The sequence below is a fragment of the Moschus berezovskii genome, chromosome 16 (assembly GCF_049115385.1).
Source record: "Moschus berezovskii isolate FMDL1 chromosome 16, NW_MosBer_1.0, whole genome shotgun sequence".
Lineage (NCBI taxonomy): Eukaryota > Metazoa > Chordata > Mammalia > Artiodactyla > Moschidae > Moschus > Moschus berezovskii.
This window is the reverse complement of record NC_142475.1, coordinates 50,831,585-50,903,673: the sequence shown is the minus strand read 5'-3', so window position 1 is coordinate 50,903,673 and position 72,089 is coordinate 50,831,585. Positions and strand designations below refer to the sequence as shown.

At 40.9% G+C, this 72,089-nt stretch overlaps 1 protein-coding gene and 1 pseudogene across 1 annotated transcript; both read left to right on the top strand.

Moving 5' to 3' along the window:
• Positions 1–25,030: 25,030 nt before the first annotated feature.
• Positions 25,031–46,097, top strand: LOC129559953 (hyaluronan synthase 2-like). Its single transcript, XM_055431925.2, has 3 exons — positions 25,031–25,657; positions 41,899–42,000; positions 45,168–46,097. Exons 1-3 carry the CDS (start codon positions 25,031–25,033, stop codon positions 46,095–46,097), a joined length of 1,659 nt encoding a protein of 552 aa, XP_055287900.1.
• On the top strand, positions 43,539–44,547 carry LOC129559954 (axin interactor, dorsalization-associated protein pseudogene; annotated as a pseudogene).
• Positions 46,098–72,089: the final 25,992 nt, after the last annotated feature.

The window sequence follows — 72,089 nt, the reverse complement described above, 5'->3', positions numbered from 1 at the left end:
ATGCTGCAGCTGGATTAGCTAAATTTTATAGGGGCTCATATCGAGGAGAAAACACATCTGATTGAGAGATCAGGAAAGATTTCATGTAGTGATTTGACACTGTGGTACATACAGCCACATAGGAAGTGACCTATAGAGACAGAGCCCATGAGCTGATGGGGGAACATGTAGAACTAGAATTTCATGCCAGGTCGTTCTGTAACTTCCCCCTTTGCCACTGTGAACTTTAGGATGAGGTTGAGGATGGTGAAGTTCAGGAACAAATAGGGCAGTTGAGAGAACAGGCCTCTTAAGAAGCCACTGATCAATATGGATGGTGCAAATGAAGAGGAATCTGAAACCTAAAGTCCAGGATCCAGAGACAGCTCAGATGACAAGGTCTTTGAAAAGCGTTTTGCTTAACCCCTGAATGCTTAGCTCCAGGGTCTCTGCTAGAAGAAGTGCAGTAATACTTGAAAGACAAAAGCCAACTTCAGAACCAGAGAGGAAGAGGAGGTTAGAAGGGAAGAAAGGGAGGGTCATGTGCTCTCATGTGAAGACTCCTGGGAAGCTTCAGTCGGGTACTTCTCTTAGGATTTATGGGCTTCCCATGTGGCTCAGTTGTAAAGATTCCCTGTGGTTCAATCCCTGTGTTGGGAGGATCCCTGGTGAAAGAAATGGCAACCGGTTCCAATATTCTTGCTTGGGAAACCCAAATGACATGGAGCCTGGCAGGCTACAGTCCCTGGGGCCTCAAAGAGTCAGACACAACTTAGCGACTAGACAACAACTTAGGATTTCTAACTGAGGACAGTAGCAGAGGCAATACATCTGAGGGATGTACATCTGTGCAAATAAGATCATGAAAGTTTTCTTAGACGTTAACCCAATGATTACCAAACTTTGTTGCAATTAGAATTACTTAAGGCGGCGCAGACGCGACGCGAGAGACGCCGGCCCCGGCGGAACGAACCACGCAAAGAGGTGCGGCCGTGAGGAGCTACCCCACGCCTGAGGCCAGGGCCAGCGGCCGAGAGGAGCTACCCCACGTCCAACAGGCGGTGGCTGCGCGGGGGCCGAGAGGAGCTACTCCGCGTTCAAGGTCAGGAGGGGCGGCCTTGAGGAGATACCCCTCGTCCAAGGTAAGGTACAGCAGCTGCACTTTGCTGGAGCGGCTGTGAAGAGACTTTCCACGACCAAGGTAAGAGAAACCCAAATAAGACGGTAGGTATTGCTAGGGGGCACCAGAGGGCAGACAAACTGAAATCATAATCACAGGAAACTAGCTGATCTAATCACATGGACCACAGCCGAATGTGGTCCCCTGGAGAAGGGAATGGCAAACCACTTCAGTATACTTGCCTTGAGAACCCCATGAACAGTAACAAAGGGCAAAATGATAGGATACTGAATGAGGAATTCCCCAGGTCGGTAGGTGCCCAGTATGCTACTGGAGCTCAGTGGAGAAATAACTATAGAAGGAATAAAGGGATGGAGCAAAAGCAAAACCAATACCCAGTTGTGGATGTGACCAATGATAGAAACAAGGTCTGGTGCTGTAAAGAGCAATATTGCATAGGAACCTGGAATGTTAGGTCCATGAATCAAGGCAAATTGGAAGTGGTCAAACAGGAGATGGCAAGAGTGAACGTCGACATTCTAGGAATCAGTGAATTAAAATGGACTGGAATGGGTGAATTTAACTCGGATGACCATTATATCTACTACTGTGGGCAGGAATCCCTTAGAAGAAATGGAGTAGCCATCATGGTCAACAAAAGAGTCCGAAATGCAGTACTTGGATGCAATCTTAAAAATGACAGGATGATTTCTGTTCGTTTCCAAGGCAAACCATTCAATATTACAGTAATCCAGGCCTATGCCCCAACCAGTAATGCTGAAGAAGCCGAAGTTAATCTGTTCTATGAAGACCTACAAGACCTTTTAGAACTAACACCCAAAAAAGATGTCCTTTTCATTCTAGGGGACTGGAATGCAAAAGTAGGAAGTCAAGAAACACCTGGAGTAACTGGCAAATTTGGCCTTGGAGCACGGAATGAAGCAGGGCAAAGGCTAATAGAGTTTTGTTAAGAGAATGCACTGGTCATAGCAAACACCCTCTTCCAACAACACAAGAGAAGACTCTACACATGGACATCACCAGATGGTCAACACCGAAATCAGATTGATTATATTCTTTGCAACCAAAGATGGAGACGCTGTATACAGTTAGCGAAAACAAGACCAGGAGCTGACTGTGGCTCAGATCATGAACTCCTTATTGCGAAGTTCAGACTTAAATTGAAGAAAGTAGGGAAAACCACTAGACCATTCAGATATGACCTCAATCAAATCCCTTATGATTATGCAGTGGAAGTGAGAAATAGATTTAAGGGACTAGATCTGATTGATAGAGTGCCTGATGAACTCTGGACGGAGGTTCGTGACACTGTACAGGAGACAGGGACCAAGACCATCCCCATGGAAAAGAAATGCAAAAGAGCGAAATGGCTGTCTGAGGAGGCCTTACAAATAGCTGTAAAAAGAAGAGAGGCGAAAAGCAAAGGAGAAAAGGAAAGATATAAGCATCTGAATGCAGAGTTCCAAAGAATAGCAAGGAGAGATAAGAAAGCCTTCCTCAGTGATCAATGCAAAGAAATAGAGGAAAACAACAGAATAGGAAAAACAAGAGACCTCTTCAAGAAAATTAGAGATTCCAAGGGAACTTTTCATGCAAAGATGGGCTCGATAAAGGACAGAAATGGTATGGACCTAACAGAAGCAGAAGATATTAAGAAGAGGTGGCAGGAATACACAGAAGAACTGTACAAAAAAGATCTTCACGACCAAGATAGTCACGATAACGTGATCACTGACCTAGAGCCAGACATCTTGGAATGTGAAGTCAAGTGGGCCTTAGAAAGCATCACTACGAACAAAGCTAGTGGAGGTGATGGAATTCCAGTTGAGCTATTTCAAGTCTTGAAAGATGATGCTGTGAAAGTGCTGCACTCAATATGCCAGCAGATTTGGAAAACTCAGCAGTGGCCACAGGACTGGAAGAGGTCAGTCTTCATTCCAATCCCAAAGAAAGGCAATGCCAAAGAATGCTCAAACTACCGCACAATTGCACTCATCTCACACGCTAGTAAAGTCATGCTCAAAATTCTCCAAGCCAGGCTTCAGCAGTATGTGAACCGTGAACTCCCAGATGTTCAAGCAGGTTTTAGAAAAGGCAGAGGCACCAGAGATCAAATTGCCAACATCCGCTGGATCATGGAGAAAGCAAGAGAGTTTCAGAAAAACATCTATTTCTGCTTCATTGACTATGCCAAAGCCTTTGACTGTGTGGATCACAATAAACTGTGGAACATTCTGAAAGAGATGGGAATCCCAGACCACCTGACCTGCCTCTTGAGAAACCTGTATGCAGGTCAGGAAGCAACAGTCAGACCTTCACATCGAACAACAGACTGGTTCCAAATAGGAAAAGGTGTACGTCAAGGTTGTATATTGTCACCTTGCTTATTTAACTTATATGCAGAGTACATCATGAGGAACGCTGGGCTGGAAGAAGCACAAGCTGGAATCAAGATTGCTGGGAGAAATATCAATAACCTCAGATATGCAGATGACACTACCCTTATGGCAGAAAGTGAAGAGGAACTCAAAAGCCTCTTGATGAAAGTGAAAGAGGAGAGTGAAAAGGTTGGCTTGAAGCTCAACATTCAGAAAATAAAGATCATGGCATCTGGTCCCATCACTTCATGGGAAATAGATGGGGAAACAGTGGAAGCAGTGTCAGACTTTATTTTTTTGGGCTCCAAAATCACTGTGGATGCTGATTGCATCCATGAAATTAAAAGACTCCTTGGAAGGAAAGTTATGACCAACCTAGATAGTATATTAAGGAGCAGAGACACTACTTTGCCAACCAAGGTCCATCTAGTCAAGGCTATGGTTTTTCCAGTGGTCATGTATGGATGTGAGAGTGGGACTGTGAAGAAAGCTGATCGCCGAAGAATTGGTGCTTTTGAACTGTGGTGTTGGAGAAGACTCTTGAGAGTCCCTTGGACTGCAAGGAGTTCCAACCAGTCCTTTCTAAAGGAGATCGGTCCTAGGTGTTCATTGGAAGGACTGATGCTAAAGCTGAAACTCCAATACTTTGGCCACCTCATGTGAAGAGTTGACTCACTGGAAAAGACTCTGATGCTGGGAAGGATTGGGGAGGGGGGAGGAGAAGGGGATGACAGAGAATGAGATGGCTGGATGGCATCACCGACTCGATGGACATGAGTTTGAGTGATCTCCGGGAGTTGGTGATGGACAGGGAGGCCTGGCATGCTGTGATTCATGGGGTTGCAAAGAGTCAGACACGACTGAGTGACTGAACTGAACTGAACTGAACAAGCAACAGTTTTAAGGGGTCGAGAGTCAGGCTGACTAGGTGGTTACTAGCAGGGTAGTAATCCACAGAGGGCTGACATCCCTGAGTTCTAACTGTTCAAAATTTGCTTTCAGGTATTGAATGAAATGCATTTTATCTTTCAATCTCATAATTAGATGAAATCAACATAATTAGTTATGCTTTATAGATGAAGTGTAGCTTCATCTGTAATTTAGATGGCAACTATTATATAGCTTGTTCAAGTTTACTCAACCTTTGTGTGTATTCCAATTCAGTATGGTTCCAGAGGTCAAAACATGCTCATGTGCACGTACACACACATACGCATACACATCCTTACTACTAAAACACAAGAAACTGACAATAAATATTGTAAGAATACTAGATATCTAATTTATTTAAAAAAAAAAAAAAAAGGATCTCATTATCAGTCATGCCCCAGACTTAACCCCTAAACTCATAAAATTGCTCAAATTTCTCCTGGGGAACATTTGCCTTTTCTTTCATTTTTTTCAGGGATGATGAAAATATGGTCCCTAGTATATACCACATATGTTCATATGGATGACAGGAAGAAAAAGAGGAAAAACCAGGTGGTTATAATACCAATATGTGATTGAGAACTAAAGGAGAAGTTCTGCTTAAACTCTCCCCCATTGACCCCATAGATTCCAGAGATCTTTACTAAGAATGCTTTTCTCTGAAGCTGAGTTTGTTAAGCTTAAGTGTTTGAGCAACCAGAACTGGAATGAGAATTGTAGGTGGGGAGAAACTATGGCTTTGTGTAGGGTTGTGGTGCTCTGTCATAGACCTGTCAGCACCCACTGCAACCAGCAGCACAATTTTCCTCCCGAGCTGCATTTGCTCTGGGTAACAAGGTCACAGAGCTGTCGCATCCTAGGAAGTTGCCTGAATCATGCCCATGGTGAAGGCTGGACTGCATAGCATGAAACCCAGTATGTTCTACTTCCATAAGTCATTGCTGAACTTCTCTGTCTTATTTCAACCATCATTCTGATTTCTAGGCTTTTAACTGTACTGACTGTGATTTGGGTGGGGTTTTCTTTGGAAGAAGGAATTCTGTGTAACACCCTGTGTTTCTCTGACTTGCCTTAGATAAGCAATCTAATTTATCTTAGACTTTACTCTCTGACTCATACCACACTAAGCATTCCTCTCTCACCTGAATTCAACCTCTATTCTTCTGAACTACTTAGTATTCAACTGAAAGATAGAGATTTCTAAGCAATGTAAGCAATTTTTTTGAAGTTATTTATACCTAGAATTTAAAATTAGACATAAAAGATATGGTTTATTTAATACTTTATTTTTCCTTTAGGATTTTATATTTATAAAATATATTTAAAAATCATATATATATATAAAATCTTATTTTATTTATATTTATAAAATTATAAAATGGTTATTTATATTGATTTAGTGAGATTCTTTATATGGCATATATGTAAAACAGATGCTTATTAAAAGGTTGTCCTGAAGGAGCATGCTGAGATATTTCAAATAAGCATTTACCGAAAATAATATAATGCAAAAGATGAAAATCTCAATATTCTGATAAGATAGTGAAGGAGGGTTGAGAATGTGTGTTTTTTTTGGAAATTTGTATCTGAGGATATATGTACTTATAATTATTCATCTTTGCACTACAGAAGCTTCATATAAACTTCTTCCACCCAGTGTGGGGAAAAAAAGGCTATGGTAGTAGTTTTCTAGATTTTCTAGCAGAATCAAGTTGTTTTTGAATTCTGAAAACACTAAAATCAGCTAGGTATTTACACTGTCTCAAGGAAGTGTTATTAAGTTTAATCTCATTTTTAATGCCTAATAAATAAGTTAAGATATAATTTTCATTAGATTTCTGGGGACTTTGGATAAAAGGAAAAAATATTCTAAAAGATAATTTAGGTATCTGTACTACTGGTACCTGAAAAAAAAGAAAATTTAGTTTTCTTATTTCTGAAAAACTTGGAGGAAATTATTTTTGTTTAAAATAGCAAATTGGTATCATCTCCCACATCTATAGGAATTTCTTAATTAAAAGATGCAATAAGGTGGAATCGTCAAAGTCATAGTCTCCAGGGTCAAAAAACCCTTGGTATAAATACCAGCTCCACCACTAAGCAGTTGTATATATTTTTTCTGAGCCTTAGAGTCCTAATCCATGAAATGGGGTCAACAAGATCACTGTGGAGAATAAAAGAAATCTATTAAAGTGCTTAACAAAGCTCCTGGTAGATAGTGTTTAGTAAATACTGATCATTATCATTTCAGAAGAGATGTAATAGAAAAATAACTTTCTAATCATGTACTGTGATATCATGATTTTTAAAAATCCAATATATTTAAGATGAAAAACAAAGTTTATCTATTTCTCCTACTTCCCACCTTTTCCTCCAGGAACTACCAATCCATCCTATTTTTTATTTATTTATAATCCACATATAAGAGAGATCATGATATCTATTCTTGTCTGTCTGAATAAAATCTCATTAAATACACACATTGCAGTGTTTTTCTTCATTCATTCATCACTAGACACTGAGGTTGTTTCCTGTACTGTTAGTTGCATGCAATGCTGCAGTGAACATGGGGATGAATATATCCTTTCAAGTCAGTGTTTTTTGTTTCCTTCTTGTTTCCTTTTCTAACTTTGTTCCAAAAAGCTTCTAGAGCTGGTCTGGTCACCCTCACAGCCATTATTACCCTTATATAGCTGGGCAAGAAATTAAGGAGCCCCTTAAGGGCTCAGTATATATCCACTGCCCCTGCAATAAAGACAGAGGAGGGCCCTGTGCTCTGTCAGTCTTCATTGACTACTTGAATCCATATGAATTTATTCACTTAATTAAAGCATATTTATTGAGTACATACTATCAATACTACTACAATAATATAATCTAATGCTTATTATGTAAATGTTTTATGGTACAGAAATACACAGTTGATTGATACACAAGTCCCTATAGACAAGGAGTGTTCTTAGTGCTACTTAGAATATCAAGCAGTGACAGGCAGTGAAGAAAGGTCAGGGAGGAAGAGTTACTTTATTTTTAATTTATTTTTAATGTTTCCTTTTATTTTATTTTTTTTTAATTATTGGAGTAGAGTCAATTTACTGGTGGAGTTACTTTAGAAGGAGCAGTATGCTAGGACCTCTCAGAAGAGGTGTAACTCGGCCTTAATGTCCACAGCCTTTCCCAGATGCTGACTCAACTCATTAGAATTCACTTTAGTTTTTCCCTTATCCAAAACAGAAGCCCCCTTCATGACAGCTGCGGGAACTCAGGGCAATGAGAGCAGTTTTATTCTCTCTCATCCACTATTTGCTCTCTGGTTAATAGAGGAAGGTCAAGGGGGAGGAATTGTGCCCAATGGTACCCCAGTGACCTATAGAGTCCTACTTGGGGTCTATGAGCAAACAAAAAGGCTTATATCTGCTCTACAGGTAGAACCAATGGAAACCAAACTACCTTTCTTACAGTGAAACAGGATTTTGACTTTGGGCATTAAGAGCCACACTCCCGCTGCCTAGATGGAACCACCAGCCAGCTCCCTTTGGGACCACATCATTCCAGATCTCTTTTGGCTGTGGGAACGTAGGAAGGTATATGAGTCCAGAAATCTCTGAGTATTATTGGCTGGTGGTGTATCTGTACCTGAGTACCCAATACTCATTTTTCTATCATAACAGGAAGACAGTTTTCAAAGTTCTTTTCCTTACAAGACAACATGTTTATTAACCAGACATAAAAAGATGCTGCCCATTTTGTCATGAAAGTTCAAAGCTATTCAGTCAATATTTACTGAGAATAGTCTAATCATCTGGCATTTATGTCATCATGTGAATGGAGGCAAGTTTTGGGATTTGGGGAAGTTGCTTAAATACTCAGTCTTGGCTGCCTCATCATATGTATATATGATTTGTAATATGAGATTAACAACATATTTATTGTTAAATAGGATCTCGCTATTCAAGGAAACAAATCTGCCCCAATGCCTGGAGCCTAGTAAATGATAAATAAAAGCTGACAAAATAATGATGCCAGCGATGATATTTAGGAATAAAGTCACATTCATCATTCATTTCCTGAATACTAACCTTAGCCAAGCAATGTTTTATGCACATTAGTGAAAGTTTTATGAGGTGGCCAAAGTATTGGAGTTTCAGCTTTAGCATCAGTCCTTCCAATGAACAACCAGGACTGATCTCCTTTAGAATGGACTGGTTGGATCTCCTTGCAGTACAAGGGACTCTCAAGAGTCTTCTCCAGCACCACAGTTCAAAAGCATAAATTCTTCGGTGCTCAGCTTTCTTCACAGTCCAACTCTCACATCCATACATGACCACGGGAAAAACCATAGCCTTGACTAGACGGACCTTGGTTGGCAAAGTAATGTCTCTGCTCCTTAATATACTATCTAGGTTGGTCATAACTTTCCTTCCAAGGAGTAAGCGTCTTTTAATTTCATGGATGCAATCAGCATCCACAGTGATTTTGGAGCCCAAAAAAATAAAGTCTGACACTGTTTCCACTGTTACCCCCTATATTTCCCATGAAATGATGGGACCAGATGCCATGATCTTTGTTTTATGAATGTTGAGCTTCAACCCAACCTTTTCACTGTCCTCTTTCACTTTCATCAAGAGGCTTTTTAGTTCCTCTTCACTTTCTGCCATAAGGGTGGTGTCATCTGCATATCTGAGGTCATTGATATTTCTCCTGGCAATCTTGATTCCAGCTTGTGCTTCTTCCAGCTTTGGCCACCTCATGCGACGAGTTGACTCTCTGGAAAAGACTCTGATGCTGGGAGGGATTGGGGGTGGGAGGAGAACGGGACAACAGAGAATGAGATGGCTGGATGGCATCACTGACTTGATGGACATGAGTTTGAGTCAACTCCGGGAGTTGGTGATGGACAGGGAGGCCTGGCGTGCTGTGATTCATGGGGTCACAGAGAGTCGGACACAATTGAGCAACTGAACTGAACTGACTGATTAACACACACATATATAAATATATATATATATAGAGAGACTTTTATACTTTTTTACATTATGGTGCACCAAGCTATTCTTTAACACTTGGTTTGGACTAGAATTCTGTGAAGACTAGTCCTTAGTAAATAATTGGTATTAAATCCAAAAGCAATTTAAAAATCAGTTAAAAGGCTAAAGTCTATTACTGGGCTTTGTATTTTTGTTTGTTTTCTTGTTTTTTAAAAATTTATTTATTTTTGATTGAAGGATAACTGCTTTACAGCTTTGTGTTGGCTTCTACCAAATATCAGCCTGAATCAGCCATAGTTTTACCCATGTCCCCTCCCACTTGAACATCCCTCCCACCTCCCTCCCCATTCCACCACTTTAGATTGTTACCGAGCCCAGGTTTGAGTCCCCTGAGTCATACAGCAAAATTGATGATAAAATAGTAATATTAGATTGGGTATATGTACCACAGCTTCTTTAGCCATTCATCTGTCTATGAACATCTAGGTTACTTTCATGTCCTAGATCCTGTAAACAGAGCTTCAGTGAACTTTGGGTTACATGTGTCTTTTTCAATGTTGTTTTCCTCAGGGTATATGCCCAGTAGTGGGATTGTTGGATCATACAGTGGCTTTATTCCTGGTTTTTTAAAGAATCTCCATATTGTCCTCCATAGTGGCCATATAAATTTGCATTCCCCTGTCTCCTGTACAATGTCATGAACCTCCATCCATAGTTCATCAGGCACTCTATCTATCAGATCTAGTCCCTTAAATCTATTTCTCACTTCCACTGTATAATCAGAAGGGATTTGATTTAGATCATACCTGAATGATCTAGTGGTTTTCCTACTTTCTTCAATTTAAGTCTGAATTTGGCAATAAGGAAATGGCATCACTTCATGGGAAATAGATGGAGAAACAGTGGAAACAGTGTCAGACTTTATTTTTTTGGGCTCCAAAATCACTGCAGATGCTGATTGCAGCCATGAAATTAAAAGACGCTTGCTCCTTGGAAGGAAAGTTATGACCAACCTTGACAGTATATTAAAAAGCAGAGACATTAATTTGCCAACCAAGGTCCGTCTAGTCAAGGCAATGGTTTTTCCCATGGTCATGTATGGATGTGACAGTTGGACTGTGAAGAAAACTGATGGCCGAAGAATCGATGCTTTTGAACTGTGGTGTTGGAGAAAACTCTTGAGAGTCCCTTATACTGCAAGGAGATCCAACCAGTCCATTCTAAAGGAGATCAATCCTGGGTGTTCATTGGAGGGATTGATGCTAAAGCTGAAACTCCAATACTTTGGCCACCTCATGCGACGAGTTGACTCACTGGAAAAGACTCTGATGCTGGGAAAGGTTGGGGGCGGGAGGAGAAGGGGACGACGGAGAATGAGATGGCTGGATGGCATCACCGACTCTGTGGATATGAGTTTGAGTGAACTCCGGGAGTTGGTGATGGACAGGGAGGCCTGGCGTGCTGTGATTCATGGGGTCGCAGAGAGTCGGACACGACTGAGCGACTGAACTGAACTGAACTGAATGGAAACATACATTACCATATGTAAAATAGATAGCTGGTGGGAATTTTCTCCACACTGTCTCTAGTATTTATTGTTTGTAGATTTTTTGATGATGGTCATTCTGATCAGTGTGAAATGATATCTCATTGTAGTTTTGATTTGCATTTCTCTAATAATGAGTCTTCTTTTTATGTCTTCTTTGGAGAAATGTCTGTTTAGGTCTTTTGACCATTTTTTCGTTGGGTTGTTTGTCTTTCTGATATTGACTTGTATGAGCTGCTTGTATATTTTTGAAATTAATCCTTTGTCAGTTGTTTCATTTGCTATTATTTTTTTCCATTCTGAGGGTTGTCTTTTCACCTTTTTTATGGCTTTCTTTGCTATGCAAAAGTTTTTAAGTTTAATTAAGTCCCACTTGTTTATTTTTGTTTTTATTTCCATTACTCTAGGAGGTGGGTCATAGAGGATCTTGCTGTGATTTATATCAGAGAGTGTTCTGCCTCTGTTTTCCTCTAGGAGTTTTATAGTTTCTGGTCTTACATTTAGGTTTTTAACCCATTTTGAGTTTGCCTTTGTGTATGATGTTAGGAAGTGTTCTAATTTTATTCTTTTATATGTAGCTGTTCAGTTTCCAAGCACCACTTATTGAAGAGACTATCTTTGTCCCATTGTATATTCTTGCCACCTTTGCCAAAAATAAGTTATCCATAGGTGCATGGGTTTGTCTCTGGGCTTTCTATCTTGTTTCATTGGTCTATATTTCTGTTTTTGTGTCAGTACCATACTGGCCTTGTTTTATTTTGAATATTTTAAATATTTATAGAAGGTAGCTTTCTAAGTCATCATTGTACCGAGTAGTAATCTCTTGTGATCAAGGATGGGACTAACCATATTTTTCAATTTAATAGTAAAGCCATATGTCTGACAAACAGGGTTTGCTTATGAAACAGAATATTTGAATTGGGGATTGTTTCAGAAATTCTCACACATATGGTACCCATATCTCTGAAATCACTCAGGGGAAATTATAAAGAAACCCGTCCCGTTTGTCAGTCTCTGGATCAACCTAGCCCCTCAATAAAGTGGCTCTAAATGTATCTTACCCTGTACTCAGATGCTATATGTGTCATACTAGGAAAGGATGCAATATTTTTCGGAAATAGAAAGGTTCAACCTTTGCCACATTGTTGCAGTTAACTAACAACTTTTCCCAGGCTGCAGAAGGACATTCTGTGGACTCCTATGATGTAAGAGGGTGTTCCCGCTTCAGCAGCAACCAACAGATGCTAGGGGAATGCTCTCAGTTCACGTGTGCTGATAAAAGCAAGGAAAATGTGAATAATGGAAAAGAATGGCAGGCAGTTCTTTTGCTGGCTGTGATGATTTGAAACACAAGCAGAACACAGTTCTAAGCTTCTCCCAGGCAGAGTGTTTTCGTCCCCTTGAAATTTTTCACTCTCGTGAGAATGACTCATGTCTTGGAAAAGACAAGTTCCTAGTCTAGTGCTTCTAGCACTGTAGGCATTGGTTAATGTACACTTTGGGAATTTTTAGCATCCAGTTAGCGGTTTTAATTAACAAGGGATGCTGTGCTCTGTTGCCTTTCACTGAAAACTCAATATTTCACCATTGCCTGCTAGCTTGAATTATTCATCTGTATTGTGATTACCTTTATCAGGCTTACATGTTATAAACTACGGTGCCAAAAGTGGAACACATATTTATTTTTATTGTTGTTTTTTAGCTTCCATGTTAGCTGACATTTTTAAACTGAATTGTGTTCCTGATTTTTTTTTTAGAATACTTTCACAAGCACTTTGGGTTTGCTCTTCACTGTAGCCCTGTGAAAGCTCATTGACAAGTATCATTATCTCCTTTTAACAAAGGAAAGTAATATCCACAAGCTAGAATCCTGGTCTTCAGCCTGCTTTGTATTACTTACATTGTAATTGGGGTGAATTAACTAATAACAAGTATAAACTAAAACTCAGAAATCATTTCTTGTTAACATAAAAGTCGAAGGCTTGCATTCCAGATTGATGACCGACTCCCTTCCTTATGGGAGGTAAGAATCAAGCTCCCTTTATTTTGAGCTCTGCAACCCCCTAGGACATGTTGATATGTACATCAAGATTGTGGAGAGAAAAAAATATATTGAAAGAGACCCACTCTCTCTTTTAAACACCCTGTTAGAAGTGGCAGAGCTCAGATTTCCAAAGAATGGAATGCCATGGCCACATCAAGCAGTCTGCTCAGAAGGAGTGGAAACACCTTTGGTGAGCAACTACAGTAAGTTAAGTATAATGCATATCCACTCAGGACCACCTCAACGATGACCACAGGGACTAGAGTGTAGATTGTGTCACTTGGAGCTGAGTGATGGGATGGCCACACAACTAGGAACAACCACAATGTTAATAGGTTTTATGTCAACATTCAATTTTCAGTCTTAATGTGGAAACAGTTCAGTTCAGTCGCTCATTCGTATCTGACTCTTTGTGACCCCCATGAATTGCAGCACGCCAGGCCTCCCTGTCCATCACCAACTCCCAGAGTCCACCCAAACTCATATGCATCAAGACGGTGATGCCATCAAGACATCTCATCCTCTGTCGTCCCCTTCTCCTCCTGCCCCCAACCCTCCCAGCATCAGGGTTTTTTCCAATCAGTCAACTCTTCGCATGAGGTGGCCAAAGTCTTGGAGTTTCAGATTTAGCATCAGTCCTTCCAATGAACACCCAGGACTGATCTCCTTTAGGATGGACTGGTTGGATCTCCCAGCAGTCCAAGGGGCTCTCAAGAGTTTTCTCCAGCACCACAGTTCAAAACCATCAATTCCTCAGCGATCAGCTTTCTTCACAGTCCAACTCTCACATCCATACGTGACCACGGGAAAAACCATAGCCTTGACTAGACGGACCTTGGTTGGCAAAGTAATGTCTCTGCTTTTTAATATGCTGTCTAGGTTGGTCATAACTTTCCTTCCAAGGAGTGTCTTTTAATTTCATGGCTGCAATCACCATCTGCAGTGATTTTGGAGTCCAGAAAAATAAAGTCTGACACTGTTTCCACTGTTTCCCCATCTACTTCCCATGAAGTGATGGGACCAGATGCCATGATCTTAGCTTTCTGAATGTTGAACGTTAAGCCAACTTTTTCACTTTCCTTTCTCACTTTCATCAAGAAGCTTTTTAGTTCCTCTTCACTTTCTGCCATAAGGGTGGTGTCATCTGCATATCAGAGGTGATTGATATTTCTCTCGGCAATCTTGATTCCAGCTTGTGCTTCTTCCAGCCCAGCGTTCCTCATGATGTACTCTGCATATAAGTTAAATAAGCAGGGTGACAATATACAGCCTTGATGTACTCCTTTTCCTACTTGGAACCAGTCCGTTGTTCCATGTCCAGTTTTTTTTTTTTTTTCATGGAGTAGTTCTTTTTATTATTATTATTTTTTTTTTGGAGGCTAATTACTTTACAATATTATATTGGTTGGTTTTGCCATACATTGACATGAATCTGCCCCGGGTGTACATGTATTCCCCTTCTTGAACCCCTCTCCCACATCCCTCCTCCCCATATACTCCCTCTGGGTCATCCCCATGCACCAGCCCCAAGCATCCTGTATCATGAGTCGAACCTGGACTGGTATTTCATTTCACATATGATAATATACATGTTTCAATGCCATTCTCCCAAATCATCCCACACTCACCCTCTCCCACAGAGTCCCGACTGTTCTATACACCTGTGTCTCTTTTGCTGTCTCCTATACATTGGAGAAGGAAATGGCAGCCCACTCCGGTGTTCTTGCCTGGAGAATCCCAGGGATGGGGGAGTCTGGTGGGCTTCCGTCTGTGGGGTCACACAGAGTCGGACACGACTGAAGTGACTTAGCAGCAGCAGCAGCAGCAGCATACAGGGTTAAGGTTACCATCTTTCTAAATTCCATATATATGCATTAGTATACTGTATTGGTGTTTTTCTTTCTGGCTTACTTCACTCTGTATAATAGGCTCCAATTTCATCCACCTCATTAGAACTGATTCAAATATATTCTTTTTAATGGCTGAATAATACTCCATTGTGTATATGTAGCAAAGCTTTCTTATCCATTCATCTGCAGATGGACATCTAGGTTGCTTCCATGTCCTGGCTATTATAAACAGTGCTGCGATGAACATTGGAGCACATGGTTTCCTCAGTGTGTATGCCCAGGAGTGTGATTGCTGGATCATATGGCAGTTCTATTTCCGGTTTTGTGAGGAATCGCCACACTGTTCTCCATAGTGGCTGTACTAGTTTGCATTCCCATCAACAGTGTAAGAGAGTTCCCTTCTCTCCACACCCTCTCCAGCATTTATTCCTTGTAGACTTTTGGATAGCAGCCATTCCGACTGGTGTGAAATGGAATCTCATTGTGGTTTTGATTTTCATGTCTCTGATTATGAGGGATGTTGAGCATTTTTTCATGTGTTTGTTAGCCATCTTTATGTCTTCTTTGGAGAAATGTCTGTTTAGTTCTTTGGCCCATTTTTGATTGGGTCCTTTATTTTTCTGGAATTGAGGTGCAGGAGCTGCTTGTATACTTTGGAGATTAATTCTTTGTCAGTTGTTTCATTTGCTATTATTTTCTCCCATTCTGAAGGCTGTCTTTTCACCTTGCTTATAGTTTCCTTTGCTGTTCAGAAGCTTTTAATTTTAATTAGGTCCCATTTGTTTATTTTTGCTTTTATTTCCAATATTCTGGGAGGTGGGTCTTGGAGGATCCTGCTGTGATTTGTGCGGGAGAGTGTTTTGCCTATGTTCTCCTCTAGGAGTTTTATCAGTTCAGTTCAGTCGCTGAGTCGTGTCTGACTCTTTACGATCCCATGAATCATAGTACACCAGGCCTCCCTGTCCATCACAAACTCCTGGAGTTCACTCAAACTCATGTCCATAGAGTCAGTGATGCCATCCAGCCATTTCATGCTCTGTAGTCCCCTTCTCCTCCCGCCCCCAATCCTTCCCAGCATCAGAGTCTTTTCCAGTGAGTCAACTCGTCACATGAGGTGGCCAAAGTATTGCAGTTTCAGCTTTAGCATCAGTCCTTCCAATGAACACCCAGGATTGATCTCCTTTAGAATGGACTGGTTGGATCTCCTTGCAGTCCAAGGGACTCTCAAGAGTTTTCTCCAGCACCACAGTTCAAAAGCATCAATTCTTCGGTGATCAGCTTTCTTCACAGTCCAACTCTCACATCCATACATGACCATGGGAAAAACCATAGCCTTGAATAGACGGACCTTGGTTGGCAAAGTAATGTCTCTACTTTTTAATATACTATCTAGGTTGGTCATAACTTTCCTTCCAAGGAGTAAGCGTCTTTTAATTTCATGGCTGCAATCAGCATCTGCAGTGATTTTGGAGCCCAAAAAATAAAGTCTGACACTGTTTCCACTGTTACCCCATCTATTTCCCATGAAGTGATGGGACCAGATGCCATGATCTTAGTTTTCTGAATGGTGAACTTCAAGCCAACCTTTTCACTCTCCTCTTTCACTTTCATCAAGAGGCTTTTGAGTTCCTCTTCACTTTCTGCCATAAGGGTGGTGTCATCTGCATATCTGAGGTTATTTATATTTCTCCCAGCAATCTTGATTCCAGCTTGTGTTTCTTTCAGCCCAGCATTCCTCATGATGTACTCTGCATATAATTTAAATAAGCAAGGTGACAATATACAGCCTTGACATACTCCTTTTCCTATTTGGAACCAGTCTGTTGTTCGATGTGAAGGTCTGACTGTTGCTTCCTGACCTGCATACAGGTTTCTCAAGAGGCAGGTCAGGTGGTCTGGCATTCCCATCTGTTTCAGAATGTTCCACAGTTTATTGTGATCCACACAGTCAAAGGCTTTGGCATAGTCAATGAAGCAGAAATAGATGGTTTTCTGGAACTCTGTTGCCTTCTCCATGATCCAGTGGATGTTGGCAGTTTGATCTCTGGTGCCTCTGCCTTTTCTAAAACCTGCTTGAACATCTGGGAGTTCACGGTTCACATATTGCTGAAGCCTGGCTTGGAGAATTTCCAGCATGACTTTACTAGCGTGTGAGATGAGTGCAATTGTGCGGTAGTTTGAGCATTCTTTGGCATTGCCTTTCTTTGGGGTTGGAATGAAGACTGACCTTTTCCAGTCCTATGGCCACTGCTGAGTTTTCCAAATTTGTTGGCATATTGAGTGCAGCACTTTCACAGCATCATCTTTCAAGATTTGAAGTAACTCAACTGGAATTCCATCACCTCCACTAGCTTTGTTAGTAGTGATGCTTTCTAAGGCCCACTTGACTTCATATTCCAAGATGTCTGGCTCTAGGTCAGTGATCATGTTATCGTGATTATCTTGGTTGTGAAGATCTTTTTTGTACAGTTCTTCTGTGTATTCTTGCCACCTCTTCTTAATATCTTCTGCTTCTGTTAGGTCTATACCATTTCTGTCCTTTATTGAGCCCATCTTTGCATGAAATGTTCCCTTGATATCTCTAATTTTCTTGAAAAGATCTCTTCTTTTTCCTATTCTGTTGTTTTCCTCTATTTCTTTGCATTGATAGCTGAGGAAGGCTTTCTTATCTCTCCTTGCTATTCTTTGGAACTCTGCATTCAGATGCTTATATCTTTCCTTTCTCCTTTGCTTTTCGTGTCTCTTCTTTTCACAGACATTTGTAAGGCCTCCTCATACAGACATTTTGCTTTTTTGCATTTCTTTTCCATGGGGTGGTCTTTGTCCCTGTCTCCTGTACAATGTCACGAACCTCCATCCAGAGTTCATCAGGCACTCTCTCTATCAGATCTAGTCCCTTAAATCTATTTCTCACTTCCACTGTATAATCATAAAGGATTTGATTTAGGTCATATCTGAATGGTCTAGTGGTTTTCCCTCCTTTCTTCAATTTAAGTCTGAATTTGGCAATAAGGAGTTCATGATCTGAGCCACAGTTAGCTTCTGGTCTTGTTTTGGCTAACTGTATATAGCTTCTCCATCTTTGGCTGCAAAGAATATAATCAATCTGATTTCGGTGTTGACCATCTGGTGATGTCCATGTGTAGAGTCTTCTCTTGTGTTGTTGGAAGAAGGTGTTTGCTATGACCAGTGCATTCTCTTGGTAAAACTCTATTAGCCTTTGCCCTGCTTCATTCCAGTTCCAAGGCCAAATTTGCCTGTTACTCCAGGTGTTTCTTGACTTTCTACTTTTGCATTCCAGTCCCCTATAATGAAAAGGACATCTTTTTTGGGTGTTCTAAAAGGTCTTGTAGGTCTTCATAGAACCATTCAACTTTGGCTTCTTCAGCGTTACTGGTTGGGGCATAGGCCTGGATTACTGTAATAGTGAATGGTTTGCCTTGGAAACGAACAGAAATCATTCTGTTGTTTTAAGATTTTATCCGTGTACTGCATTCTGGTCTTACATTTAGATCTTTTATCCATTTTGAGTTTATTTTAGTGTATGGTGTTAGGGAGTGTTCTAGTTTCATTCTTTTACAAGTGGCTGACCAGCTTTCCCAGCACCACTTGTTAAAGACTATCTTGAAATTTAGATCAATGGAACAAAATAGAAAGCCCAGAGATAAATCCACGCACCTATGGACAACTTATCTTCGACAAAGGAAGCAAGAATATAAAATGGAGAAAAGACAGTCTCTTTAACAAGTGGTGCTGGGAAAACTGGTCAGCCACTTGTAAAAGAATGAAACTAGAACACTTTCTAACACCATACATAAAAATAAACTCAAAATGGATTAAAGACCTAAATGTAAGATCAGAAACTGTAAAACTCCTAGAGGAAAACATAGGTAAAACACTCTCTGACATAAATCACAGCAAGATCCTCTATGACCCACCTCCCAGAGTAATGGAAACAAAAGCAAAAATAAACAAATGGAATCTAATTCAACTTAAAAACTTTTTCACAACGAAGGAAACTATAAGCAAGGTGAAAAGATAGCCTTCAGAATGGGAGAAAATACTAGCAAAAGAAGCAACTGACAATTAATCTCAAAAATACACAAACAGCTCATGCAGCTCAATTCCAGAAAAATAAAAGACCCAGTCAAAAAATGGGCCAAAGAAATAAACAGACATTTCTCCAAAGAAGACATACAGATGGCTAACAAGCACATGAAAAGATGCCCAACATCATTCATTATCAGAGAAATGCAAATCAAAATCACAATAAGGTACCATCTCATGCCAGTCAGAATGGCTGCTATCCAAAAGTCTACAAACCTTAAATGCTGAAGAGGATGCAGAGAAAAGGGAACCCTCTTACACTGTTGGTGGAAATGCAAACTAGTACAGCTACTATGGAGAACAGTGTGGAGATTCCTTAAAAAACTGAAAATAGATCTGCCATATGACCCAGCAATCCTACTGCTGGGCCTACACACTGAGGAAACTAGAATTGAAAGAGACACGTGTACCCAGTGTTCATCACAGCACTGTTTACAATAGCTAGGACATGGAAGAAACCTAGATGTCCATTGGCAGATGAATGGATAAGAAAGTTGTGGTATATATATATATATATACACACACACACACACATACAATGGAATATTACTCAGCCATTAAAAAGAACACATTTGAGTCAGTTCTAATGAGGTGTAAGAAACTGGAGCCTATTATATAGAGTGAAGTATGTCAGAAAGAAAAACACCAATAGAGTATATTAACAGACATATATGGAATTTAGAAAGATGGCAAAGATGATCCTATATGTGAGACAGCAAAAGAGACATGGATATAAAAAACAGATTTTTGGACTCTGTGGGAGAAGGCAATGGTGGGATGATTTGAGAGCATAGCATTGAAACATGTATATTACCATATGTGAAATAGATCACCAGTCCAAGTTTGATGCATGAAACAGGGTACTCAAAGCTGGTGCACTGGGACAACCCAGAGGGATGGGATGGGGAGGGAGGTGGGAGGGTGGAAGGTTTGGACTGGGGGACACATGTACACCTGAGGCTGATTCACGTCAGTGTATGGCAAAAACCACAATATTGTAAAGTAATTGGCCACCAATTAAAATAAATTAAAAAAAAAAAAAGAAATACTTTTCTACATGTGAAACTTATCTGTGTTAACCAGGTAACCTTTGTTTTCAAAACGTCTCCTCCCTTTCTGTTCCCTCATTCTCCTACCTGTTTCGTTTCCTTAGCTCTGAATGTTGTATAAACCTCCAATGCCTGGCTGCTCTTTGAGTCTTCATATCTTTATGGGGCTCATCTACGGAAGTGATTAATTCATTCTTTTAATCTAGCTTATATCATTTTAATTGTTTAACGAGCCAAAGAACCTATAAAAGAAGAAGAAAAAAGTTCCACTACCTTATAGCTCGACATGTCCATTGCTGCTGACTCTGCTACAGCTGAGATTTTGGGATCTCTGACACGAGACAGCAGAAGGTAAGAATTCTTACTGCATCAGTCTCTAGATCTCTGCATGCAGGATTTGTTGAAATGAAAATGCTGAGAATTTCTTTTTCTCAATGAGAATATTTCCTCTGAAGCCTGTAGGTGCATATATTGATGTGCTTTTGTAGCTAGTTGAGTAGGCTGGGTTCAGGGTCATAAATTCACAGGGAGCATCATCTTTGTCTGATCATGTCGGCTCTCAGGGGAATTTTTCATAAGGGGTCCCAATCCACAAGCAGCCTTTGTCCTGTCAGCTTTCACTGTCTTGTTAGTGGTAGAAAAGCCCATTCTAGAAGTGCCTGCCTGGCTTGACAGATTAACACATCTGTGACTGGAGGTATCACATTCTCATGAGAACCTGAAGAGATCCTTCTCACTACATCCTTCCTACTGCCTTATGACAATAAAGATCTTTGTTAACTCTGGGAGTCACCTTTTGGGGTCTTGTGAGGGCTATATCTTTTGGATTCTTTTTTGGGATGCCTACTGCATCCATGGTTAAGCCTTTAAAATATTCATTGGCTTAAGTAGCTATTGTGATTAGCAGACCCAACTCATCAATTCCATCCTTTGAATTGACTATATTTAAAAGAAAAAAAAAAAATAGAGAGCTCCAAGCCTAAACAATTGTTTTATTTGTACTTACATAAAGACCATGATGAAAACTGGATGCCAAGGAGTGTAAGGGCTAGGGACTCCCTTAACAAGATAAAAAACAAGAATTAAACTAAGAACAAATCTTAATGTTCACTTCTAATGTAAATTCCCGTTCTCCCCGACTCCCTGTCCTTGACCCCCTGAAAGATCTTTTGGGCTACCTTCTTACTTAAATCCAGTCCTATCCTTCGGCAAATTCCCTTAGATCCCCAAACTTCTCCAACCTCCCCAGAAAATCTCTGAAATACCCAATTGCCTGTTTTGATTTCCCTTTCTTGAAAAGATTTTCAGAGAACCCTCCCAAAACATCCAGAAAGTAAATTTATCATAATCACCCAAGATGGGTGATATGGCTCAATCTGCAAGCCCTTAATTTAAATTCATCCTACTTTCCAGTTCTCTATAGACAGGTTTTATTAGCTTTAGATTTTCCTGTGCAATGTCCTTTACAGATGTATCCTCGAATCCCACTGTGGATCATTCAAGTTCCCTGGACATCAGCAGATCCAAATTATAAACCCCTTTTACCTCCACTCTGAAAATTCTACCAACTTTAGATAGGGCTTAAAGAGACCTATTTGCAACTTGAATCTTTCGAGAAACAAAAGTGTAACTCTAAGAGCAACTTGAAAGTTCACTCAGATTGCTTCTTATTTCCTGCAGAGATTTGCAAATGTAAAAAAATCAGGCCACTGGAAGTACAATGTCCTGAACTTAAGGAAAAGAAGGAAAATAATTACTTTAGACTTCTAATAATAAGCAAATATACCCTGAGACTCCTTGGATAAAACTTGGATATATTCTTTGTACCTTAAGTTCAGTTCAGTTTAGTTCAGTTCAGTTCAGTTCAGTCGCTCAGTCGTGTCCGACTCTCCGCGACCCCATGAATCACAGCACGCCAGGTCTCCCTGTCCATCACCAGTGATATCGATTTTCCATTCCATCTCTTGTAGGACTTAAGATCCAAACATCTCCTATACCTTCTTTATAATTTCTATGTATTTATTTTTGGCTGTGCTGGGTTTTTGTTGCTGCTTGTGGGTTTTCTCTAGTGACGAGCAGGGGCTACTCTTTAGCTGTGGTGTGTGGGCTTATTGTGGTTGCTCCTCTTGTTGCAGAGCATGGCTATAGACATGCAGGTTCACTAGTTGCAGCCCTCAGACTCAGTAGTTATGGCACATGGGCTTAGTTGCCCCCTTGGCATGTGGGATCTTCTTGGACAGAACCCATGTCCCCTGCATTAGCAGGCAGACTTTTAACCTCTGGACCATCAGGGAAGTCCTTTCTATGCTTTCTTGTAAATTGTCTTCCTCCCATTTGTGACTCAGTATCCTAGCTCTTCGTTAGCTCAGGATCTTACATAAGCCTCAGTTACTTGTCTGTCTTTTCAGTCTTCATGTCTTTTGAGAACTCCCATAAGTACATAACTAAATTCGCTTTTCTCTTGTTAATCTGTTTTACGTCATTTTAACCAACCAAAAACCTAGAAAGGAAGAAGGGAAATTTTTTTCTCCACTATAGTGACCACAGGAAATAAAATGTGAGTGATGCCTCTTGGAGCTGAGCAATATGTTAAAAGACACAAAAACAAAAAACAAAAAAACCCCAGTAAATTTGAAGATTTAATTGGCTTTATTCAATAATTGGGGCTTCTCAGGTGGTGCACTGGGAAAGAATCCTCCTGCAAATGCAGGAGACACAAGAGATTCAGGTTCAATTCCTGAGTCAGGAAGATCCCTTGGAGAATGAAATAACAACCACTCCAGTATTCTTGCCTGGAGAATTCAATGGACAGAGGAGCTTGGTGGGCTGCAGTCCATGGGGTTTCAAAGAATCTGACAAAACGGAGCACCCACACACAACAACAATAATATATTCAATCATTCATTAATTTAGGCAGCATCCTACCTAACAAGTAAAAAGAGATCCCAGGAGTCATGCAAAATTCAAGGTTTTTATGAGCAGAAGGAGGTGGGAAAAAATGTTTGTACCAAAGAATTGGTTGTTTAAGGCAATATCACCTTCCTTTGGGATAAGGAGGGGATCTATCACAAATTATGTCATTAATGATGGCCAGGTAACTCCAGAGTGACCAGTCACACTCCTGGGAGAGGCTAAAACTGCATTTAGTTTAATTATTAAGTTTCAGTTTGCTGACTGAGGGCTTAGCACAGATGACTCCATTGACGGGGGTATTGCTTCCTTTTTTTAAAAAATTTTATTACTGGAGAATAATTGCTTTACAATTTTGCATTAGTTTCTGCTGTACCATAAAGTGAGTCAGCTATATGCACATATATCCTCTCTCTCTAAGGTCTCCCTCCCACCCTCCTTCCCCATCCCACCTCTCTAGGTCATCACCGAGACCAAGCTGAGCTCCCTGTGCTATACAGGAGCTTTCCACTAGCCATCTATTTTACACATGGTATATATATACACACTGCTGCTGCTGCTGCTGCTAAGTCGCTTCAGTCACGTCTGACTCTGTGCGACCCCATAGACGGCAGCCCACCAGGCTCCGCCATCCCTGGGATTCTCCAGGCAAGAACACTGGAGTGCGTTGCCATTTCCTTCGCCAATGCATGAAAGTGAAAAGTGAAAGTGAAGTCGCTGAGTCGTGTCTGACTAGTAGCGACCCCATGGACTGCAGCCTACCAGGCTCCTCTGTCCATGGGATTTTCTAGGCAAGAGTACTGGAGTGGCTTGCCATTGCTTTCTCCGATATATACACACTACCATGTGTAAAATAGAGAGTAGAACTGTGTGTCAGTTCCACTCTCCCAGTTTGTCTCGCCCTCCATTTCCACCCCTGTGCCTACATGTCCGTTCTTTGTGGCTGTGTCTCTATTCCTGCCTAGCAAATAGGTTCATCTATACCATTTTTTTCTAGGCTCTATATATAAGTGTTAATATATGATATTTGTTTTTATCTTTCTGACTTCCTTCATTGTATGTAACAGATTCTACATCCATCCACATCACTACAAATGACCCAGAATCATTCCTTTCTTATGCTGGGTACTGTTCCCTTGTATGTGTGTAACATATCGTCTCTATCTGGTCATCTGTCAGGGACATCTAGGTTGCTCCCATGTTCTGGCTATCATAAATAGTGCCACAATGAACACTGAGGTACTTATGTTCTTTTGCATTATGGTTGTCTCAGGGTTTTAGCGCTATGTTTAGTCTTCTTAAGAAACCACTATACTGTTCTCTATAGAAAGAAAGTGTGAAAGTGAGAGTGTTAATCCCTTAGTTGTGTCTGACTCTTTGCTACCCCATGGACTGTAGCCCACCTGGCTCCTCTTCCATGGAATTCTCCAGACAAGAATACTGGAGAGGATTGTCACTTCCTTCTCCATTTGATCTTCCTGACCCAGGGGTCAAACCCAAGTTTTCTGCATTGGTAGGTGGATTCTTTACTGCTGAGCCACCAGGGAAGTCCTATAGCTAGTTGATGGAAGAGCTAGTCTTAGAATCTAATTACTCTGGCCTTTGATCTCAGCTGGCTGCGTGAAAAAGTGAGCTGAGGGATCTGAATCAGAGGTGAGATGGAATTACACATGGGAAATTCAGCAAAACCTGTGGAGTTTTCACTAGGCAGGATTGGGGGAGAGAGAACCTCATGGAGCAGGACGAAAGTGTTTTCCTTGCCAAGAAGTTTAGATTATACAGTTGGCTATGACTCAGAACATAAAGTGCATCTTTAGACAGATAATCTAATAATATTTGCTTACACATTATGATTTTCAATGGTATATCACACCCTCATCTCTTTTGATGTTTAAGAATCCTCTCAGGTATGTCGAAAGGGCATCCTTATCCTTTTTTGGCAGATGGGCAAACTGAGATGCAGAAAGTCACAGAGCTAATTAAGCGACAAACTCAGGGTTAGAACACCTGGAATGCTTTTAGTTCAATGCACTCCCTGTGGTACCCTGTATGTAACAAGTGTGGGGACAAAAGTGGCTAACCAAGTGTATCATGTGATTGCTTCACAGATGCATTGTGAGAGATTTCTATCTATCCTGAGAATATTTGGAACCACACTTTTTGGAGTCTCTCTCCTCACTGGAATGATACTTTCTTATGTTATTGGCTACCAGTTTATCCACACGGATGATTACTATTTATCTTTTGGACCATATGGTGCCTTTTTAGCTTTACATGTTCTTATTCAAAACCTGTTTGCCTTTTTGGAGCACCGGAAAATGAAAAATTATGTAAATATCCCCATTAACTTGAACAGAACTATTGCTCTTTGCATTGCTGCATATCAAGAAGATCCAGACTATCTGCGGAAATGTTTGCAATCTGTGAAAAGGCTAACCTACCCCGGAATCAAAGTTGTCATGGTCATAGATGGAAACTCGGAAGATGACCTTTACATGATGGACATCTTCAGTGAAGTCATGGGCAGGGACAAGTCAGCCACTTATATCTGGAAGAACAACTATCATGTGAAGGGTCCTGGTGAGACGGATGAGTCACACAAAGAAAGCTCACAGCATGTCACCCAGTTGGTCTTGTCCAACAAGAGTATTTGCATCATGCAAAAATGGGGTGGAAAAAGAGAAGTCATGTACACGGCCTTCAGAGCACTGGGGCGAAGTGTGGATTATGTACAGGTAGGTCTCCACATCTGCCAGGACAAACGTACATTTAAATAAAGCATCTTTGGTATCTCTTCAGTCATATGCTATAGCCCATCTTTGTCTCTTCTGGACACAGTACTCCTTTCAGTTCATCTGAAAACAGCCACCAGGGAAGCCCAAGAATACTGGAGTGGGTAGCCTGTCCCTTTTTCAGGGGATCTTCCCAACCAAGGAATTGAACCGGGGTCTCCTGCATTGTAGGCATATTCTTTACCAGCTGAGCTACTGTGGAAGCCCCATGACTGTTGAAAGCACATTTCAAAAGAGAAAGAGAAAAAAATAATATAAAATGGTTAAGACAATGAAAACACTTTACTTGTGCAATGTTATTGGTTAGAAATCAAGATTCTTTTGATCAGTAGATCTGTCTCTTTTTCTTTCTTCCCTTTTCTGCCACCTCGGACCTGCCAAGTTAAATTATTTTTCACAATCTTAAAATCAGCAGCCTTGTGAGAAAATAGTGTCTGTTCCAGATTTTCCTGTAGAAAATCTACAGGCCCTAGGAAGTTTTTCATGGAGTCTAGGCAAAAAAGAAAGGAGAACACAATTTTGATTTAAAAGGAAAAGGAATTCAAAATTTAGACACAGAGAAAAAGAACAGAAAAATGAAAAAGGGAAGGGGGGGGAACAACTTTTCAGAGCAAAACCTAAGTCATGTTTATTTCACTCCCCAAATAGCATTACCTCATTCACTGCAACTTGACCTTTGAAAACATTTGTGTTTGCTTGCATGAAAATTAGACAGGCTGTGTCTCTCATTAATTCCCTGCCTGCACACTCGGGTTTCTCCACTTCTAGTTGTCATTGAGGCTCTTTTTGAGAATGTTAGTGGGGTTCCTGTGAGATTTTTTCTTTTTTTAATGGGGGGTGGGTAATGGAAGTGTTTCTTTTTTTCCCTTGGTTTTATTGAGATAAAGAAGCACTTCTTAAGAAGATATCACTCTAGCAAAGGAGTCTTTTTACAAAAAATATATAAACAAATCTCATTTAAGAATAGGTTAACACAGAAATTATCACAACATTATAAATCAACTATACATTAATAAAAAAATAGGTGTAGGGATTTTCCTGCTCCTGGGAGTTTTCTAGCTATAATTTTTTACAGATACTTTTAGTAGATTTTGATCATAATTGTATCAAGAAAGGAGAGATGTTTCTGGCTTACAAAATCTGGTGGACACTTTCCCCTTCTGTTGAAAGCAACATTCTAGTTTTCAGAGGACCCATCGTGTTTGTTAAGGGCCTTTATGATGCCCAGTGGGTCTCTCTGTGTGTAATGTGATAAGGATGGTCTCTGGGCTTCAGTGTCAACTGACTGAGGTTCTAGTCATAGTAATAGCTGCTGATCTTGAGGAAGACCACCTCCCAAACCTCGGTTACCTGGATACAAGAAACTAATCTCACAAGGGGTTTGAGATCATTATTACAAATCATGTATCCAAGTGGGCTTTACAAAAGTTGCTAATGATGGTATCGTTAACTTTATTAAAAAGTTTTCTGGTAATATTAATGCTATTTTTTATATGATCATCTAGTACTTACTTGAAAATTATAGTCCATGTCAATTTCCACCACAGAATGAATTTGTTTAATCTCTGAAGAGTTTTGAAGTATTCCTTTTCAAAAAATTAATTAACTTTTGGCTGCACTGTGTCCTTACTGATGCACATGCTGAGCAGTGAGGCGGTGCTGCTACGCTTTGTTGTGGTTGCAGGGATTTCTCATTGCAGCGGCTTCTCTCATTGCAAAGCACGAGGTTTAAGGCACGCAGATTTCAGTAGTTGTGGCAAATGGGTTTAGTTACTCCTGGCATGTGGGATCTTACCAGACTGGGGATTGAACCCATGTCCTCTGCATTCGGAGTCTTCCTGCCAACCACTGGACCACCAGGGAAGTCCTGAGGTGTTTCTTAAGTTGATACCATCTGTACATCAATCTCTCTTCTAGGGAATTAATAGAATTTCATTCCCAAGTTCTTCTAATTTCTAGAGCTATTACAATTTAAGTAGTTTTAATTAACGCAGGACATCTTCACATATTTACCAGATGAGAGAATAAAACATTTAAAGGAAAGAGTAACTTGGAAACTTGCAGAGGATTTGAAGAATGAAGCCTAAAAGAAGAGAACATCTATTTTGATACTTTACCTTTAATTCTAGTTAAAACAATTGTTACATTTGTCCTTTCTAATCAAGAAGTCATTGTGTGGGGTTCCTTTTGTTTTTCAACCTGCTCCGCCCAAACCGCCTTCTCCCATCATTTTTGTTTTGAATTTTGTTTGTATTTTGATAATTTGACAGTGTACCTGTCCAAGAAAAAATAAAATATAAAATGTTAGAATAGGCTTCCTGCTACAGATGTAATCAGGTTTGAGAACTTCTCTTCCTTCAGGATGAAGCCTCCAGATGGACTGACCTCAGCAGCAACTGATAACTGGGCCCTGAATCCTTTATGAACTCTCAGCCCATTCCAACCATTCAAGCAAGGGTGAAAAAAATCTTTTGGCGTTCTGCGACCAGTAAATTCCATTCATCCTTCATCAATCCCCAAATATTTAACCACTCTGCCCTATAGCAGTGGAAATTACTAAAATTCAAATGTTGTTTTTCAGTCATTAAGTTTTGTCTGAGTCCTTTGCAACTCCATGGACAGTAGCCCACCAGGCTCCTCTGTCCATGGGATTTCCCAGGCAAGAATACTGGAGTGGGTTGCCATTTCCTCCTCCAGGGGATCTTCCTGACCCAGGGATTAAACCTGCATCTCCTACATTGGTAGGCAGATTCTTTACTGGTGAGCCACTAGGGAAGCCCAAAATTCAAACATATGTATCAGTATAACTGATTCACTTTGCTGTACACCTGAAATGAATACATTATAAATCAACTATCAGTTCAGTTCAGTCGCTCAGTCCTGTCCGACTCTGCGACCCCATGAATCACAGCACGCCAGGCCTCGCTCTCTATCACCAACTCCCGGAGTTCACTCAAACTCACCTCCATCGAGTTGGTGATGCCATCCAGCCATCTCATTCTTTGTCGTCCTCTTCTCCTCCTGCCCCCAATCCCTCCCAGCATCAGAATCTTTTCCAGTGAGTCAACTCTTGGCATGAGGTGGCCAAAGTATTTGAGTTTCAACTTTAGCATCAGTCCTTCCAATGAACAACCAGGACTGATCTCCTTTAGGATGGACTGGTTGGATCTCCTTTAGAATGGACTGGTTGGATCTCCTTGCAGTCCAAGGGAACTTCAATAAAAATTGAAAAGAAAACAAAAACACTGTTCCAGGGTCCAAGGGTTGTAGAGCAGAAGCCCCAGGAAGACCAAGGAGGGAGGGGGTCAAGGTTATCAGCTCCTGAGCATTGCAAGTGCTTGGATGTGGAGTTCAAGTTGGTTAGGGGCAGGAGGAAGCAATGTTCTTCCTAATACACAAGAGAGAATGGAGACTAGGGGAAGAAACTGACCATCTGCTTATACTTGCTAACCTGGCTGAAGAACACTGCTTAAGTGTGCAGAGAGATGGCCAAAATGATTGGCTTCCAGTTGCAGCTGGATCCTTGGCACTCATCAGCACTCTTTTCACTTGATCTTGAATAGATGTCTTGTTTATTCCTCTCGTGTCTGTTATTTCATGCCTTCGTCCCTCTCCTAGGGCCTTACCCAAACTCCTCCCTGTTTGACTACCTGTGATCTTGCCTCTTATGAAAGAGAACATCAAAAGGACTTGTTCTGAAGGCTGTCAAGGCCTTCTTTACTCTTTCCTGCTTACAGTTCCAAAGGTACTGACATTATTTCTTATCTCAAGGCAGCCTTCCATCTACACTCCTAGGCTCTCTCAGTTGGCATCCTGTGATATATTCCAGACCGATTTTTATCACTTATCACCTCTTTGTCTATCTCTCTCCACTATCATTTCTAGTCTTCTCTCCTGATAACTGTATCAGTTTTACAGTCCCTCAAATAATTAATATTGACGTGGAGTATGGAAGGAAGATTTAGTTTAGGATAAATCCAGTGTAGTAGCAAATTCATCAGTGATGCTAGTGGCTCCTTTCAGAGACAGAGAAGATATAAAAACAGAAGAAAAATAACAAAATGAGAAAACAAAGATATACAGAATGAGAAATAAAGAGGGGAATGAGGAAGATTTTCTTAATTTTGAATAAAAGTATTTTCTGAGGAAACTTTTCCTTTTCTCTGATCTGCCTAGATACAGTTTAAGGTAGGGCAAAAGTCTTTCTTATCTTTTCAAAATATTACTTATGTTAGTTTTTTTCATTTGTCTAAATAGCACAAGACTATGGCAGTGTTTTAAAAAATGTAGAAAACCACAATAAGCAAAATTTAAATCATCTGCCACAAATGCTTGACCCAAACATAAATTTTCAAATAAATAATTTTCAGTATATATGTCTTCTATCCTTTTTTAAATTTGAAATTATGTTATATTTGCCTTTTTGAAGCATATTTTATTCTACAATATCAGAAGACTTTAAGTATCTTGTGACATCTAGATTATTTAATTGCATTAACATATCTCCTATCACTGAACATGGATTTTATAAGGTAAGTGGCCACTAGTCTGTGTGATGAAAGAGAAAAATTGTCTTATGATGTGTGCAATAGGGATTTCCCAGGTATAAAATACACACTAAACATGAACATTTTTTTCAGATTTTTTTTGGCCACCCTTATGGCTGAAAACAAAGAGGAACTGAAGAGACTCTTGATGAAAGAGGAGAGTGAAAAAGCTGGCTTAAAACTATACATTCAAAAAATTAAGATCCTGGCATGGCATCCAGGCCCATCACTTCATGGCAAATAGATGGGGGAACAAGGGAAATAGTGAGAGGCTTATTTTCTTGGGCTCCAAAATCTCTGCAGATGTTAACTGCAGCCATGAAATTAAAAAATGCTTGCTTCTTTGAAGAACAGCTATGACCAACCTAGACATCATATTAAAAAGAAGAGATATTACTTTGCCCACAGAGTAATGTCTAGTCTTGTCAATGTCTGGTCTGTCTAGTCAAAGCTGTGATTTTTCCAGTAGTCATGTATGGATGTGAGAGTTAAACTATATAGAAAGCTGAGCACTGAAGAATTGATGCTTTTGAACTGTGGTGCTGGAGAAGACTCTTGAGAGTCCCTTGGACTGTAAGGAGAGCCAACCAGCCAATCCTAAAGGAAATCAGTCCTGAACATTCATTGGAGGGACTGCTGCTGAAGCTGAAGCTTCGATACTTTGGCCTCCTGATAAGAAGACTGACTCATTGGAAAAGACCCTGAAGCTGGAAAAGATCGAAGGCAGGAGGAGAAGGGTATAACAGAGGATGAGATGGTTGGATGGTATCACCGACTTGAAGGACATGAGTTTGAGCAAGGTCTGGGAGTTGGAGATGGGCAGGGAGGCCTGGGGTGCTGCAGTCCATGGGGTTGCAAAGAATCAGATACGAATGAGTGAACTGAACTGAACCGATGAACATTTTCTAAAAGGGAAGTGTATAGGAGACGTTATTCATTGTTCAGTTGCTAAGTCATGCCCAACTCTTGTAACCCCATGGACTACAGAACGACGCAATTTCCTGTCCTTTACTATCTCCTGGAATTTGCTTAAACTCATATCCATTGTGTTGATGATACCATCCAATCATCTCATCCTCTGTTGCCTCCTTCTCCTCTGCCCTCAAGTCTTTCCCAGCATCAGGGTCTTTTCCAATGAATCGGCTCTTCACATCAAGTGGCCAAAGTATTGGAGCTTCAGCATCAATCCTTCCAATGAATATTAAGGGTTGATTTCCTTTAGGATTGACTGCCTTGATCTCCTTGCTGTCCAAGGGAATCTCAAGAATCTTTTCCAGCACCACAAACTGAAAGCATCAATTCTTTGGTGCTCAGCCTTCTTTATGGTCCAACTCTCATATCCAATCACGACTACTCTAAAACCGTAGCTTTGATTATACGACTATTGTCAGCAAAGTGATGTCTCTACTTCTTAATATGCTCTCTAGGTTTGTCTTAGCTTACTTTCCAAGGAGCAAGCGTCTTTTAATTTCAAGGCTGCAGTTACTGTCCGCAGTTGATTTTGAAGCCCAAGAAAATAAAATCTGTCACTGTTTTCACTTTTTCCCCATCGATTTGCATGAATTGATGGGACCTGATGCCATGATCTTAGTTTTTTGAATGCTTAGTTTTAAGCCAGCTTTTTCACTCTCCCCTTTCACCCTCATCAAGAGACTCTTTAGTTCCTCTTAATTTTATGCCATTAGAGTGGTAACATCTGCGTATCTGAAGCTGTTGATATTTCTCCCAGTAATCTTGATTCCAGCTTGTGAGTCATCCAGCATGGCATTCCCCATGATGTACTCTGCAGAGAAGTTAAATAAACAGGAAGACAATATACAGCCTTGATGTGCTCCTTTCCCAATTTGGAACCAGCCTATTGTTCCGTGTCTGGTTCTGACTGTTGCTTCTTGACCTGCATACAGGTTTTTCAGGAGACAGGTAAGGTGATCTGGTTTTCCCATCTCTTGAAGAATTTTCCACAGTTTGTTGTGATCCACAAGGTCAAAAGTTTTAGCATAGTCAACGAAGCAAAATAGATATTTCTTTCTGAAATTCCCTTGCTTTCTCTATGATCCAACAGATGTTGACAATTTGATCTTTAATTCCCCTGCCTTTTTTAAATCCAGCTTGAACATCTATCTGGAAATTCTCAGTTCATGTACTGCTGAAGCCTAGCTTGAAGGATTTTGAGCATAACCTTGTTAGCATATTGGGAAGATCCCCTGGAAAAGGGAAAGGCTACCCACTCCAATATTCTGGCCTAGAGAATTCCATGGACTGTATAGTCCATGGGGTCGCAAAGAGTAGGACACGACTAAGCAACTTTCACTTTCACTTTGTTAGCATGTGAAATGAATGCAAATGTATGATAGTTTGAACATTCTTTGGCATTGCCCTTCTTTGGGGTTGGAATAAAAACTGACCTTTTCCTGTCCTGCGGCCACTGTTGAGCTTTCAAAATTTGCTGACATATTGAGTGCAACATTTTGACAGCATCATTTTACTTTTCATATGGGAGACAACTTAATTATGAATTTAATCTGATAGCATTCTAGCTACCCAAGATTCATTGAGTAGGAGAAAAATAAGACTGAATCATTTTAATAGTAGAGTTGACCCACATTATTCATGAATTTCATTTTTATAAATTAACCTACTGTCTAAATTGTATACTACCCCAAAATCAATAGTTGCAATGCTTTTGTAATCATTTTCAGGCATGTGTGGAGTGGCAAAAGATTTGTCAGCCAATATTCATGTTCTCTACTGAAGTCAAACAAGATCATGCATGCCTTCTTGTCTCAGCTTCTACACAGTAAACAAGTAACTTGTTTAGTCTATTATCATGTCTTTGTTTAGAATGGTCCCCAAGTATAATGTCAAAGTGCTATCTAGTGTTCATAATGCCAGAAAGTTATAAATGCCTTGTGAATAAAATAGGTCCGTTAGATGAGCTTTGTTCAGGCATGAGTTCTAGTACTATTGGACATAAGTTCACTGTTAATGAATCATATGTGTGTGTGTGTTTGTGTGTGTTTTAAAACAAACACAAATTTAAAAAATTTAGACATTGATCACTAGGCAAAGATGTTGTGATCAGAGGCTTGGAGGAGTCGAACTCTGTATTTCAGCTAAAAGAATTTTTTGACATCTGCTAATTCATTGTTCATGGAAACTTGGTAGGAACATACCTACTGTGAATAACGAGAACTGATTGTATCTAACATTTAGTTGATTCTTGTTTTATATAGGAAGTCTGAGTAACTGAAATATTCTGAGGGAAGCTGTTGAGAATTTATATGTTTCTTTGTAGTCTTCATTTTATATGATAAGACAGACAGAAAGAAGTTTTGATTTGTTCTCAGTTTTCTGTGTGCAGATCATGTCTTGTGGTTTTCCCATGTCAAGTTAAGCTCTTCAGGAACTGGTGTATTTTCCCCCACAGCTTCTAGCCCAGAGCTGAACAACCAACTTTCATAAAATTATACACTTTTATTAATTGGTGAAGAGACAGGTAGAAAGTCTGCTTCTATTGGACTGGTTTTAAGAAGGGCTAGAGTTCTACCCTTCACACATAAACAAATAGATACTATATGTCCATGAATATATTTCCTTTCACAGACTGTGGTAGATGATGGTTTTCTAGTTGGCATTCTACCACCAAATACATACAGAAACTGAACTTCTATAAAGAACTCTTTAATCCCACTATAACAAACTCCTCCCAAGGGATTTCTGAGAGCTTTCCCTTCTGACAGTTAAATTCACCATGTGAACTGTCTCTCTCAGAGAACTTCTGGCACTTTGCTGTTGGAAACCGGGAGGGGTGGGACCAACTTAAATATTCAGAACCTCAGAAGTTTGGTTCCAGTTTGGTCATTTCAAAGAGGCAGTTCCCTTGGTTTGCTTCTGCTCACAAGCAGGTGGAGTTACTTGAACATTAATTCTAGACTGCTCCCATTACTGTTGTTTTTAGTCTTAATTTAGCTTTCTGGTTTTACCTTTCCCAGCTTGAGCCAATTGAGGTGGGTGTGGCCATAAACTCTGGATACTGAGAGGTTGAAAGGTGGGTTGAACTTCTGCCTTCACTATTTACTACCCTAGTGACTGATCTTCCAGGCTTATAACTGTATATTTACAAAACAGTGATAGATAAGGCAAGATCAGAAAAACTTTGCTATTGGAGAAACCTGTTTAGGTTTCTTCTGAGACTTGTCTTAGAGAAATACTATTGATATTTTCTACAGTGGAAAACCTATGCCTCAGTTCAGTTCAGTTCAGTCGCTCAGTCGTGTCCGATTCTTTGCGACCTCATGAATCACAGCACGCCAGGCCTCCCTGTCCATCACAAACTCCCAGAGTTTACCCGACTCGTGTCCATTGAGACATTGATGCCATCCTCTGTTGTCCCTTTCTCCTCCTGCCTTCAGTCTTTCCCAGCATCAGGGTCTTTTCAAATGAGTCAGCTCTTCACATGAGGTGGCCAAAGTACTGGAGTTTCAGCTTCAACATCAGTCCTTCCAATGAACAACCAGGACTGATCTCCTTTAGGATGGACTGGTTGGATCTCCTTGCAGTCCAAGGGACTCTCAAGAGTCTTCTCCAACACCACATTTCAAAAGCATCAATTCTTTGGCGGTCAGCTTTCTTTATAGTACAGCTCTCACATCCATACATGACTACTGACTAGACAGACCTTTGTTGGCAAAGTAATGTCTGTTTTTTAATATGCTGTCTAGGTTGGTAATAATTTTCCTACCAAGGAGTAAGCGTCTTTTAATTTCATGGCTGCAGTCACTATATGCAGGGATTTTAGAGCCTAAAGAAACAAAGTCAGCCACTGTTTCCACTGTTTCCCCATCTATTTGCCATGAAGTGATGGGACCAGATGTCATGATCTTAATTTTCTGAATGTTGAGCTTTAAGTCAACTTTTTCACTTTCCTCTTTCACTTTCATCAAGAGGTCTTTGTGTTCCTCTTCACTTTCTGCCATAAGGGTGGTGTCATCTGCATATCTGAGGTGATTGATATTTCTCCCGGCAATCTTGATTCCAGCTTGTGCTTCCTCCAGCTCAGTGTTCCTCATGATGTACTCTGCATACAAGTTAAATAAGCAGGGTGACAATATGCAGCCTTGACGTACTCTTTTCCCTATTTGGAACCAGTCTGTTGTTCCATGTCTAGTTCTAACTGTTACTTCCTGACTTGCATATGGATTTCTTAAAAGGCAGGTCAGGTGGTCTGGTATGCCCATCTATTGAAGAATTTTCCACAGTTTATTGTGATCCGCACAGTCAAAGGCTTTGGCATCGTCAATAAAGAAGAAATAGATGTTTTTCTGGAATTCTCTTGCTTTTTGATGATCCAGCGGATGTTGGCAATTTGATCTCTGGTTCCTCTGCCTTTTCTAAAACCAGCTTGAACATCTGGAAGTTCACGGTTCACGTATTGCTGAAGCCTGGCTTGGAGAATTTTGTGCATTTCTTTACTATTAAAATGTGGTCCACTGGAGAAGGGAATGGCTGCAGTATTCTTGCCTTGAGAACCCCATGAACAGTATGAAAAGGCAAAAAGATAGGACACTGAAAGATGAACTCCCCAGGTGGGTACGTGCCCAATATGCTACTGGAGATCAGTGGAGATATAACTCCAGAAGGAATGAAGGGATGGAGCCAAAGCAAAAACAACACCCAGTTGTGGATGTGACTGGTGATAGAAGCAAGGTCCGATGCTGTAAAGAGCAATATTGCAAGGAACCTGAAATGTTAGGTCCATGAATCAGGGCAAATTGGAAGTGATCAAACAGGAGATGGCAAGAGTGAACATCAACATTCTAGGAATCAGCGAACTAAAATGGACTGGAATGGGTGAATTTAACTCAGATGACCATTATATCTACTACTGTGGGCAGGAATCCCTTAGAAGAAATGGAGTAGCTATCATAGTCAACAGAAGAGTCCAAAATGCAGTACTTGGATGCAATCTCAAAAACGACAGAATGATCTCTGTTCGTTTCCAAGGCAAACTTATGCCTGCTGCTGCTAAATCAATTCAGTCGTGTCCGACTCTGTGCGAACCCATAGACGGCAGCCCACTAGGCTCCCCCATCCCTGGGATTGTCCAGACAAGAACACTGGAGTGGGTTTCCATTTCCTTCTCCAATGCATGAAAGTGAAAAGTGAAAGTGAAGTCGCTCAGTTGTGTTCGACTCTTAGCGACCTCATGGACTGAAGCCTACCAGGCTCCTCTGTCCATGGGATTTCCCAGGCAAGAGTACTAGAGTGGGGTGCCATTGTCTTCTCCGAAACTTATACCTAGGTTTTTTCTATTTTTTTTTTTTTTCTCCTAGAAAAGTGAGACAATACTGGACCAATATAGAAAGGCAAGAAAATGAAACTGGGTTTTATTTAGAAAATATATCTATCATGCTTCTAAATAAGCAATATAAAAGTAAAAATTAGAAGTTAACCCTGAAATTGATACAATTTAGCTAACGCTAGTACTTTGGCCACCTCATGCGACGAGTTGACTCACTGGAAAAGACTCTGATGCTGGGAAAGGTTGGGGGCGGGAGGAGAAGGGGACGACAGAGAATGAGATGGCTGGACGGCATCACCGACTCTGTGGACATGAGTTTGAGTGTACTCCGGGAGTTGGTGATGGACAGGGAGGCCTGGCGTGCTGTGATTCATGGGGTCGCGGAGAGTCGGACATGACTGAGCGACTGAACTGAACTGAACTGAACTGAGAGAGGTGATGTTTATTTTTTATAGCTGGATACCCTATCTACCCCTTAAGTCAGTGGTCCTCCACCTTTTTGGCACCAAGGACCAGTTTTGCTAAAGAAAATTTTTCCACAGACTGGAGCGGGATGATGGTTTGGGGATGATTCAAGCATACAACATTTATTGTGCCCTTTTTTCTGTTATTATTACATCAGCTCTACCTCAGATCATCAGGCATTAGATCCTGGAGTTTGGGGACCCCTGCCTTAAGTCATATAATGTATTTAAGTTGTTCCAATAATGCATTTAATTTGCTTTTTTCACCAAGCATTTTTTTATTAGTAAATAATCTTTTCAGAAAAAAATATGATTAGTGAAATTGAAACAGATACTTTTTTTAAATGTTGGGATTCCTTAGCTAATTACGTGAGGGTGTCATGTGTAAATATGTGTAAACTCCACTTCAGTTGTAAGGCTTTATGCTTCTACAAATTGTTTTCTTAGTTTTTTCTCAAAACCAGCATATCAAATCCCTACTATTGTTATAAAGTAGTGAGAGAACTATAAAAACAATTACGTTTGATATAAATAATTAGGCTAAATCTTGATTAAATTCCATCCAGGACTGCCAGACTTGGGAATTACAGATAACACCTCCATCTGCCAACCATGATATTTATTGTTTGGATGGGGAAGTTTCTACCAAAAAAGTAGATTGTTTCAGGTAAAGTCATCTTCTTTTGGGAGAAGCTAGGGGCTCAGTCAGGCAGATTTCTTCACTGGTGCTGACCAGGTAATTCCAGTTTGATGGCTTAAACATCACATTCTTTGGAGAGGCTTAAATTACAATTAGGTTCAATATTAAGTCTTGATTTGCTGACATGGACTAAGCACAACTGACTCCATTTCGGGCCTATTGTTTCTTTTTAACAACGGCAACCCACTCCAGTACTCTTGCCTGGAGAATCCCACGGACAGAGGAGCCTGGTAGGCTACAGTCCATGGGGTCGCAAAGACTCGGACACAACTAAGCGAATTCACTTCACTTCATTTCTTCACTCGTATTTAGATTAGACTCGCAGCTTAACAGGTCTTTTCAATGCAGGAGAATCTGCCTCCGAGTGCAAGAGATGTAACAGGTGTGGGTTCAACTCCGGATCGGGAAGCTCCCCTGGAGGAGGAAATGACAACCCATTCCAGTATTCTTGCCAGGAGAATCCCATGGACAGAGGAGCCTGATGGGCTACAGTCCAAGGGGTCACAAAGAGTCGGACATGACTGCGTGCCCGAGCACGGTACAGCAGCACTCAGCCTACAGAGACATGATCAGGTTTTAAGGAATTGTTATTTAAAAACCTGAGGAAGTGTTCTTGAGGAATATTTGCTTGGCAGTTAGTGACTGTGAACATGGCATTGAACGTTTTGAGAGAATACAATGCACCAGGGAGAGTATGATGACTATTATAAACAGGATAATTCCCAGTGTCTGAAGTGGATTTTAGGACCAAGATCCCCAAGACCCAAGCCAATCAAAATCAAATAAGTTCATTTTACATGGTGCTGCAGTGAACTTTCGGAGAAGGCAATGGCAAGCCACTCCAGTACTCTTGCCTAGAAAATCCCATGGATGGAGGAGCCTGGTGGGCTGCAGTCCATGGGGTCGCTAAGGGTCGGACACGACTGAGCGACTTCACTTTCACTTTTCACTTTCACACATTGGAGAAGGAAATGGCAACCCACTCCAGTGTTCTTGCCTGGAGAATCCCAGGGATGGGGGAGCCTGGTGGGCTTCTGTCTATGGGGTCACACAGAGTCGGACACGACTGAAGTGACTTAGCAGCAGCAGCAGCAGTGAACTTTAGGGTACATGTGTTTTTTGAATAGTGATTTTCTCAGGGTATATGTCCAGGAGTGGGATTTCTGGGTCACATGGTAGTTCTATTTTTAATTTTTTCAAGAACCCTCATACTGTTCTCCGTAGTGGCTGTACCTTACAGAGTGAATTAATTCAGAAAGAGAAAAGCTAATATCATATATTAAAGGATGTATGTGGAATCTAGAAAATTAGTACAATGAACTTAGTTCCAGGGCAGGAATAGAGGCACAAACATAGAGAATGGGCATGTGGACACAAGTAGTAAGGAGAGGGTAGGATGAGTTTGGAGCTTAGGTTTGACATCAATGCACTGCCATGTATAAAATAAATAGCTGGCGGGAACCTGCAGTATAGCATACAGAGCTCAGCTTGGTGCTCTGTGATGACCTAGAGGGGTGCAATGGGGGCATGAGGTGGGAGAGAGGTCCAGGGAGGGATGTGTGTGTCCATATAGCTGATTCACTTCATTGTACAGCAGAAACATACACAACATTCTATAGCACCTATATGCATTACAAAAAAGAGGATGAATTAAAAAAAATCAAGTAAGTCCATGAAAAGACCCCATTGAAAGAATCATCTTTTTAAGCCAAGTGTTTTTCTCAGTGATGTTATGTAACTGAGCTTCAGTTTCCCCAGAAGTGTTAATGCAGGTAGTTTTGATCACAACACTGTCATGCACCTTCCGTGTAGGCAATTATAAACCCAAGGAAAATGATAACCACAATTAAGGTAAATACTATCTGGTTACAAATCACTTCCACTAAGTTGGCACTGTTAATGAATTACAGCATGATGAACAGATCCAAGCCAATGCCAAAGTACTAAAAGGAAAGAAAGAGAGAAAGACGGTGTTTCACTTTTAGTTAAGCTATAAGGTTTTGATCTGGTATCTTGGGTGGAAGAAAATTATGTTGATGTCAGCTCCTTCTCTTTCTCATCAACTTGATTTTGAGGTTTCTAGCTAGTGTGAATTTTCTAGAGTCTGAAGGAGCCCTTCTTATTGGAGAGATGTGAACCTAAGGTTCTAGTTCTTGAAGTTTGGCTGCCATGTGTGTAGTGGGGAAAACCTGGTAACGTACCTTCTAGGAGATTTAAGAGCAGTCTTTGTTCTTAGTGACTGCAAAGGAAATGAGTGGGAGAAAATTGGCAACGTTCATTTGGAGAGTCTGAACTGAGACATATATTTGAGGAAACTAGAAGGATTCTGGATTTAATCCAGTTAATAGGTATGTATCTTGAGAGTCCCTTGGACTGCAAGGAGATCCAACCAGTCCATTCTAAAGGAGATCAGTCCTGGGTGTTCATTGGAAGGACTGATGCTAAAGCTAAAACTCCAATACTTTGGCCACCTCATGCGACGAGTTGACTCACTGGAAAAGAGTGATGGTAGGAGGGATTGGGGGTGGGAGGAGACAGGGACGACCGAGAATGAGATGGCTGGATGGCATCACCGACTCTGTGGACATGAGTTTGAGTGAACTCTGGGAGTTGGTGATGGACAGGGAGGCCTGGCGTGCTGTGATTCATGGGGTCGCAAAGAGTCGGATACGACTGAGCGACCGAACTGAACTGAACTGAATATGTATGTAACAAAGCCTCTGATGCAATTAACAGGATGAGAATCTAATGTCTGGGCTTTCCTGATAGCTCATTTGGTAAAGAAACTGCCTGAAATGCAGGAAACCTGGGTTCAATCCCTGGGTTGGGAAGATCCCCTGGAGAAGGGAAAGGCTACCACTCCAGTATTCTGGCCTGGAGAATTCAATGGACTGTATAGTCCATGGGTCTACAAAGGTACAAACAGATATGTCTGTTAGGGGTTCATGATACAGAAAAATCCCAACAATTTTCTTAGTTTCAAAATTGCAGTTTTTGACTCATATAAAGATTTTTTTAAGAACAACAATTAGAATTACTACAACTGCTTCAGTTAATTTACATCTGCTTTTATGTACAAAGGCCTAGAAGAATACTTAAGACTCTAGAATAAAGAATGAAGGCCATGCAGGTTTCCTTTCTGACCGAGTGCCATTTGCCAAGTTAAGATCATATGGACATCTTGCTTCAGAATTATACAACTAATTTTAAGAGAATTGCTTTCCTGTATTTTATTCACTATATTAAAAAGAGGGGGACATCACTGTTAAACATGCCTCCCTATCAATACTATCTTAGAAAATGTTGATATCTTTCAGATTGTGGGACAAGTTGCCTAAAAGTAAAAGTTGCTCCATTGTGTCTGACTCTTTGTGGCCCCATGGACTGTAGCCTGCCAGGCTCCTCTGTCCATGGAATTTTCCAGGAAAGAATACTGGAGTGGGTAGCCATTCCCTTCTCCAGAGGATCTTGCCAACCCAGGGATCAAACCCAGGTCTCCTGCACTGGAGGCGGATTCCTTACCATCTGAGCCACTAGGGAAGCTCAAAAAGCCTTAGTTAAAGCGATTTAAAAAAATCTTTAAAAAGGCATCTTGAGTGACAACTCATGGCATTTTCCAAGTCCTGGAAACCTACGATGTTGCCTAAGACATGAGACTTTCATTGCCAAAATTGGGAGCAACCGTAGCAAACCAGGAAAAGCAGGTCACTTGGCAAGATATTCCTGGCCCATCATTTCAGCTGTTCTAGTCAATGATGTCATTAACTTAAATACTGAGCTTGCTGAAAAGCAAGCTTTTTTTTTTGTATTGGTCATGATATAACAAATTCTATCATCCCTCTGATACTTACTTATTAAGACTTAGTGACGGTAATGCTGAAAATATATATGCCCAATTTAGGACCCTGATGCTAGGAAAGATTGAATGTGGGAGGAGAAGGGGACGACAGAGGATGAGATGGTTGGATGGCATCACCGACTCTGTGGACATGAGTTTGAGTAAGCTCCAGAAGTTGGTGATGGACAGGGAAGCCTTTTCATACTGCAGCCCATGGGGTCACAAAGAGTAGGACAGGACTGAACGACTGAACTGAACTGGACTGAATTTAGATTATTAGAGCATACTCAATTGTTTTTAATGTTTCATTCACTTTTTAATTTTTCCTATGCAGGTCTGTGATTCAGACACCATGCTTGACCCTGCCTCAACTGTGGAGATGGTAAAAGTTTTAGAAGTAGACCACAAGGTTGGAGGTGTTGGGGGAGATGTCAAGGTGTGTATGGCTTCACTTTTTGCATGGGTCACTTTTAGAAGCAAAAATGACCCCTTGAACATACATTTACTCCACACCAAACTCTGTGTCAGGTTTGGAGCTGGAGACACATTAGAATGTGCTTTGGACATACTTTACTGTCTTCTTTTGTCTTAACTGAAATAATTTATGATTTCTTTGCTTAATCCTGGGTTATAATCCGTGTATGTAGTGGCTGATAAGTTATATAAACTATAATGTGTGTGTTAGTCACTCAGTCGTGTCCAACTCTTTGCTACCCAATGGACTGTAGCCTACCAGGGTCCTCCATCCATGGGATTCTCCAGGCAAGAGTACTGGAGTAGACTGGGTTGGTTGCAATTTCCTTCTCCAGGGGATCTTCCTGACCCAGGGACTGAACCCAGGTCTCCCACAACGCAGGCAGTCTCTTTACCATCTAAACCACCAGGGAAACCCAAAAATATAATGTGTGTGTACTATTTCCACCATGTCTTCTTGAGCCATAATTTAATGCTCTGATAAGATGATATTGGAACTCACTTAATACAAGGATTAAACAAAATGGAAGTATGGCAGGAATGGACTTTATATTGTATACCTATGTCTTTAAAACCTGTGGTTTTCCAATTATTTATTTCACGTTATTTGCTATCAATGGGGAAACAATTAATGAAACCAATATTAATGAAGGTGATTTGAAATGTGTAGGATAGTAAAATATATATGTGAAAGTATGTGAGGTTTAAAATGAGTTCTTTCCTAAGGTGCAATTAGTTTTTAGCAAAAGATCAGAAGCATATGGAAATTTGATTTAAATTTAGATATTGCATTACTGTATAACCCATATTTATATGCATGGTGATAGTGAAGGCAAAGAAGATGCACTAGATGGACTAAAGAAACAGCCTGATGATAAAAAAAAGAAGCAGGCAAAAATCCACTGAAAACTGAACAAAGTTGAGGTAGAGGAGATATTTATGAAATATTGCCAGGAAAACAATGTTCAATAAACTGTATACAGAGCCTTATTTCAGGATTCAAGTTTTGGGTAGAGAACACAGGAAATCGTTTTATGACTTTCATTGCAAAAAAGTAGGGAGGAAGGAGAAGGAAAAATAGTAGAGTTGAATGATTGGAAATTAACCAGAGCAGAAGAAAATAGGACAACAATTTTCAAATATTGAATGGTAAGGAAGAGTGGGAGAGAATTTAGGAACTGAGAATTAAGGCTAAAAAAACCCCTCAATATTATAACAAGAACAGGAACAAAAATCATAGGGAAAAGAGTACAGAGAGTGATAAAATAGAAAAAAAATTATTGTCTAGTCCCAATATATGCAACCCACTTATGAAATTAATCCAGTAATAGAGAATCAAAGAAAATAAAATATAACTGTGTCAAAAATAGGGAGACTCCTTGGCGGGTGGCGGCGGTGGCCGTAGCGGTTCCTCCTAGCCCTGTTAATGTCGGGGCCAGGCCCGGGGAGGATGGCGCCCTAGATCCTGGCCTTTCTTGGGGGTAGAGGTGGGAGGGGACGGGGTGGGGACCGGCCATGTCGGAGGTGACCCAAAGTCTGCTGCAGCGCTGGGGCGCCAGTTTTAGGAGAGGCACCGACTTTGACTCTTGGGGCCAGCTGGTAGAGGCAATAGAGTATCAGATATTAGCAAGACACCTACAAAAAGAGGCCCAAGCTCAACACAATAATTCTGAATTCACAGAAGAACAAAAGAAAACCATAGGCAAAATTGCAACATGCTTGGAATTACGAAGTGCAGCTTTACAGTCCACACAGTCCCAGGAAGAATTTAAACTGGAAGATCTGAAGAAGCTAGAACCAATCCTAAAGAATATTCTTACATATAATAAAGAATTCCCATTTGATGTTCAGCCTGTCCCTTTAAGAAGAATTTTAGCACCTGGTGAAGAAGAGAATTTGGAATTTGAAGAAGATGAAGAAGAGGGTGGTGCTGGAGCAGGATCTCCTGATTCCTTTCCTGCCAGAGTTCCAGGTTCTTTATTACCAAGGTTGCCATCAGAACCAGGAATGACGTTACTCACTATCAGGATTGAGAAAATTGGCCTGAAGGATGCGGGGCAATGCATTGATCCCTATATCACAGTTAGTGTAAAAGATCTGAATGGCATAGATTTAACTTCTGTGCAAGATACTCCTGTGGCTTCAAGAAAAGAAGATACGTATGTTCATTTTAACGTGGACATTGAGCTCCAGAAGCATGTTGAAAAATTAACCAAAGGTGCAGCTATTTTTTTTTAATTCAAACACTACAAGCCTAAAAAAAAGGTTTACCAACACCAAGTGTTTTGCTTTCATGGAGATGGACGAAATTAAACCCGGGCCGATTGTAATAGAACTATACAAGAAACCCACTGACTTTAAACGAAAGAAATTGCAGTTATTGAACAATAAACCACTTTATCTTCATCTGCATCAAACTTTGCACAAGGAATGATCCTGACATGAGCATCCTGGAACTTCTGTGAATCTCACCACTCCATAGAATCCATCCTTGCTCAGTGTAACATCCGCACCCATCAACAGGCAGGAAGCAATGTGGACCCAGGCCGGCAGGCCAGCGTGAGTCCATTACAAGCTGTAGCACAGAATTCAAAGTCCAGCATCACTGACGTAACAGACTCTTTGGATACAGGCTTATTGTAGATCTTGAAGCGTTTTCACTTTCCTATTAATTGTGCAATTAATAGTCTCTTTTCTAATTTACCACTACTCCCGCCTTACTTTCCGGAACAACACTGCTGTGGTGGGATGTGCTCATCTTCAGACATCATACAGCAATAAGAATGTTACACTTCAGGAGACCTAGTCTCCACTTTCAGTTGTCTGTCGAGTCAGTTCTCTTTACTTTGATAGATGGAAGAATTCTCAAGAAAATTGTCTTGCCTCTCATCTTCATTAGATTAATTCCAAAATCATTCCATCCACAATTATCTTGAGGGGATGAAGAATTTGCCTTAATAAATTACTTTGTTGTTCATGCAAAAAAAAAAAAAGGGAAAAAGCTAAAATAGGCAAACAAAACAACAAAATACCCTAGGTAGTGACCTCAGGATGGTGCAGATTTTACTGGAATTTTCAGCAGATTTACCTTCATGTAATTATTTTTACTTACTTTTATTTTTCTTGCAGATTTTAAACAAGTATGATTCCTGGATCTCCTTCCTCAGCAGTGTGAGATACTGGATGGCTTTTAACATAGAAAGGGCCTGTCAGTCTTATTTCGCATGTGTCCAGTGCATTAGTGGACCTCTGGGAATGTACAGAAACTCCTTACTGCATGAATTTGTGGAAGACTGGTACAATCAAGAATTTATGGGCAGCCAATGTAGTTTTGGAGATGACAGGCATCTAACAAACCGAGTGCTGAGTCTGGGCTATGCAACGAAATACACAGCTCGATCCAAGTGCCTTACTGAAACACCTATAGAATATCTCAGATGGTTAAACCAGCAGACCCGCTGGAGCAAGTCCTACTTCCGAGAGTGGCTGTACAACGCATTGTGGTTTCATAAACATCACTTGTGGATGACCTATGAAGCTGTCATCACTGGGTTCTTCCCTTTCTTTCTCATTGCCACAGTAATCCGGTTCTTCTACAGGGGTAATGTTTGGAACATCCTCCTCTTATTGTTAACCATCAAGTTAGTGGCTCTCATAAAATCATCCTTTGCTATCTGCCTTAGAAGAAACATTGTTATGGTCTTCATGTCCTTCTACTCGGTGTTATACATGTCAAGTTTACTTCCTGCTAAGATATTTGCAATTGTGACAATAAACAAAGCTGGGTGGGGCACATCTGGAAGGAAAAAAATTGTTGCTAATTTTGTGGGACTCATTCCAGTATCGGTCTGGTCTATAATCCTCCTGGGTGGTTTGATTTTCACCATTTATGAGGAAGTTAGAAAGCCATTCTCAGAATCCAAAACGAAAGCTCTAGTTATTGCTTCATCCTTCTATGCATGCTATTGGGTTGTGTTTTTGACACTCTATGTGGTTTTTGTCAAGAGATGTGGCCGGTGGAAGAAGAAAGAGCAATACGACATGATGCTTGATGTATAATCCTACACTGAAGTTTGCAGACATTCACAAAACCTTCTTCCTCTAAGCACTGTATTGATTGTGCAGAATTGTGGAATCAGATGATGGCAACAAAGGAAACATATCACTGCTCTGGGACAACTGAGAGAGTAGCATTAACATAGACACATAGCCATGTGTAAAAAGCCAGCTAGTGGGAAGCTGCTGTTTAACATAGGGAGCTCAGCTTGCGGCTCTATAATGACCTAAAGGGGTACAATAGGGGGTTGTGGTGGGAGGAAGGCTCAAGAGGGAGGGGATATATGTGTTAATATATTTATGGCTGACTCATGTTGTACAGCTGAGACTAACACAATATTGTAAGCAATTACACTCCATTTACAAATAAATTTTTAAAAATTGTTTGGTTTGATTTTGATTTGACCAAAGTTTTAGACTTCATCAACAAGAGGAAGCTCAGGTTTAAGCTGTTATTTCTATAAAAATGAGAAGAATTTTTGTGTATGCACTTTCCCTTACAGTACATCCACCAAACAGTGTTTTGCCCTGTGTACCCCGCTAGCCACACTTTATGTGGGTTATCATGGAAGAAAAGGATTTTGGAAAATTCAAGGAAAAGTTCTTTCAACAAATACAACCTCTGTGTTTAAAACAGGTAACCAACAAGGACCTAGTGTATAGCACAGGGAATACTGCTTAATGGTCTGTAAAAACCTCAGTTGGAAAAGAATTTGAGAAAGAACAGATACAGACATATGTGTAACAACCGTTTTGCTGTACACCAGAAACTGACACAACATTGTTAATCTGCTAGAGTCCAATATAAAATAAAAATTAAAAAAAACATACATTCTAACTTAAGGACTGTGTTAATAGCTAATTTTTCTTTAAGAAAGATTTTCTATTTAACACTACCAAATGAAATGCCAAAGGAAATTTTATTTTTATTTTATTTTATAGGCCATTGGCTATGCTGTATTTTTGAATAATGATACTGCCTCAAAATATTATATACCAATTGTTAAAACAAATTTTGCATTTTCTATATTTTACTTCTCTGTCAAAATACACCTGCGCTTCCTTTTTTAAAAATAAAATATGTTATGGAAAAAAAATACTTAAATATCTTATCCAGTGTGTGAAGTTTAATTGACCGATGCTGCTCATAATAGAAAGAATACAATGCTTTTGCTGTCTCTACCTTTTAAAAATGTGTAGTTTATTTATTTGAAAAAATGCTTAAACTTTCAATATTTTAACTTTTTAAATTTCTTTTAGAAAAGACTTGTCACACTTTGGGGGTTGAGAAAATGCTCTTATGTACAAAGTAAAGAAATCTATGAGAAGCAAGCCAAAGGCTTGTAGAAAGTGCAATTTTTTCATAAGATTAAAAAGGAGGAATACTAGTCCTTAAAAGAAAACACTAGGCATTCAGCACTGGATGACATGTTAATATCCAAAATGAATCGTTTGGGGGGATTCTGGCAGTGTTTTCCCAAGCTAGGTAAACTGGAAAGTGAAAAAAGTTGTATTTGTATAGTTTGGGTAAATGAAATTCAGTACATCATTTTGTTTTGTAGCCTCAATATACCTAATCCTATCTATGCACTAAACTTATTTAACCTGCCTTTCTTTTGGGCTTTCCTGGTGGCTCAGAGATTAAAGCATCTGCCCACAGTGCGGGAGACCCAGGTTCAATCCCTGGGTTGGGAAGATCCCCTGGAGAAGGAAATGGCAACCCACTCCAGCATTCCTGCCTGGAGAATCCCATGGACGGAGGAGCCTGGTGGGCTACAGTCCATGGGGTTGCAAAGAGTCGGACACGACTCAGTGACTTCACTTCACTTACATGTTTGTATGAGGTTTATATAGTTGAGTTGGATAAACTATAATAAACATAAAACATGTAGATTAAAGATAGACAGATCCAGCTCTGTCCTCTTTTACTTTCTAGGAAGGATTTTTTCCTGAATTACACAGATAATTTTTTTCATTTCTCCTGTTCTTGGCCTACACAAATATGCTTACACACTTACATTTATATTAAGGTTTTCTTTTTTTTTTAAATGTATATTCAGATCTTCTGTCTAATTTTTACAAGTTATTTATCTATTTTTGGCTGCACTGGGTCTTCATTGATGTGCACTGGCTTTCTTTAGTTGCAGCAAGCAGGGTTGACTCTTTGTCGTGGTGTGTGGGGTTCTCATTGTGGTAGCAGCAGCTTCTTTTGTTGCAAAGCATGGACTCTAGATGGTGGGTTCAGGAGTGTGGTGCGTGGGCTGAGTTGCTCCTTAGACTGTGGAGTCTTTCTGGACCAAGAATTGAACCTGTGTCCCCTGTATTTGCAGGCAGATCCTTAACCACTGGACCATCAGGGAAGCACTCCATCAAGGCTTAATGTCAAGAATTAGCACATAAAAATAGATGCACCTGGTACAATTAACCTGGCTACTCCACATTCAAGTCTTGAAAGATGATGCTGTGAAAGTGCTGCACTCAATATGCCAGCAGATTTGGAAAACTCAACAGTGGCCACAGGACTGGAAGAGGTCAGTCTTCATTCCAATCCCAAAGAAAGGCAATGCCAAAGAATGCTCAAACTACCGCACAATTGCACTCATCTCACACGCTAGTAAAGTCATGCTCAAAATTCTCCAAGCCAGGCTTCAGCAGTATGTAAACCGTGAACTCCCAGATGTTCAAGCAGGTTTTAGAAAAGGCAGAGGCACCAGAGATCAAATTGCCAACATCCGCTGGATCATGGAGAAAGCAAGAGAGTTTCAGAAAAACATCTATTTCTGCTTCATTGACTATGCCAAAGCCTTTGACTGTGTGGATCACAATAAACTGTGGAACATTCTGAAAGAGATGGGAATCCCAGACCACCTGACCTGCCTCTTGAGAAACCTGTATGCAGGTCAGGAAGCAACAGTTAGAACCGGTCATGGAACAACAGACTGGTTCCAAATAGGAAAAGGTGTACGTCAAGGTTGTATATTGTCACCTTGCTTATTTAACTTATATGCAGAGTACATCATGAGGAACGCTGGGCTGGAAGAAGCACAAGCTGGAATCAAGATTGCTGGGAGAAATATCAATAACCTCAGATATGCAGATGACACTACCCTTATGGCAGAAAGTGAAGAGGAACTCAAAAGCCTCTTGATGAAAGTGAAAGAGGAGAGTGAAAAGGTTGGCTTGAAGCTCAACATTCAGAAAACAAAGATCATGGCATCTGGTCCCATCACTTCATGGGAAATAGACGGAAAAACAGTGGAAACAGTGTCAGACTTTGTTTTTTTGGGCTCCAAAATCACTGCAGATGCTGATTGCAGCCATGAAATTAAAAGACGCTTGCTCCTTGGAAGGAAAGTTATGACCAACCTTGATAGTATATTAAAAAGCAGAGACATTACTTTGCCGACCAAGGTCCGTCTAGTCAAGGCAATGGTTTTTCCCGTGGTCATGTATGGATGTGAGAGTTGGACTGTGAAGAAAGCTGATCGCCGAAGAATCGATGCTTTTGAACTGTGGTGTTGGAGAAGACTCTTGAGAGTCCCTTATACTGCAAGGAGATCCAACCAGTCCATTCTAAAGGAGATCAATCCTGGATGTTCATTGGAGGGACTGATGCTAAAGCTGAAACTCCAATACTTTGGCCACCTCATGCGACGAGTTGACTCATTGGAAAAGACTCTGATGCTGGGAAAGGTTGGGGGCGGGAGGAGAAGGGGACGACGGAGAATAAGATGGCTGGATGGCATCACCGACTCTGTGGACATGAGTTTGAGTGTACTCCGGGAGTTGGTGATGGACAGGGAGGCCTGGCGTGCTGTGATTCATGGGGTCGCGGAGAGTCGGACACGACTGAGCGACTGAACTGAACTGAACTCCAGAGCTTCAATTTTCCAGTTTGAATTTGACATGACTCATCTTGCCCTGTGACTAGTGTTGTGCAGAATGATGTTAAAAACAAAAACTAGATTTCTTGGTTTGCTTCCTCTTCCACATACTTTGCCGTTTTTCTTTATCTTGGTTTGCATTTTACTCTAAAACCTGAAATGACTTTTCCTCCCCCCCTCCATATTTACTTGTCAAACTTCTTCAACATCCTTCATTCAAGGCATAATTTTACTACCATTTTCTTCCCCAAATACCTCAGTTTAAAAGGTTCTTACTCCCCTTCACTCTTACACTTCATTTTATCTCTGCCATGCAGCTCTGTTTTTTTTTTTTTCTTCTGCCTTGTGTTATGAATATCAGTGCACATGATAATATCCAGGAACACTAAAAGTTTTTGAATCTGATGCTACATTTTCATCATTTTTGAGTCCTCTGCGGTGGCTAGTAGAGTCAAGGGTTCAATATAATTTGGTGAATAAGTAGGTGAATGCCTGAAAGAAGGACGTTCAGGATGAACTCAGGCAATGAATCTTCTTCAAGCGGAGTCTGGCATTTTTCTCATTTAGCTTACAGGAAAAGCTTTGGGATGTGAAGGCTGCACTTTAGATTGGGGCAGTGGACTGATACCTGTGTCAGGGGAAAGAGAGTTACCTTGGCACTGTCTACTGAGTTAAGACATTCACTCAACAAGCCAAACTGCTGGGATTTCCAAAATAAGAAATGATGTCTGCTTTTAAGGAATTCTTTTAATTTCTCCAACAAGCCAGGCTCCAACACTTCTGTGGGCATTTCCAAAAGCTCTCCCCAACCAAACTTCCTTCCCACTATTACCTTTGTTTAATTAACTCTTTTGTTGTTGTTTTTGTTTGTTTGCTTTGGTCGCAAGAAGAGGCTCATAGGATCCTCAGGGGTCGAATCTGAGAACCCTGCATTGGAAGCTCGAAGTCTCAACCAACAGACATGCAGGGAAGTTCCCCAAATTTACTCTTATTCCATCCTTCAACCTCACTTTAGTCATATTTTCTCAGGCACTCCTTCCATGATCATTTCTCTATTATATTCTCCTATGAACACTGTCATACTTATTTTTAATTTTCATTCTATGATTACTTGTTTGATATCCATCTCTCTCATTACAGGATAAACTCAGTGGAAGAAGGAACTGCATGAGATTTTTTAAGCATCCCATCCTCTGAGTTTACTATAGTTTGACACATGGTAGGAGCTCAATAAAACATTGTGGACTAAATAAATGGGTGAAGGAATGAAATTCCCAATACATCTTATGAAACAGCCTGAGTCTGATTTCTGTAAAAAAACAAAAAGAAAAATCTCCGAACTTTACATTTGTAAAGTATCGGGGACCAGCCTCGATATGGCCCAGGGTATCCTCGGGATGAATGGCATCGGCGTCAGCGAGAGAGAGAGAGAGAGAGAGAGAGACAGGGGCTGATGATTCCTTGGTTTACGCTGGAAACCAATAAAACCCCAGCACGGGGTTTGCTCTGTTTACGTAGGCCACAGGCACCCTCTCGAATCACTGGAGGTACCCCACCAGGGCACCCCCTCGAGTGGGTCTTAGAAGCCCAGGCAGATAAGTAAACGCAGAGGGCCCAGCGCTCCAAGGATCTAAACCAGAAAAAGGAGAATAGAGAAAAGGACAGAAAAAGAGAAAGAACGACACGGGGAGACCAAGCTTCAGTGAGCAAGGCCCAAAATTTTATTTTCCAGTGCTGCTTTTATACCCTAAATTGTGCACATAAAAAATAGAGAAAGGGAGGTATAGAGTCACGCCAAAATCACGCGGGGTCAGCAGTCTTGACCCTTATCAAGATCAGGGCTTATTTTTGTACGTCTCGTGATATACAAAAGTTTTAGGTGGTTTACATCATCTTCTGGCCAGGAGGCCTGCTAACAGTTTATGGCCCTCTCTCCTAACAAAGGTTAGTTAGCTAGAAAAAGGGTTATATTCTTTTAAGATGATTTTCCTAAAGTCAGGTGCTATTCTCCAAAGACACATGACAAAGTTACATTCCTATAAGGCAAAGGTGTAGTGAGCTACAAGAAAGGAATTTATTAACTTAAGATCTGATGTGGTTAAATCAAAGGCTACTACTTATTTTCTCTATATGTGATTAATATATTTTCCAAGGATACAATAGATAGAGGAAACTTTGCAGGAAGAATTGATTCAACAATGAAATCTTTTTTAGTACTATTCTGATGATTTTAACTTCTTCAACAAATTCCTGTATTTTAGAATATTAGGCTTTCTGTCCTTGCATGGCTGGGAGGCTGTAAACAGTCACACTCGTAGTTGTAAGAGCCCGGACAAACTTGTCATGCAAGTTAGAAAGCTATCAGAGGGGCTTGGATTGGAACACTCCTATTAAGCCGAGGAGAACTTTTTAACTACAGCTCTGAATTAATGTTTTCAGAGAAAGGTGGTTGGGGGGAAGCTCCCGTAAGTATTAGAGGACTTGGTAAGAGGCGTAAGATAGTAAGGCAGTCAGACTCCGGTTTTCTTTGGGGTAGATGCTCAGGTAAGTCCAGGGGGTTCCTCGAGTCCTGATTAGCCTTTGCCTGTCAGGCCTCTTCCCCAATTGACCTTTGCCACGGGTAGGATTTCCCTCGCTGGCTCCCGGCAGTAAATAATTCCTTTATACCTGAATAGACAAATAATTTATGGAAGAAAGAGAGCATAGAGATGGCAGAGTTTCATCAGTTTAGGGAAAGGAACATTTATGGGTAGAAAGCTCTTTCTTAGCTGTGAGAAAGGTGAAGTGATAATTCACTAGGATTTCTATAAAGATTTATAGACACTGGAAAAAAATCTTATTCTTAATAAGTTAAATGTTAAATGCTGCATTTCCTATTGTGGTATGTGGTCCATGTTTTCTCTGATAAAATTTGGATAAGTATTTCTGACACCTGTTCCTGTGTTACCTGATTTCCTAGATTATGAAGCTAATCCCATTATTGAATAAAAGCATTTTAAAAAATTTATTTATTTATTTTTTATTGGAGGCTAATTATTTTACAATATTATATTGATTGGTTTTGCCATACGTTGACATGAATAAAACCATTTTTGATAATAAATTTTGTCTTCAAAACACAAAATATACGTGTGTATTAATATATGATTAATAGCTGCTTAAAAACAACACATGCACATCAAATATATTTGTGGAGACATCTCTTTGCAAGGCTAAGTCTCATTTATCAATTAACTCAACTCAGATTACCACCTTCTCCTGAAATCTTAATGCAAGTTTGTGTGCTCGACATGCAGTGAGGACAACCAAACGAAAAAGGTGGAGTTTGGAGAAAGTTTTATTGCAGGGTGGGGCAAGGAGACAAGAAGCCTCATGCCCTCAAGGGCCCTGAAGTCCCAGAAGGGTTTTGGCAAGGGGTTCCAAATAGGAAAAGGTGTACGTCAAGGTTGTATATTGTCACCTTGCTTATTTAACTTATATGCAGAGTACATCATGAGGAACGCTGGGCTGGAAGAAGTACAAGCTGGAATCAAGATTGCCGGGAGAAATATCAATAACCTCAGATATGCAGATGATACTACCCTTATGGCAGAAAGTGAAGAGGAACTCAAAAGCCTCTTGATGAAAGTGAAAGAGGAGAGTGAAAAGGTTGGCTTGAAGCTCAACATTCAGAAAACAAAGATCATGGCATCTGGTCCCATCACTTCATGGGAAATAGACGGAAAAACAGTGGAAACAGTGTCAGACTTTGTTTTTTTGGGCTCCAAAATCACTGCAGATGCTGATTGCAGCCATGAAATTAAAAGACGCTTGCTCCTTGGAAGGAAAGTTATGACCAACCTTGATAGTATATTAAAAAGCAGAGACATTACTTTGCCGACCAAGGTCCGTCTAGTCAAGGCAATGGTTTTTCCCGTGGTCATGTATGGATGTGAGAGTTGGACTGTGAAGAAAGCTGATCGCCGAAGAATCGATGCTTTTGAACTGTGGTGTTGGAGAAGACTCTTGAGAGTCCCTTATACTGCAAGGAGATCCAACCAGTCCATTCTAAAGGAGATCAATCCTGGATGTTCATTGGAGGGACTGATGCTAAAGCTGAAACTCCAATACTTTGGCCACCTCATGCGACGAGTTGACTCATTGGAAAAGACTCTGATGCTGAGAAAGGTTGGGGGCGGGAGGAGAAGGGGACGACGGAGAATGAGATGGCTGGATGGCATCACCGACTCTGTGGACATGAGTTTGAGTGTGCTCCGGGAGTTGGTGATGGACAGGGAGGCCTGGCGTGCTGTGATTCATGGGGTCGCGGAGAGTCGGACACGACTGAGCGACTGAACTGAACTGAACTGAACTAACTTTATCAGTCCTTAGGCTCCAGGAGGCCTGGGGCTATGTGTTCCTGGTTGCCAAGTAGTTTGCTTCTTCCATTTGTTGGAGAGGGAGGGGCTTTTACATTTGCAAAACAATGCAGGAAATGAACATTAACTACTATTATCTAGCTACTTCAAAGAAGAGCTAAAGCAGAGGATATGGGGGAAGGCCTGTCCCCTGGAAAGCCCCAGAAGATCCTGCTTGGTTACACTGCCATCTATGTTCCATACCACCATATACTTCATATCTCTCTTCCACATGGGATATTGTGTTTCTATCATCTTGTTCTAGATTCTGCAGTCCTCATCACAGAGCAGAGAGCCAGTTAACTAGGAGGAACCTAATAAACATGGGTTGTGTCTGTGTGAGTGCTTAGGCACTCAGTTCTGTCCAACTCTTTGTGATCTCATGGACTGTAGCTCCCAGGCTTCTCTGTCCATGGGATTTCCCAAGCAAGAATACTGGAGTGTGTATCCATTTCCTTCTCCAGGGTATCTTCCCAATCCAGGGATCGAACCTGAGTCTTCTGCATTGCAGGCAGATTCTTTACCATCTGAGCCACCAGGGAAGCCCCAAACATGGATTTGTTGTTGTTGTTCAGTTGTTGTAGCCATGTGTCCCGGGAAACAAACTCACTCAGAAGGACAATGCAGATAGTGAAGTGCAGTTTATTACACCGGTGGGCCCAAGGCGGAGTCTCCTCTTAGCCAAGAACCCTGACCTGGTTTTGTGAAAATCTTATATACCCTAAGTGTATGTGCCCAAACCCACCTCCCCAAATTCCCTGAAACTAGTCTGAACAAAGGAAGAGAAAGATACAATCAAAGTTAACCCATGATTCATATGCCTTAAGCCTAGGTAGTTAACAGTGGACAAGTATCAATAGGCCTGTGGTCATACCCCAATAAGCATAATAGATTTTATGATTCTATTTGGTTACACAGATAATTAGGGTATTCTTTTAGGCAATGGAGAGTCTAGGTATGAGCCCTGGGTCTCTTCCATCCGGCGGGCCTGGTTTTCCAGTTGGTATGTTGTTTCCATAGATACTGGGCATATAGCTCAAAATCCACAGTCCGGCCCAAGATGAAGTCCTGCTTTCAAGATGGAGCCTGTTCTGTCTGTTTCCTCCCTCACAGTCACCCACTTGTGTTTGACTCTTTGCAATCCCATGATTGCAGCACCCCAGGCCTCTCTGATCCTCACCATCTCCCAGAGTTTGCCCAAGTTTAGGTGATGTTAAACATGTTTCTAAAAAAATTAATGACAGCACAAGTCTGAACGTACAAATAAATATCCCTACTTTATAGGATTTCACTCATTCATGCACTTATTTGACTTTCTACAAATATTTGTTAGAGAAGTGCACTGTATATCAGGCTCTGTGCTGAGAAGGAAAACTTTTAATATGGTAAGTGTTTGTTATATGAGTGCCCTGAAACATTAAAAGATTTTCCATGAAACTGCTATTGTTTAGTCGCTAAGTCATGTCTGACTTTCTGCTACCCCTTGGACCGCAGCCTGCCAGGCTACTCTGTCCATGGGATTTCCCAGGCAAGAATGCTGGAGTAGGTTGCCATTTCCTTCTCCAGGGGATCTTCCTGACCCAGTAATCAAACCTGAGTCTCTTGCACTGGCAGGCAAATTCTTTACCACTGACCCACCAGGGAAACTGCCTTCTGTTCCAATCCCAAAGAAAGGCAATACCAAAGAATGCTCAAACTACCACACAATTGCACTCATCTCACATACTAGTAAAGTCATGCTCAAAATTCTCCAAGCCAGGCTTCAGCAATATGTGAACCGTGAACTTCCAGATGTTCAAGCAGGTTTTAGAAAAGGCAGAGGCACCAGAGATCAAATTGCCAACATCCGCTGGATCATGGAGAAAGCAAGAGAGTTCCAGAAAAACATCTATTTCTGCTTCATTGACTATGCCAAAGCCTTTGACTGTGTGGATCACAATAAACTGTGGAACATTCTGAAAGAGATGGGAATCCCAGACCACCTGACCTGCCTCTTGAGAAACCTGTATGCAGGTCAGGAAGCAACAGTCAGAACTGGACATGGAACAACAGACTGGTTCCAAATAGGAAAAGGTGTACGTCAAGGTTGTATATTGTCACCCTGCTTATTTAACTTATATGCAGAGTACATCATGAGGAACGCTGGGCTGGAAGAAGCACAAGCTGGAATCAAGATTGCTGGGAGAAATATCAATAACCTCAGATATGCAGATGACACCACCCTTATGGCAGAAAGTGAAGAGGAACTCAAAAGCCTCTTGATGAAAGTGAAAGAGGAGAGTGAAAAGGTTGGCTTGAAGCTCAACATTCAGAAAATGAAGATCATGACATCTGGTCCCATCACTTCATAGGAAATAGATGGGGAAACAGTGGAAACAGTGTCAGACTTTATTATTTTGGGCTCCAAAATCACTGCAGATGCTGATGGCAGCCAGGAAATTAAAAGTCGGACTGATGCTAAAGCTGAAACTCCAATACTTTGGCCACCTCATGCGACGAGTTGACTCACTGGAAAAGAGTCTGATGATGGGAGGGATTGGGGGTGGGAGGAGATGGGGACGACAGAGAATGAGATGGCTGGATGGCATCACCGACTCGATGGACATGAGTTTGAATGAACTCTGGGAGTTGGTGATGGACAGGGAGGCCCGGCGTGCTGTGATTCATGGGGTCGCAAAGAGTCGGACACGAGTGAGCAACTGAACTGAACCGAACAGGCAAGTTTGGCCTTAGAGTACAGAATGAAACAGCCCAAAGGCTAACAGAGTTTTGTCAAGAGAACACACTGGTCATAACAAACACCTCTTCCTACAACGCAAGAGATGACTCAACACATGGACGTCACCTGATGGTCAATATTTAGATCAGACTGATTATATTCTTTGCAGCAGAAAATGGAGAAGCTATATACAGTCAGCAAAAACAAGACCGGGAGCTCATGGCTCTGATCATGAACTGTTTATTTCCAAATTCAGACTTAAATTGAAGAAAGCAGGGAAAACCACTAGACCATTCAGGTATGACCTAAATCAAATCCCTAACGATTATACAGTGGAAGTGAGAAATAGATTCAAAGGATTAGATCTGACAGACAGAGTGCCTGAAGAAGTATCAGTGGGGAGGTTTGTGACATTGTACAGGAGGTGGTGATCAAAATCATCCCCCAGAAAAATGCAAAAAGGCAAAATATTTGTCTGAGGAGGACTTACAAATAGCTGAGGAAAGAAGAGAAGTGAAAAGCAAAGGAGAAAAGGAAAGATATACCCATCTGAATGTAGAATTCCAAAAAATTCTGAGATAAGAAAGCCTTCCTCAAAGATCAATGCAAAGAAATAGAGGAAAACAATAGAATGGGGAATCTCCACACTGTTCTCCATAGTGGCTGTACTAGTTTGCATTCCCACCAACAGTGTAAGAGGGTTCCTTTCTCTCCACATCCTCTCCAGCATTTATTGCATGTGGACTTTTGGATAGCAGCCATTCTGACTGGTGTGAAATGGTATCTCATTGTGGTTTTGATTTGCATCTCTCTGATTATGAGGGATGTTGAGCATTTTTTCATGTGTTTGTTAGCCATCTTTATGTCTTGGGGTGGGATGATTTGGGAGAATGGCATTGAAACACGTATGTTGTCATATGTGAAACGAATCACTAGTTCAGGGTCGATGCATGTTATAGGATACTCGGGGCTGGCGTGTGGGGATGACCCAGAGGGAGGATAAAGGGAGGAGGGAGGTGGGAGGGGGGTTTAGAAGGGGGAACTTATGTAAACCCGGGGCGAATTCATGTCAATGTATGGCAAAACCAACCTATATAATATTGTAAAATAATTTGCCTCCAATGAAAAATAAATTAATTACTTAAATAAAAAAAAAACAATAGAATGGGAAAGACTAGAGATCTCGTCAAGAAGATTAGAGATAGCAAGTGAACATTTCATGCAAAGATGGGCACAATAAAGGACAGAAATGGTATGGATCTAATAGAAGCAGAAGATATTAAGAAAAGGTGGTAAGAATACACAGAACTGTACAAAAAAGATCTTCATGACCCAGATAACCACAGTGGTGTGATCACTCACCTAGAGCCAGACATCCTGGAATGCGAAGTCAAGGGGGCCTTAAGAAACATCACTATGAATAAAACTAGTGGAGGTGATGGAATTCCAGTTGAGCTATTTAAAATCCTGAAAGATGATGCTGTGAAAGTGCTGTACTCAATATGCCAGCATATTTGGAAAACTCAGCAGTGTCCACCGGATTGGAAGAGGTCAGTTTTCATTCCAATCCCAAAGAAAGGTAATACCAAAGAATGTTCAAGCTACTGCACAATTGCACTCATCTCACACGCTAGTTAAGTAATGCTCAAAATTCTCCAAGAGAGGTTTCAACAGTATGTGAACCGTGAACTTCCAGATGTTCAAGCTGGATTTCAAAAAAGCAGGGGAACCAGAGACCAAATTGCCAACATCTGATGGATCATCAAAAAAGCAAGAGAGTTCCAGAAAAACAACCACTTCTGCTTTACTGACTACGCCAAAGCCTTGACTGTGGATCACAACAAACTACGGAAAATTCTTCAAGAGATGGGAATACCAGACCACCTTACCTGCCTCCTGAGAAATCTGTATAAAGGTCAAGAAAGTTGAGCGCTGTAGAATTGATGCTTTTGAACTGTGGTGTTAGAGAAGACTCTTGAGAGTCCCTTGGACTGCAAGGAGATCCAACCAGTCCATCCTAAAGATCAGTCCTGGGTGCTCACTGGAAGCACTGATGCCGAAGCTGAAACTCCAATACTTTGGCCACCTGATGCAAAAAACTGACTCATTGGAAAAGACCCTGATGCTGGGAAAGATTGAAGCAGGAGGAGAAGGGGACGACAGAGGGTGAGATGGTTGGATGGCATCACCGACTTGATGGACATGAGTTTGAGCAAGCTCTGGTTGTTGGTGATGGACAGGGAGGCTGCAGTCCATGGGGTTGCAAAGAGTTGGACATAACTGTGTGACTGAACTAAACTGAACTGAAACACTAGATAATGCTGGTATATATGCCTAATACCACAAGTTAGACTTGTTTTCACTCAAGATTGAGAAACAATATTCAGAGCTTAACTGCTTATGACCTGAGTCAACAGCTCCAGGTGTGAAGACCACGGGGAAGAGGGACGAACTTGCAGGTTCTTTTGTTTCAGCTGCTGAGCTACAGAAACAGGCTCCTCTCAAGAGTTAGGCTTTCCCATGTGCGGTCAGAAAGTTCTCCACACTGTGGCTAAGACAAGCCTAAGTGACTTCTTTTAGCTCTGCTATTCAGGGCAACAAGGAGGTTAATCCTAATATGATGGGGAAAAGTACAGTGAGTGGGAGAGCCTGATCTTTGAAATAACCTTGGCAATGTATGAGAGCAGTGACTCAAAAGAGACACAGTTACTTTAAAAACAAAGGGAAAGGTTGCATTTTATTCTCTGTCTTGAACCAAGTTGATTGTTGAGTCACAAAATCAAATGCAATCATTTTTAACTAAATCAGGATAAAATCACAGTATCACATATTCACTATCAGAACAGAGGCAATAACAGTATGCCATATAACTGAACTTCCCATCTCTATAGATAACGCATGATATGTCTCTTGAGTTAAAAAGCAAAGCAAAACTTAAATGAGAGCTTTAAGGAGTTAAACATTCTGCAAGAAGGATCTTTTGGAATCAAGGCTGATTAGCCAGTTTTATGATGCTATTTATCCCACCCTGTAGCTCAGACCTAAAGAATCTGCCTGTAATGCAGGAGACTCGGATTCCATCCCTGGGTTGGGAAGATCCCCTAGAGAAGGGAAAGGCTACCCACTCCAGTATTCTTGCCTGGAGAATTCCATGGACAGAGGAACCTGGCGGGCTACAGTCCATGGGGTCACAAAGAATCAGACATGACATGACTGAGCAACTTTTACTCACTCACTCAGAATTAGTGGAGAAAGAAAACTTCAAGTTCATTTAGTACAATTCAGCTTCCTCAAAGCTTTGCTGGAATGAAGCAAGGTATAAAGAAAGAGAGCCAGAGTGGAGAAAGGCCAGAATCCTTACCACAAAGGAGTAAATTGCAAATCACTTGGTTTTAGCACCTTGGTCAAGACTTCACAGTTGGCTGTAAACCCTATTCTAGCCTTTGGTCTCTTTTATCCAGGTGTTTCGGAGAAGGCAATGGCAAGCCACTCCAGTACTCTTGCCTAGAAAATCCCATGGATGGAGCAGCCTGGTAGGCTGCAGTCCGTGGGGTCGCTAAGGGTCGGACACAACTGAGTGACTTCACTTTCACTTTTCACTTTCACACATTGGAGAAGGAAATGGCAACCCACTCCAGTGTTCTTGCCTGGAGAATCCCAGGGACGGGGGACCCTGATGGACTTCTGTCTATGGGGTCACGCAGAGTCGGACACGACTGAAGTGACTTAGCAGCAGCAGCAGCAACCCAGGTGTTTAGGGTTGTCTTTTTAATGCAAAACCCCTCAAATCTGCATTATCTCCAGGCAGTTACTTTACTCTTAAATCTGATATATTGAGACTATGCTTGAATTCTTTTCCACCAAAAGGAGTTATAAATTATAAACTCTCAGGCTTTTATGTTATTAGATGTTAAGCAAAGTCACCCTGAATAGTCACCACAGTACATGAAATTTTTAGCACTAATAAAAGATATAATAACATGTTAAAAATGGATATTCTAAAATTCTTACCCCAAATGATTTGTTGTCATGTTACCTACTTTGAAAGAACATGAGGTCAGAGCAGAGCTGACCTGGGGGCTCAGCAGGAAAGAATCCGCTTGCAATGCAGGAGATACAAGAGAAATGGGTTCGATCCCTGTGTCCGGCAGATCCCCTGGAGGAGAAAATGGCAACCCACTCCAGCATTCTTGCCTGGAGAATCCCACGGACAGAGGAGTCTGGCTGGCTACAGTCCATAGCAAAGCTTGACACGACTGAAATGACAGCATGAACACAGGTGGCCAGAATAAGTTTGGAGTTAATGACTCTCACCTCTCAGAGTTATTGGGTAATCTATATAGCATATGAAAACTACCTAGGGAAAATACTTACCACATAATTGGGGTTTAATAATTTTTTCTTTTCTCCTTCCTAAACCACTAAGTTCATTAGTGTTTCTTCCTGTTTCCTTCCTTCCTTCCTTCTGAAAGTTGCATTACTGAACAAACTGCTGGGCCAGGCCTGGAATATTTACTTAAATATCAGGGCTTTTATTTCTCAAAAATGCATTTTAATTCACCTAATTTGGGGCTTCAATATAGCCTTCAGATTTTTCTCTAGAAATATTAGAAATAATAGGTGGCCTTCTCCTTTAAACACAGAGCAATCAATGGCTATAATTATCTTGTATGTTCTGACTTCCAAAAGAACACTCAATACAGACAATTCAGCATCTGACAAAGTAAATGCTTTGGAATGTTTGAAATGTGATCAGTGGGCCAGTAGGGAGAGCATGGCATGTCTTCAGATGGATTTGAGTCCTGGCACCACTTTCCATGTTCTGGTTGACTGTGAGTGGATACCGCCATTTATTCATTTATAAAAGTATAAGAACTCCCATCTACAAACATCATAAGATGTTGGAAATTCAAAGGAATTCTTCTGATTTGAGTTCTTATTAGTTCTGAGCGTTGGAAGGAGACATTCAGGTTTTCCCATGGCACAGATCAGATTGGGCCTGACTCATCATGGACACTTGTCTTCATCCTCATTGCTACCACCCTAGCCATATGGCCATCATCCTGTGTCTGTTGTCAGAGACATCTATTTCTCTTTCTTCTGAACTTGCTTCTCTATATTTTCCCATGGAACAGCCAGTGTGAGGTCATGTCACTCATGTGCTTTGAAGTCTTCAAATGTCTGTTATCTCAGGATGCCCTGCTCCACAAGGTCCTGCACCATCTGCCTTCTGTCTGTTTCCATGACTTCCTATTGAATTCTCTCTTTCTTCCTTCTTATTTTACACACTGGCAGTCTTTGTGTTTCCCAGCCAAGACAAGCTTGTCCCCCCTTCAGGATCATTACCTGCAGCTCTTTATTTTGCCTGAAGCACTCCTCTCCATGAACTTGGCATGGCTGGTTTCATCCTGACATTTAGGTCACTTCCTCAAAGAGGCCTAACTTTTTATTACTTGACTATTTTTCAGCCCCATCCAGGAGTAGTCTTCTTACCCAGTATAGCCAAGAATCTAGGCCTTGTTTGGTGATTTGGGAACAGTGAGCCTCCACCAGGGAGATTTTGGCAGAAGAAACATAGCTAGATATTAGCGAGTGTCAAGAGGGCTGACAGCTTCCATTGATCTTCCAGGACCATGACTGTGGCTTCTTATGTTGCTGTGACCCCATTAGATGGCAGCCTTCCAAATTGTCCAGAGCCTTACTTCTGGGCATACAGAGCCGATGTCTCACTATGTGGATGTAAGCCAGCCTGGACAAGGTCCAATTAAGAAAGCGTCTGCGTGGAAATGATACTGTTTGGCAAGAGACAAATCCATTGATGCCATTGGTTTTATCTATCTTTCCTTTCCATGCTTAAGTGATTTCCTTCACAGAGCAGATAAAAGCCATTCTACAGAACTGTGACTGGATGAGAAGATGCAGTTATTCTAACCCTGATGAACTTTTGGAGTTTAATAAATCTGGGTCCTTATAGGCTCATCTTCTCTTTTCTTCTATCATTGTGAATGAAATCATTTGGACTCTTTTTTTTTTTTAACTCTAAATGCACTAATAAAATCATTACTGTTTATTTTATTTATTTTTGGCAGCATTGAGTCTTCAGTGCTGTGCACCAGCTTTCTGCTTTCTCTAGTTGCAGTGAGTGGGGGCTGCTCTCTAGTTGCACTGTGCAGGTTTCTCATTGCAGTGGCTTCACTTGCTGTGGAGCACAGGCTCTAGGGTGTGTGGGCTTCAGTAGTTGCAGCTTGCAGGCTTAGTTGCCCCATGGTGTGTAGAATCTTCCCTGACCAGGGATTTAACCTGTGTCCCCTGAATTGGCAAGTGGGATCTTAACCTCTGGACCACCAGGAAAGTCCTACTATTTTTTTCTTGTTTAAACTAAATTGACAGATATGAAAAACAGATTAGTAGATAATCACTTCAATTCCACTAGTTCCTATCCATGTACTTGGTTAATATTAAACTTTACTCACTTTGTCTCACCATCCTACAAACCTAGCCGAAATTACAACCTCCTCTGAAAAGCCCTTCTTATAATCATGAAATAAGAGTTGGTGACTCTATCCTTTACTTCTAAAACACAGTCCTATTTTTCAGTAATAATGCCTTATATATTAAATTAACTATTTAAAAGTTTATTTTTTCCTCTCTCTAATAAGCTGTATTCTATACAAGGAGAAGGAGGATATGCTGCTCATCTTTTAAAACGTATCTTATCGACATGAGATGCTTATTGACAGAGGACTTTGTCTTTATTGATCAAGTGAGCAAAAAATTGATCTTGTTATTTATTACAATTAAGCAAAAATTACACAACTTAGTCAATAACAAGTTAATATGTTTGTGTTCTGTGCTTAGTCACTCAGTTGTGTCCAACTGTTTGTGACCCAATGGACTGTAGCCTGCCAGGCTCCTCTGTCTATGTGGATTCTCCAGGCAAGAATACTGGAGTGGGTTGCCATGCTCTCCTCCAGAGGATCTCCCCAACCTAGGGATCAAACCCAGTTCTCCCACATTGCAGGCAGATTCTTTACCATCTGAGTCACCAGTGAAGCCCCTAATATGGTTAAGTTTCTACCAAATGACAAGTTTGAATACATGCTTTTGAACTGTGGTGTTGAAGAAGACTCTTGAGAGTCCCTTGGACTGCAAGGAGATCCAACCAGTCCATTCTAAAAGAGATCAGTCCTGGGTGTTCACTGGAAGGACTGATGCGAAAGCTGAAACTCCAATACTTTGACCATCTCATGTGAAGAGTTGCCTCACTGGAAAAGACTCTGATGCTGCGAGGGATTGGGGGTGGGAGAAGGGGACGACAGAGAATAAGATGGCTGGATGGCATCACCGACTCGATGGACATGAGTTTGAGTGAACTCCGGGAGTTGGTGATGGACAGGGAGGCCTGGCGTGCTGTGATTCATGGGGTCGCAGAGTCGGACACGACTGAGCGACTGAACTGAACTGAACTGAAATCTATCGACTATGTACTAATAACCCTATTTCATAGATGACAGAACTGGGACTCAGAAGTATAAGAAATTTCTCCAAAGTCCATTAGCACATGAAGGCAGAGTTCAAAACTGATTTATTCTCTGAGTCTGATGTTCTTTATGATCTCTAATAACCTCTTTATAATTGTTTTCTCCCAGGTGGCATAGTGGTAAAGAATATGCCTAACAATGCAAGAGATGCAAGAGATGTGGGTTTGATCCTTGGGTCAGGAAGATCCCCTGGAGGAGAAAATGGCAACTCACTCCAGTATTCTTGTCTGAAAAATTCCATGGACAAAGAAACCTGGCAGGCGGCAGCCAATGGGATTGCAAAGAGTCAGATATGACTCAGCACACACACACACACACACACAAATATGAATGGCATTAAGTGAAATCATATATCTCAATATACACATTTTTGCAAGCTTAAAATAATAGAGTCCACTAATGTTGCTTTGATTACTGAACTACAAAGATAGCTGTATATCTAACAATATGCAGCTTGCTGCTGCTGCTGCTGCTAAGTCACTTCAGTCGTGTCCGACTCTGTGTGACCCCATAGGCGGAAGCCCACCAGGCTCCCCCTTCCCTGGGATTCTCCAGGCAAGAACACTGGAGTGGGTTGCCATTTCCTTCTCCAATGTGTGAAAGTGAAAAGTGAAAGTGAAACCGCTCAGTCGTGTCTGACCCTTAGCGACCCCACGGACTGCAGCCCACCAGGCTCCTCCATCCATGGGATTTTCTAGGCAAGAGTCCTGGAGTGGCTTGCCATTGCCTTCTCCAAATATGCAGCTTAGACAATATAAAAGACTGATGCATCAAGGTTTAGAGTGGTGAAAAGCAAAGGTTTTGGACAGAGATGTGACTTTGAATCCTGTAAGATGAGTGGTCCTGTGCAGGTTACACAGACTCAATGAGAGTAACTTTTCTTATCTTTCAATATCCATTTTCTTGAAAGCACAGAACTAGACTAGCAGTTAAAGCAGAGTAGGAATGTATTGAAGTTACTCATGATCAAAGACCAGAGAACCAGGCAGAGAAAAGGGTAGAAACAGAGTCGCTTTGAATAATAAAAGGAGATTTCTCATTCTGATTCCTACTTTTTCCCATGCCCTCCTCCCCCAAGGAATGTGCATTAGATTAACCCTGTTTCTGTCTTCCTGCAGTCAAAATTCAAATGCTCCCAAGGGAGATTCTGACTGGTTCCGTTTAGGTCACATGACTGCCTTTTAGATAAATTTGACCAGATTTCTTCAGTAGCTCTGAGTGACTACCACACTGTGACTCAAGGTTTGACTTTACAAAAAGCGAAAAATATATTTTAATTCTGAAAAATCTGAAGAGCAAGTTTTTAGAATCACTCATTTGGATCACAAACAAAGTCCAGTAAAGAGTTTTGTTGAAGAGACTTCCCTGGCAGTCCAGTGGTTAAGATTTTGTTTTCCAATGCAGGGGGCGTGGGTTCAATGCCTGGTTGGGGTGCTAGGGTCCTGCATGTGAGGTGTTAGTCCCTCGGTCATATCTGACTCTTTGTGTTCCCATGGACTGTAGTCTGCCAGGCTCCTCTGTCCATGGGATTCTCAGGCAAGAATATTGGAGTGGGTTGCACTTCCCTTCTCCAGGGGATCTTCCCAATCAAGGCAGTGAACCCACATTTCCTTCATCTCCTGCACTGCAGGCAGATTCTTTACCATCTGAGCCAGTGGGGAAGCCCACATACCTCATGGCCAAAAAAATAAAACAAAACATAAAACAGAAGCAGTATTGTAACGAATTCAATACAGACTTTAAAAATGGTCCACATAAAAAAACGAATCATTTTAAAAAAGAGCTTTGTTGAAGGTTTGAAGTGCATTTTAGTGATGACAATCTGGAAAGTTTACTTCCCTTAATAACCAAATTGAGATGATCTGGCCTGGAATGATTCATTAATGTCCATTTACCATGCTTTCCAAATTTGATTATTTTTAGTGTTAAATGTCTTGTTTTTATTTTAGACTACAATCAGTTAGTAAATTTAGTTTTTTGAATGCTTTGTATACTCCTTGGATGGAAAGTTATGACCAACCTAGATAGCATATTAAAAAGCAGAGACATTACTTTGCCAACCAAGGTCCGTCTAGTCAAGGCTATGGTTTTTCCCATGGTCATGTATGGATGTGAGGGTTGGACTGTGAAGAAAGCTGAGCGCTGAAGAATTGATGCTTTTGAACTGTGGTGCTGGAGAAGACTCTTGAGAGTCCCTTGGACTGCAAGGAGATCCAACCAGTCCATCCTAAAGGAGATCAGTCCTGGGAGTTCATTGGAAGGACTGATGCTAAAGCTGAAACTGCAATACTTTGGCCACCTCATGCGACGAGTTGACTCACTGGAAAAGAGTCTGATGCTAGAAAGGATTGGGGGTGGGAGGAGACGGGGACAACAGAATGAGATGGCTGGATGGCATCACGGACTCTGTGGACATGAGTTTGAGTGAACTCCGGGAGTTGGTGATGGACAGGGAGGCCTGGCGTGCTGTGATTCATGGGGTCGCAAAGAGTCAGACACGACTGAGCGACTGAACTGAACTGAACTGATGCTCCATGGATATTGCATTCCATCTGTATCCCTAACTCAACACATTATCAGAACTCTTTTGCATTCAAGTTAGAGAATGTAACAATGTAGAGCTGATATAACTTAAAAACGAGTTTGTTTTAAAGACCCTGAGGAAGAAACTGTGATTGGCTGACGTCAGCTGACTATCCCTTCATCTGAGTAGATGTCCCTTATGAGGCAGGGACATGCCTCCCCATGGTAAGCATGGAGGACAGAATATGAAAGATGAAGGAGGATGAGCATACTATTCCACCAGTGTCAAGCACACACGTTGGCCCAGACTAACGGTGAACCCGAAAGTCTGTAATAATAGGAGTCTTTTGGTGACCCCTCGTGAACCTGACTACTGGAATGCCAGTCCCCTTATTTTTCACTGCCTCTTCTTCTCATGGCACACCTAGTCTCTGCTGTGCCCATCCAAGTCCCTTTCTTCCATGAGGAAGTACAATGCTGTTCTGTGAATTGGAGACTCCCCTCACCCTCAGGTCTCCTCTGAAGCTGTCCTCTTGCTCTGTTGCAGCTGTCCTGATGAGGTCACTTCCATGGCTTTTCTCTTGCTGATGTTTCTGGTCGTCATCATTTTCACTGTCATTTGCACAATGAGCAAGTTCTGTACAGCAGCCCTTTCCACTTGGTTTTCTGCTGCTCCTTTTGAATGATTCAAGAGTGTAATTGGCAACCCATGGTGATTAAAAAAGGTTTTTGGACTTTTTACCATAGTCTAAGACTGGGAACGTTTGTTGTTGATTTTTCCTAAAGTCAGGAGATTAGCACCTCTAACAGTTAGAACAGTGCTGAATATTTACAGTGTCTTACATTTACTTCCTTAGCAAACAGACCTTGAGACTTTTTTTTTTTTTTCCTTTTGCAGATGGTTTATAGGGGAACACTTTTAGGAAAAACCACCTGGAAGATAGTGAGGAAAGTAGGAATAGACAGAGGAAAAAACTGAGCCAAGATGCAGTTTCATCTAAAGCCTCAGACTATCCCTCAGAGGTTCTAGAAATGGAATAGCCATGTAGAATACAGAATGGGAGAAGATATTTACAAATGATATATCTCATAAGAGCTTAAAATCCAAAATATATAGACTCATACCACTCAACATCAAAAAGGCAAACATTCAATTAAAAAATGGTCAGGAGAACTAAATAGAAATTTTTCTAAACCAGACATACAGATGGCCAACAGGCAAAAGAAAAGATGCTCAATATCATTAATTATTAGGGAAATGAAAATCATAACAACCTCAACCTGTGGTATCACCTCCCACTTGTCAGAATGGCCATTATAAAAAAAAACAACAAATAATAAGTGTTGGTGAAGATGTTGAGAAAAGGGAACCCTTGTACTCTGTTGGTGGGAATGTAAACTGATGCATCTACTATAGAGAACAGTATGGAGGTTCCTCACAAAATTAAAAATAGAACCACCACTTTTGTTGTTATTGTTTAGTTGCTAAGTCATGTCCAACTCTGTTGAAACCCCACAAAGGATCCTCTGTCCATGGGATATCCCAGGTAAGAATACTGGAGTAGGTTGCCATTTCCTTCTCCAGGAGATCTTCCCTATCCAGCAATCGAACCTCAGTCTCTTGCATTGCAAGCAGATTCTTTACCACTGAGTCACTTGGGAAGTCCATCCAGCAATTTCACTTTTGGATATTTTTCTGAGGAAACAAAAGCAGTAATTTGAAAAGATATATGCACTCCAATGATCATCTTAGCATTATTTATAATAGATTTGAAAGCAATCTAAATGTCCATTGACAGATGAATGGATAAAGAAGATGTAGTATTTATATACAATGCAACATTGTTTAGACATGTAAAAGAATTAAAGGAAGAATTAAATTTTATCATTTACAATAACATGAAAGGAGCTGGAGGGTATTTTGCTAAGTGAAATGTGAAACATATAAAGTAAAATACCTTATAATCTCATTTCTTTGTATAATCTGTAAAACAAAACAAATGAAAAAACATAACAATTGGGAAATAGTCATAGATACAGAGAACAATTATATGGTAGCCAGAGAGAAGGGGATGAGTGAAATAGTTGAGAGAGATTAAGAGGTACACACTTCCAATTACAAAGTCACAAGTATGAGTCACAGGAGTGAAATCTACAGCATGGAAAATACAGTCAATAATAATATGACAACTTTGTATGTGATAGATGGTAACTAGACTATTCATGGGCTTCCCTGGTGGCTCAGCTGGTAACAAATCTGCCTGCAATGGGGGAGACCTGGGTTCAATCCCTGGGTTGAGAAGATCCCCTGGAGAAGGGAATGGCTACCTACTCCAGTATTCTGGCTGGAGAATTCCATGAACTGTATAGTCCAGACGGTCGCAAAGAGTTGGACACGACTAAGCCACTTTCACTTTCTTTCAGACTATTCCTGGTGACCATTTTGTAATGTTTAAAAATATCAAGTCGCTACGTTGTGCACATAACAGGAAATAACAAACTGTTGTAAGTTAGCTATACTTCACAAACAAACAAACTCATGGAAAAAGAGATCAAATTTGTGGTTGCCAGAGGGAATTAGATGAAGTTGGTCAAAAGGAACAAATTTCCAGTTATAAGATTACTAAGTATTAGGGATGCAGTGTAGAACATGATTAGTACAAGTAGAATTGAACTATATTATATATGAAGTTGTTAAGAGTGAATCTTAAGAGTTCTCATCAAAAGGAATGTTTTTTCTTTGATTTTGTATCTGTATGAGATAAAGGATATTCACTAAACTTTGTTAATCATTTAATGATACATGTAATTCAGGGTTTCCCCGGTGGCTCAGCAGTAAAGAATCCACCTGCAGTGAAGGAGATGCAGAAGACACAGGTTCAATCCCTGGGTCAGGAAGATCCCCTGGAGGAGGTTATGAAAACCAACTCTAGTATTCTTGCCAGGAGAATCCCATGGACAGAGGAGACTGGCAGGCTACGGTCCATAGGATCACAAACAGCTGGACAGGAATGAAGTAACCGAGCACATACAAACATACTTAAGTCAAATCATTATGCTGTCTACTTTAAACACATATAATGCTGTATGCCCATTCAGTTCAGTTCAGTCACTCAGTCGTATCGGACTCCTTGCGACCCCATGAATCACAGCATGCCAGGCCTCCCTGTCCATCACAAACTCCCAGAGTCCACTCAAACTCCCCTCCATCGAGTCGGTGATGCCATCCAGCCATCTCATTCTCTGTTGTTCCCATCTCCTCCTGCCCCCAATCGCTCCCAGCATCAGAGTCTTTTCCAGAGAGTCAACCCTTCGCATGAGGTGGCCAAAGTATTGCAGTTTCAGCTTTAGCATCAGTCCTTCCAATGAATACCCAGGATTGATCTCCTTTAGAATGGACTGGTTGGATCTCCTTGCAGTCCAAGGGACTCTCAAGAGTCTTCTCCAGCACCACAGTTCAAAAACATCAATTCTTTGGCGATCAGCTTTCTTCACAGTCCAACTCTCACATCCATACATGACCACTGGTAAAACCATAGCCTTGACTAGACGGACCTTGGTTGGCAAAATAATGTCTCTGCTTTTTAATATACTATCTAGGTTGGTCATAACTTTCCTTCCAAGGAGTAAGCGTCTTTTAATTTCATGGCTGCAATCAGCATCCGCAGTGATTTTGGAGCCCAAAATAATAAAGTCTGACACTGTTTCCACTGTTTCCCCATCTATTTCCCACGAAGTGATGGGACCAGATGCCATGATCTTAGTTTTCTGAATGTTGAGCTTGAAGCCAACTTTTTCACTCTCCTCTTTTACTTTCATCAAGAGGCTTTTGAGTTCCTCTTCACTTTCTGCCATAAGAGTGGTGTCATCTGCATATCTGAGGTTATTGATATTTCTCCTGGCAATCTTGATTCCAGCTTGTGCTTCTTCCAGCCTAGCGTTCCTCATGATGTACTCTGCATATAAGTTAAATAAGCAGGGTGGCAATATACAACCTTGACGTACTCCTTTTCCTATTTGGAACCAGTCTGTTGTTCCATGTCCAGTTCTAACTGTTGCTTCCTGATCTGCATACAGGTTTCTCAAGAGGCAGGTCAGGTGGTCTGGGATTCCCATCTCTTTCGGAATTTTTCACAGTTTGTTGTGATCCACACAGTCAAAGGCTTTGGCATAGTCAATGAAGCAGAAATAGATGTTTTTCTGGAACTCTCTTGCTTTCTCATGATCCAACGGATGTTGGCAAGTTGATCTCTGGTTCCTCTGCCCTTTCTAAAACCAGCTTGAACATCTGGAAGTTCACGGTTCATGTATTGCTGAAGCCTGGCTTGGAGAATTTTGAGCATGACTTTACTAGCGTGTGAGATGAGTGCAATTGTGCGGTAGTTTGAGCATTCTTTGGCATTGCCTTTCTTTGGGACTGGAATGAAGACTGACCTTTTCCAGTCTTGTGGCCACTGCTGAGTTTTCCAAATTTGCTGGCATACTGAGTGCAGCACTTTCACAGCATCATCTTTCAGGATTTGAATTAACTCAACTGGAATTCCATCACCTCCACTAGCTTTGTTCGTATCACCTCTCAATAAAAGTGGAAGAAAACAAACAAACAAACAAACTTAACTCATGATTTTCTCACCATTAAAAAAGAAAAAAGAAATAATACAGAGAAATCCTATACCCTTCATCCCGTTTTCCTCATTCCCCCAATGATAGCAGCTTGCAAAACATACAATAATACAATAAGGAAATTAAGATTGATACAACCCGTTTATCTTATTCAGATTTCCCAGGTTTTTCCTTGTACTTGTGTGTGTGTGTGTATATTTAGTTCTATGGAATTCTAACACATGTGTGGGTTTTTTGTCCACCACCCCAAGAATGACACAGAATGGTTCCATCACAAGAATCTTTGTCTTGACCTTTCATAACCACGC

Bases quoted from the DNA above. Each gene is read 5' to 3' on its own strand.
- LOC129559953 (XM_055431925.2), top strand. From the start codon at position 25,031: ATGCATTGTGAGAGATTTCTATCTATCCTGAGAATATTTGGAACCACA. The intron at 25,658-41,898 runs GTAGGTCTCCAC...TTTCCTATGCAG, and splicing joins GAAGTGTGGATTATGTACAG to GTCTGTGATTCAGACACCAT. The intron at 42,001-45,167 runs GTGTGTATGGCT...TTTTTCTTGCAG, and splicing joins GTGTTGGGGGAGATGTCAAG to ATTTTAAACAAGTATGATTC.